This window comes from Crinia signifera, chromosome 5, assembly GCF_055691185.1.
Source record: "Crinia signifera chromosome 5, ASM5569118v1, whole genome shotgun sequence".
Lineage (NCBI taxonomy): Eukaryota > Metazoa > Chordata > Amphibia > Anura > Myobatrachidae > Crinia > Crinia signifera.
In genome coordinates this window covers 280355089-280411309 of record NC_139221.1, presented here as the reverse complement: position 1 = coordinate 280411309, position 56221 = coordinate 280355089, and the positions used below count along the sequence as shown (strand labels likewise).

The window sequence follows — 56221 nt, the reverse complement described above, 5'->3', positions numbered from 1 at the left end:
CGGTGTTACAGCCAATGGAGGCTGTGTGGGGCCACATACCAAGGAGACAGTGATCTGAGACCCCAGTGCTGAGAGACATGCAGTGACAGTGAGGCAGTCTACAACCTCAGCATCCACCAGAGAGGGCCAGTGCAAAGGAGCGGCCTAAGTGACTGACAGTGGGCTGAATCTTCAGCATTGCAGCTGCGCTGGCACAGGTACCTTAGCGACAGGCCTTGAAATCAAATCCAGAGCTTCTATATACAATATAGGGATGCAGACCAAACTGTATAAATACCCCAGCCGTGGTATGTGACAAGGAGGCGAGACACAGTAAAAATCCCGGAAGGATTTTAGTGACCAAGCTACTACCTTTTAAGTAATCTGTGTGAGGGGCTCCAATAGACTGGTGTTTAGCTACACTACTCACACAATCAGACATAATCTGCGGAGCACTGCAAAGAGTGGAGAAAGAACAGAGCGAGAGATTACACAGGATCTAATAGGAAACATGAAATGGAATACAGTTGTTACTAAAAGTACCCTGCAGCAGGTATTAACAATTTACTTAAGTCAGCTGACTAGGAGCCAAAATATATAAATAGCTATTTATATCTTCGGACAATTGGTTTTAGCGAAAAACATCAAAGGTTACAGTGACTATATTTATCAATTAAAGAAGTGTTACCTTGTTAACGTTCCGTGAAACAAAGTTACGGTTCAGTGGAGTGATCATACTCTCATTCTGCAGAAATAAATCTAAGAGCCTTTCCAAAGAGACTTTCAACAGCAATTTAGAGAAGGAACTTGAACTTTGCGTATTGTTGTGTTAAGGTATATGATACTGTAAGGTATTTGTATAATTTCTTATGTCATGCGATGTCTTATTAAAATGTATACAATATTTGTGGTAAATTAACCATTATATATAGCTTGGAAAGTGAAATTGGAAGAAGTTGGGAGATGCGTGTTGATATTTATTAATTGTAAATTATATTGTGTATAAATAAAGTTTTGTTAAACTTTTATCCAAGCTGGTACAAGATAATTTAAGGGTCATTACACAAGTGTAGTATCTGTTCTTATCAGTGGGTATGGACTAGCCCCTGGCAGGAGAATAGAGAAAGACTGGACTGAGTAACTGCTCTAATGTTCGGAGGGGATGGGATCCCTCATGCCTGGGAGCAGGGAAAAGTCTGGCTGAGTACCTTCACCCCTGCCAGATGGTGGGACAGTTCTAGTGCTGTAATTCCACTGGTAAGGGAAGAAACACTGGGCCCAAAAGGTGGCTCTCTTGATCGGGTTTGTAGCCCCTGAAGGATGAGACAGCGAAAGGCTCAGTTTAGTATCCATTCCCAAGGAACGGGGAAATACTGGGACTGAGTAGATTGCTCCCATTCCAGAGGTTCATAGCCTCTGATGGGGAGTCAGCAAAAAGCCCAGCTTAGTACCTTAACCTTGGGAGACTGAGTAGATTGCTCTTCCGAGTGGGCCTCAACTCTTAAGGGAGTCACTCAAAAAGCCCAGTGGAGTATTTATTCCCATGCCAGGGGTTGGAGCGGAGAAATACTTGGTTGGACACTAACTGGCTGGCTGCCTGGAGCCCAAGGCTGCACTGTGCCCGTGGAGAAACTAGGGGGCTCCTGAACATGCACTGGTGATCCCCATGTCACTATGCACATGTATGGCACTTGCACTGCACACTCTTCCTTTAGGTTAGCACTTTACCTCCTTACCCTGGGCCTTTTGGCTGGGGTAGGACAATTTTTCACACCCCCACCCCGGCCTTCTGGCTGGGGTCTCTTTATTATTTATTTCTCCATTCGGTGAGGGTCCATGTGTTGCTGAGCACAATGCTGTGCTCCCAACTTAACCCACACCAAATGACAACACTAGCTGTACTGATCGCTGTCCCATAAAATGCTGGGTGTTCCCCTGCTGCCGCCCCCTCCCTCCCCGCCTGCAGCAAACGGAAAATGTGTAACTCACCAAAGCCATTCGCTGCCGGGTTTGCACATGGGTAGAAATGCGCATGCGCAAACCCTGACAATTGGGGCTGGGGCCAAATTCGGGTCACTACGAGTGATCCTGAATTGGCCCCTTAATTCATGATTGCCATCACCTCTGTTGAAATTCCTTTATTATAAATTAAATAGTTTAACACAGACGACAACAATTATATATTAAGGTCCAGATAGAGAGCATTTTGTCCCTCCTGGAATGGGTTATGTTGGGAGGTATGCACAATCTAATATATCCCCCCCCCCCCTTTACCTGGGCCCCCACTGTCTAAAGGGCCCCAGGCCCCACCAGGCCTTAATCCAGCCCTGAGCACCATACAATATAGCCAGACAAATAGTAATGCTATGTATTGATTGTTATCACTGTTGGTATTATGTTTGGTTTGTACACATAATGGCCCTTATTCTGGTTCACTCGCAAAGGCAAATTCCTTCTCAAATGGACAAAACCATGTGCACTGCAGGTGGGGCAGATGTAACTTGTGCAGAGAGAATTAGATTTGGGTGGGGTTTTAATTCCAAGTGAGATCTATATTGCAGTTTAAAAATAAAGCAGCCAGTATTTTCCTTGCACAGAAACAAAATTACTCACCCAAATCTAACTCTCTCTGCACATGTTACATCTGCCCCCCCCCCCTGCAGTGCACATGGTTTTGTCCATTTGAGAAGGAAAATGCCTTTGCAGGGGAACCAGAATAAGGGCCAAAATCTCAAACATATATCCATGGAGATCATAAATATGTGACAGAAGGAAATGTTTACATCTTAACATTGTGAATGTACTGTACATATGTTGTGCACCTATATATGTATATATGGGACTTTGACTTATTACAGGTGTCTCTTGGGATGAGGTTAACCATTAATTTCTCACTGTCAGTGAAGTGCCTTGCACTGCTTTCAACCAGAGGACAATGACGGACTTTGGGGAAATCCTCAAACACGTCGGGGAATTTGGACGCTATCAGAAAAGTTTGGTGTTTATGCTTTGTTTCCTTAGTTTTTTCAATGCCTTCCACATGTTTGGGCAAGTGTTTATGGGAATACCCGTTCCTCACCACTGCAATACCGACTGGATCCTTGAGAAAGCCCCAAACCTCACTGAAGACGTGCAGCTGAATTTAACCATCCCACTTGATTCACATGGGGCGTATGAGCAATGCCTGATGTACAGTCCAGAGGATTGGGACATAGAATCAATACAAAGATACAGACTGAACAGCACAATTGCGTGCCAGAATGGATGGGTGTATGATATGTCACATCTCAAGCCAACACTGGTCACCGAGGTCTGTAAACATTTGTCCACTAAAATGCTTAATTATGTGTCGTTTAGAACCGGCACTGGCAATATAACATGATACTACGTGGGTTCAGTACACATTTCAAATTATAATCAGCTGACGGGGATGGTGCAACAATTAGGCAGACTCTGTAGGTCACCCCTTCAGTGCCATGGTGTTTTTTTTTCCTAGCACCTCTGCACTGAGCACTGGCCACTCTATGTATTTAGGTTAAACAACACTTTCCTCATCGGTTGGCAGCGATGAAGAGGGAAGTTCTCTAAATTCCAGTTAGTGCCAGCTGCCAGCTTCCTGCCCGTGAAGTTACTAGTTTCATCATCCACCATTCGGTGAGGGTCCATGAGTTCCTGTGCACAATGTTGTGCTCCCAACTTCACTCACAGCAGGTGATTCCAACACTAATAACACTACCTTTATACATTCTGCAACTTGTAACAAGCAAGGGAGATTTCAGTAGTCTTAAGCTAGCCATACACTAGTGTGATTTGGCTTCTCTTCACCAGAATCTGAAGGATAAGGCCAAGAAATTGGGTGAAAGTGGCCAAATCGCATGTGTTTAACATCCGATTCGATATGCGGTCCCGTGCGCATCTCATGCGCGCGGGACCCACTTAAAGTTGCAAAATCAGAAGAGGTTAAAATGTAAGACATACGACATATAAATACATGAAAAGTCCAAGAGAAATTGAAAAGGTAAGTGCTAAATAGACTTAAAATGTAGGTAGATTGGGCTGATAAATGAGGTGCTGGTTCTAGACTTGAGGTATGTACTTGTACTACCAGGATATATTGCAGGATGTCTAATTTTTGGAGATCATATTCTGTCTATGGTATCTATATATCATTTACCTATATTGGTTTGATTTGATACCTGACAGAAAAAAGGTGCAGTCCTTGCAGGACCCTTATAGGCACTTATTGGTACACTAGTGGTTTAAATCTATATAATAATTTAATATATGTAGGATTCAGTTGATGTCTTATCATAGGGAGTAGCACATAATAATATCTCTAAATATATGCAGAATTAGTACTGCTGAGATATTCTGGAGGTGTCTCTGGTCAAATTTAGACCTAAATATCACACTCTGAATAACACCCGTTCCACTGTACTGTGTCGGGGGATATGTACTTGACACAATTTTATTGAGGCAGAAATTGCCAGAGTGAGTTTATTAGTTGTGTGACAATATTGAGGGGTTCACTGCATCTGCACAATCAGCAAACTATATGTGCATGAGCAGGTGCAGAGAGTCCGGTGCCTCTGAACATTGTCCTGGCATACGGATCAGTCCGGCAGCGGATCTCATCAATACCTCACCAGCCAGTCTTCTTCTAATTATAACCTTAACAAAATAGTGGTTTAAAAAAAATAAACAAATCTGTGTTCATAACTACATAAAAATATAAAAAGTGGAGATTTTAATCAATGCTAATTTAAAGCAACATGATTTGTTCTACCTTATGTATAATCATTATCACTTTGTAAGTACTCAGCTGTATAGTAAATGTATTAGATAGCTGGTAATACTCTGTATAGTCATACACTAAGTTATATTCTTGTGTTCCCTCCCTAATTGTGTACCCATCAATCATGGACAGTCTCTAATCACAGACCTAAATATGTACCCATCAATCACTGATTGTCCCTAATTACAGAATGTATGCACCTATCTATAACCGCCCATACTCCTCCAACATACTGTATATATTGTAGTATATAGCAAGCCTCCTTGCCTTAAGGGGTGATTTAAGGGAATTTTCTAACCATTCTGACTAGAAAATTACCCTACATCACTCTGGGGGAAATATACTAAGATGTGTATTCTACTTCACATTAATAACCAGCATGCTGGATAAATATAGTAATCACTTGTCAGGGCCAGCATGCTCACCGGAGAACACTGGCCCTGACAGATTTCTCAGTAGCACATCGTCCCTGTGCAGCGCTGTGTGCTGAGCGATCTTGCTGAGCGTTCTGAGTGATTTAGCATTGCTCAGAGTCAGAATGCTCTAGCACTTCTCCCTGTGTGTAGGCCCTGTTACTCTTGCCTGCATTGCTCACATCATATACTGTATTATCACACAAATTATGTCAGGGGCATAATTTAAAGATTTACATAAATCCAATGTTTATGCAAATCTTAGATTGTTTTTGATCTGCACATGCCTGGCATTTGCACTCAGGGCCGGATTAACAATGGGCCTGATGGAGCTACAACTCCAGGCCTACTCTCCATAGTAGCTGAGGATCAGGGCTTTCCAACGAGCCCGGCCCCGTGTCGTTAGCCCCCCGGGAACCAGAGATACCGCCAGGCAAAGCTGGAACGTTTTCCCAATAGGATAACATGGGACCCGCTAATTCCGACCCCCACCCAGTTCCAAGGACTGCCAGTACCCCTCTGCCATGATTCAGTCGAACCCAAATCACTGGGCCTTCAATCTGATATGGGTTCATTGGTTCCAGAGATATTGCAGGTAAACCGATTTTTTTTTTTTCATTTCTGAAATGTAATTTCATGGCTGTTCATGTTGTTTGAGGGAAGATATCTCCGGAATCAAACGGCCCAGTTTCAATCATTCGAAGCCCACTTAAACGTTTTCAATATGATACTGGTCTCATTTAAATGGGTCAGTTAGTTCCAAAAATATAGCTGGTTGGTTAAGGGGGGGGGGGGGGTTTCTCTCCCCCTCACACCAGAAAATGCAGGGATTAGGCTGGTGTTAAAGCCCGGTCTCTGCATTTTCTGGTGAAAAAGGGGTATTATTTCAAACAGCTGGGACCTGCAGTGCTCTGAATACAGCCAGGCAGCCCCCTGCTCTCTGCCCGGCTGTCAATGGCTGTCATTTCTGCCCGGCGGTGGCTGTCCCCCAGTTACTGCGAGCATTTATTCCCCCTTGGCAATGAGCATGTAATCCCACATGGCAACGAGCATGGAACCCCTGGCAATGAGCATGGAACCCCTGGCAATGAGCATGTAGGTAAGTTGCACTTATGTAGCATCATTTTTAATAGGCGTTATGGTGTCTGGCATAATACATAATGGACATTATGGTGTGTGGCTAAACTTGTAATGGGCATTATGGTGTAAATTTTTAATGCGCCAGGGAAAAGGAACTGCATGGGTTTTCAAAGATGGCGAGTGCTAGAATGAACACTAGAAAACAGGATTGTCTTTTGCATATTTGCTGCTTTTGCATATTTTAGCTCAGCCAATGCATAAAAAGAAGAAGCAGCTGAAGACAGTGCATCAACGACTGAGTCAGTCCTAAGGTGCAACCACAACTGAGTCAGTCCCAAGGTGCATCCACGACTGAGTCAGTCCCAAGGTTCATATGTAATTGTACTTATAAAGAATTAGAAGGGACCGCTTTCAAAATCCCAGCAGTTGAGATCCCAACAGTCAATGTCAGAATCCCGATGGATCTCGGTAAGCATTTTAACACTACCCCTTATCCCGAGGCCAAACCCTAACAGCCTCTCCCACAGCCTGACCCTAACCAACCCCAACCTGACCCTAACCACCCCCAACTCCACAGAATAACTCTAACCATCCCTCCGCAGCCTAACTATAACACTCCTTCCTAATGCCTAACCCTGATCTAAACCCCAATAATCAGACAGGAATCTGATCATTGGGATTGCCCTGTATATCTTCTGACTGTCAGGATACCGGCTGCCCAGATCCTGACCCCTTCCCGTTAGGAGAGGGCAGGCATCGATGTGGTCAAGTCACTACACTAGCCCTCTTCTTGCCAATGTAATAATAAGGTATCTGATTATGGGTGCTGGTTACTTCGCACTACCCATATGAAAGTCCAATTTATTTCAAACTGTTATATAGTAGCTTCTTCAATATTGCTGATGTACACATTAGTGATTTCTATTTTAAAAATAAAATATTAGATTTTTGTCATTGTGTTATATAACATGTTGTGCAGTTGTTTAAAATAATAGGAATATTGTTTGTTTACTATACACATAGCAATATAATGTCACATGATGTCAGTGCACCAATGACATTTTTGCATTTTCCTTGCTTAAGTTTGACTTGGTGTGCCACAGAAAGGATCAGATTAATCTCTCTCAGTCCATCTACATGTTGGGAATCCTCATTGGATCACTTATTTTTGGGAATTTAGGAGACAGGTAAGAATTTATTTTGTTTTACAGTGTCTTATAGTGCATACAATTCTGGTGTGCTATCATAGCAGTTAATCATGTAGAATCACGTAGTTAATCATCATGTCTTTATAATTGAGCACAGCAAATATTCTTGACAGCAAACACACATTGTATGACCTTGAACATTAGGCTGTACAGTAAGGTGTTAACCAGATGTGTGGGAACAGTCATGAACAGGTTTGTCTTTTTCCTTTAATCACTGGCATATCTATAATGAGTGCACTGTACATGGGCCCCCTTGCTCCAGGGGGCGCCACCGCACACATTGCACCCATTTACTTCAATAATTAGCCTCCAGAGTACTGTGTCAGCAACACCAGCATGAGCACAGGAAAATCAGTAAAATGGCAAACTTGTGCATACAGTACTCACTACAATCTGGTCCAATTATAATTATAAGGTCTCTTGGTGACCTTAACCCTTTCAGTGCCAACATCTCTGTGAGAGATGTGCAAAATATCCACTAAAAATGCCAGCGTCTCTCACAATTGTTATATTAAATTCAAATAAAAAAATGTTGTGTAAAAAGATTATATTACCCATATAAATGTAAACATTACAGGTCAGTATGATGAATAAAAATGCTTGCTTGGAAATTTTCACACCTATTTTGACAAATTCACTTGGCACTCAAATGGTCTATTACTCTGCTGGATAGAGTCTCTCTTGATGGACTCCTGCCCTTAATTTAGTGGTTCCCAAACTTTTGGGAATCACGGCACCCTACTGTATCAGCTTTTTTTTTTTTTTACAGCACCCCCAGGGAAAAATGTTTCCTTTTGGGAAATTCTAAAAATTGTAAATTATGTAAATTGTGCATAAAGGTCATCCTTAGGGACAGTTATATGGTGGTGGAGATGGGTACGATATTGTTTGTTCACATACAGTATTTTATGATTGGCAGCCACCATGGTCACATGGACCAGAAAAAAAGTCCCGCGTGGCTCCCTAGGATGCCACAGCACTCATTTTGGGAACCACAGCCTTACTTACGTGATACAATTAATGTCAATTTTATTATGTGTTGGTAAGAGCAAAATGACTGCTTTTGTTTGTTAGGTTAGCTTTACAACTGTTTGTTTCTTTGTTTTATTTTGAACCTTTTTTATTTTTTTATGGTGATAACAGTTTGATAAAGGAGTCTGTTCACGTGATTTATGTGTTTAAATAATATTTTCTGTCATTTGAATAATTCTATTAATTATTATTTTTCCGCAAATGTTTCAGTAACAAGTTTCAGAAACATTGCTTATAAACAGCAATATTATTATTGCATCTGTACAAAATGTACAAATTTAACATAGAGAGTCCCTAAAATGTTCTTGCTGACATTGTTTTAAAAATATAAACTAATACTTCTGTCCATAAATTTATGCAATGATTACACCTGTATATATTTTGTTAATTTTTAAAGGATTGGGAGACGTCCCGTTATATTAATTTCAATTTTATTGATGTTGGCTTTTGGTGTTGGAGCGGCATTTGTTACAGATTTTTCCATCTATATAGTGCTGAGATGTTTTGTGGGAATCGGCATGTCTGGGGTCCTATTAAATAATCTCGTACTAGGTAATGTATGTGCAGGCTTATTTTTCAGAGCTGTTTTGTCCTATGCTTTTCATTCAGACCATTATCATTTACTAAGCTATTACTTTTATGCTTTCTGTTTATCTAAGCCAGTTTTTACATATAAATAAACTATTATAATATTCTCGGTTTTAGTAATTCATTTATAATTGACTAATATTCCTATATGCCACATTATTTTTTATAAACAGTTTATTTAATTATATTCCAACATTCTAACATTTCAGTTGCCTTAAGGTTGCTATATATAAGTTACAGCCCATACACACTAGGCGAGCCTGGGCTATCCTGGCAGTGGCTGATGTAGTTAAAGATATCGGGTGGTTGTTCACTGGTGAACGATATCATATTGGCAGACAACATTATTCAGTGATGTCACTTGGACATGCAGGTCGTTGGCTGTGTAGCCAAATTGACTTGCATGTTGACCCAAGGAGGGGGAGGGGTCATATATCAGTAATGATATGGAGTGTACATACTAGAGAATATTACAGTATCATTCACATACAGTATCACTCACTAAGGGCCTTCTGAGCGATATCTTTTACAAGGTTACAGGATAGGTCAACACCGAAGAAGGGTTGACATACCTTAGGTCAACACTGCCATAAAATTGACACAATCTTATGGTTGACTGGGGTTTCAAGATGTGCTATGTAAGCTATTTTGCAGAAGCACAAAGAAATGGGCAACAATCAGGTCCATAGATGCAGTGGTCAGCCAAGGAAACTTGGTATCAGATGAACCACATGTCAGGAACTGCAGTACAGAAAAATGGCAGTATGTGCTCTGGACTGATGAGTCACAATTTGAAATATTTGGCTGTAACATAAGGCAGTGTGTCTGCCGAAGGGCTGGAGAGCGATACAATAAGGAGTGTCTGTAGGCAACAGTGAAGAATGGTGGAGGTTCCTTGCAAGCTAAGGGCTGTATTACAGCAAATAAAGTTGGAGATTTGTGCAGGATACAGGCATGCAATACCATCATGGACCCAACACATACAGAAAATGTCATTGAGACTTTCCTTCAGCATAAAGTAGAACAATGAGTCCTGGAAGTGATAATATGGACCCCACATAGCCTTGATCTTCATGTCATTAAGTATGTCTGGCATGACATGAAGATACAGAAGGACTTCACCTCCCTCCTGAGTTCAATGTGCAAGTGTTCTTAGAAGAAATTAGGCTGTTTTGAATGCAAAGGGTGGTCACACCAAATATTGATTTGATTCAGACTTCAGTTAATTCAATTTGCAAATTGTAAAGTGACAGTAATAAAACCATTCACACTTCTGTTTTGGAAAACAGACAAATTTGTCAGACAAGATTACATTTTGACCTTCAAAGAATTTAGTCTCAGTCCCTCATCCAGATGTTTCTGTAAGAAATGTAGCAATCTAGGTAACCTAAAGCTTAAATTGGCATCTTGTAGTGTTCACACAATGATATGTATCACAGAGACCTTTAGCTTTTAGAATCCTGACTGCAAGAGTCATGCTATCAAATCCAGTTGTTGTAAAATGTAGATGAAGAAAAGATCCCTGGCTGATTATTGTAGTCTTTGAGAAAGTTGCCCAGATATAACTTCTGCCAAGTCTGAGGTCCATGCTCTATAATCACTGGGATTACTGGAACACATGTGGTACCCTGGGTGTTAATGTGAACACAGATAAATTGGGTGTAGGTGGTTCCTTATGCTGGCCACACATCAGACCAACTTTCCTCCAACCATACAACTAGTTGGTTGGTTGGACCAAAAATCTGGTACTGTAATTGGGGCAAATGCCAATAAGCAATTTGCTCACAAACTCAAGAGAATGGACAAAAACATTCATTGAAATTGTTTAAATCAAATAGTCCACCTACAATAAATTGTCTGAGTGACAATTGTTGTCCATTTTCAGATTTGGGAAACAAATGACTTCATTACAAATTACATTTGCTCCTATCCAGTACCAGATTTTTATTCCATCCAACCAAGTAGTTGGATGGTTGGAGGAACTTTGGTCTGATGTGTGGCCAGCATTACAGTTGAGACATTTCATTGTCCTTTTCCTCTGGCATCAACTGCATGTTGGAAAGGCACTGCTATGGTCAGGGGCCTAGCCAGACAGACTGGGGTGACGCAGTAGGGATAGATGTGAGCATGGTCATAAGCAGTACTATTTTTCTGGAAAAATAGGTCCAGGAACTCCAGGTCTGGGGGCGGATCAATTAAATACAAAATAATATATATAATAAAGAGAGGGAGGCAGAGATAGATGTATATATTGTATTTAGAAACAAAGGCACTCACAGGTGACTTTAAAATAAAACTTATCTTATGGAAAGTACATTTTTAGTTCCTGATGATGTCATATTTAATTAGAGGTTCAGGAACTGAGTTCCTGCTGGTTCCTGCTGAAAAATAGCACTGGTCATAAGGTTAGGATGAGAATTAGTTAGATGTAATGAAGAAGTGGGTCTTGAGAGAACGTTTAAAGTTTTGTAAGGAAGTGGCAAGTCTGACCGGCAGAGGTAGAGAATTCCAGAGAGAGGGAACTCAATGGCCTAGATATATTGTAGGCCCCAATTTAAAAGTCTGCTCCTGCTACATCATTAAAATGTAACATGCCCACACACACTACTGTGAACCAACTATACACCTACTGAGTGTTTACAGTGGCCCAAAATGGAAGACATATTAGGAATTACATTTATTCAGATGTTTATACTGTAGTAAAATATGTTTTCTCAAGGGAGTTCTATTTGCAAGCAAGTCTGTTTTGTGGATGGCTATTGCTATTTTACACTCAGAGCATGTGGTGTAGCCAAGTAAGTGCCTGATCCATGTTTGTAAGCAAAGCAAATTAGACTGCCCCGCCTCATTGCTGCCAACCTGCTTCTTCTCTCTGGGCATCTCCAGGGGTGGATTTAAGTGTCTTTCCGCCCCTAGGCACAACTTTTTTTGCAACTCCCCACAGTGGGGTCAGTTGGGGGGGGGGGAGGTAGATAAGCTGCTACAGCCACCAGCATTACTGCTGGTCATTGCCCGCCCGTGAGCTATCATTCCCCCCTACCCTCTTACATTGTGTATGGGAAGCTGTGCGTTCAGCTGTCCTGCGCGTGGCAGCAGCTCTGCTGCCCAGTCAGCATGGCCAGGGAGTACCCACCGGTGTTCCACCTACTTGCAGCAGGTCACTACGCTGTGAGCCGCCACTGGCGCCACCGCTGAGCAGGAGAGGTTCCAGGATGGGGGAGTAGAAGTCTGAGCATCAGCGGTGGAGCCAGGCCTGCCCTTCTCTCTCTTCCGTGATTTGTGACCCCCTTCCGGCTATTCTCCACCAGTGAGGGGGGATGCCTAGCCACCCCCAGCAGGTGATGTCCATAGGCCCGTGCCTCACGGGCCTTATGGGAAATTCGTCCCTGTGCATCTCCTTGAGAGGAAATCGTGAATGTAGGTACTGTACGTATAGGCAGATGTAACATGCGCAGAGAAATTTTGTTCTAGGTTGGGTATATTTTTTTCTGTACATGGTGAATAATGGCTGCTTTTGCATGTAGTCCACAAATGTTAGACAGCTTTATTTTTGCACTGCAATTTAGATTTAATTTACAACCCAAATCTAAATCTCTATGCACGGGGTAACATGGTTTTGGCTAGTTCCTTGATAATTTATACCCCTTTCACATTCGCACACCCGGGTCACACCCGGGAATGTGTTCCCAGATGCTTCCTGGGACACTACCTGGGAATGTACCCTTTCACACTGGCCACCCGACCCGGAATGAAGTCGGGCGGGTGGCATCATGTGGAGGCTTGGCCGGGGCAGCGTTGGGAGGCATTTTCACTGCAGTGAACGGGATCTGAGTCACGCTGATCCGGAACACCCATTCACACTGACCGCATCGATTCCGGGTTCTACCCAGATCAGGACCTGGGTAGAGATCCTGGAATGCTGAACACGGGATATTTGTCCTAGACCCTTTCACACTGAGCTAAATCCCGAGTTGGTGCGCGTTCATGTGCAAAAACCCGGGTTATTTTTGAAAGTGTGAAAGGGGTATAGCTTACTTAAAAACATGAATCAGGCCCTATATATACAGATAGGGCAGGCCTTATGCTTGCTGGCGAATCGCCAGCAGCATGCTGCTGGCGATCCGCCAGCAACACGGCGCGCCATCTGACTGAGACGCGCGTGCGTCCCCCACGCACGTGCGTCTCAGTATCCGGGCGGCCGGCGGGCGAGGCGGACGCAATACTGTCCGCCTCCCGCTCGAGGGGGGCTGGAGGGACCCGAGGAGGCTGTGGGGGGGTGCGGGCGCCCGGTGTGGGCACCGGGCGACCGTCGGAAGGGGACGGCAGCACCGTCGGAAGGGGACGCGCGCGCACCTCGTGCGCGCGCGTCCCCTTCCGACACACAGATGGCGCGGGAGCAGGGAATGGCGAATGGCGTCGCCATCGCCATCCCCTGCAAAGATGAGCCCGGCCCCATCTGTAGTTCTGAGCAAATACGGCCAGAGGCATCTGGTTGTGGCTAATGGAAAGTAACTGGGCAATCGCACATAGGCTTGTGTTGTTTTGCCATTATACAGAATTGCACGCTATGCATAGGTGAGTATGGTTAGACCAGGGGTGGCCAAACCTGTCATACTCAATTTTCGGGAGGCTCCCAGCCATTCCGGGAGGGTAGGCAAATAAAAATGTTGTCGATATTGAGAGCTGGTTGATATTTTTTACTTTTTTCCAAAGAGAGTGTTTTTTAAGTGTGCAGAGAACACATCAGATGTAAGATAATAGAATTTTCTTTTCAGTTGCTGAGTGGGTGGGATCATCCCAACGTGTATATGCCACAGTCACCGTCCATGTTTGCTTTGGTGTTGGAATTATAGCGTTAGCTGGAGTTGGTTATGGCGTCCGAAACTGGAGGCTGTTACAGATAGCCTGCTCTGCCCCCACAGCTATATTACTGCTTTATATTTGGTAAGTAACATCATTTACCGTGACAAGAAAATAAAGAATGAAGCTCTGGTGGTGCCACGGTGTATAAGTCATTGGTAAAGCCTAATCTTGAATATTGTGTTTCTCTGTAGGCCATATCCTAAAGGATATAAATACATTATAAACTGTACAAAGAAGGGCAACTAAATGGTATATATGGCCTACATAAATTGAATCCAGAAAGATTAAAAGATTTTAATATGTATAGCTTGGAGCAGAGAAAGGAAAGGGGGTGGGCATAATAGAGACTTTTAAATATATTAAGGGTTTTAACTACAGATGTAAGCTGGAACATTGTTGTTGGTTCTCATTCCAATGCTGTGACCGGTTTTCTATTGTTTTTTTTTTTTAAATGACGAAAAAAATCTAAAATCAAATAGATTGTTTCAAACACAGGGGTAGATGTATGAAGCAGTGATAAGGGATAATGGTACTTGTGTATTATAGCGGTGCCCCCGATGTACATCGCGCATGTTTTTATCGCATCGCATGCCATGCACCCGATGGCATGCGATGCAACGCGATTTTGGCCCCCTATGTGATGAAAGATTGTATAAGCACCCTAAAGGTGCGGCGGTACGCGTCCTCCGACCTTTTCATACCCCCACTATCCACGTCGGCGTGAAGTTGAGAATAGAAAGTGTGGCGAGCGCAGCGAGCCACCGAGCCCGAAGCGTGGTATCCGCGTCCCCTCGCGGGGCTCGCTGCGCTCGCCACGCTTCGGGCTCGGTGGCTCGCGCACTTTCTATTCTCAACTCCACACCGACGTGAATAGTGGGGGTATGAAAAGGTCGTACCGCCGCCCCTCGCGGGCTCGCTGCGCTCGCCACGCTTCGGGTTCACGTTTATAGTGGGGGGGTGGCGTGGGGGTGCATTTAACATTGTAAGCACCCATTAGGGTGCTTATACAATTTTTAATCGCATCGCATCGCATTGTATGGCATTGTATGCCGTACACAATGTCATACAATTTTAAAATTGTATGACATTGTACAATATCGCGCGATATCGCGTCGCATCGCATACCATCGCATGCCTTATGGTATGCGATTGGCGCCGCTATAATACACAAGTACCGGGATAATTAATATCATTAATATAATTAAGTACCGGGATAACTTTATCACCGGCCAATCAGCTCTTGACTGTTAAGTTACAGGATGGGTTTAAAAAAGATCAGTTAGGATCTGATTGGCCAGTGATAAAGTACCAGGCACTTTATCACTTCTCCTCCCTTATCACTGCTTTATACATCTACCCCCCATCAGGGCAGCCGACAGGAATGCCGGGCCCCGGTAAAAAAATTGGGGCGTGGCCTAAGTGTGGTAGGTGTGGGCACCTCCCGCACTTAGGCTACGCCCCAAAAATGTTTAGAGGAGGGTGAAAGAAAACTAAAAACTGTAATCTCAGCAGCAGCACACACCTACAGCATGTGCTGTGCTGACGGCAGGCTCAGCATGACCTCTCACGCAAATATTACTGCTTTATATTTGGTAAGTAACATCATTTACCGTGACAAGAAAATAAAGAATGAAGCTCTGGTGGTGCCACGGTGTATAAGTCATTGGTAAAGCCTAATCTTGAATATTGTGTTTCTCTGTAGGCCATATCCTAAAGGATATAAATACATTATAAACTGTACAAAGAAGGGCAACTAAATGGTATATATGGCCTACATAAATTGAATCCAGAAAGATTAAAAGATTTTAATATGTATAGCTTGGAGCAGAGAAAGGAAAGGGGGTGGGCATAATAGAGACTTTTAAATATATTAAGGGTTTTAACTACAGATGTAAGCTGGAACATTGTTGTTGGTTCTCATTCCAATGCTGTGACCGGTTTTCTATTGTTTTTTTTTTTTAAATGACGAAAAAAATCTAAAATCAAATAGATTGTTTCAAACACAGGGGTAGATGTATGAAGCAGTGATAAGGGATAATGGTACTTGTGTATTATAGCGGTGCCCCCGATGTACATCGCGCATGTTTTTATCGCATCGCATGCCATGCACCCGATGGCATGCGATGCAACGCGATTTTGGCCCCCTATGTGATGAAAGATTGTATAAGCACCCTAAAGGTGCGGCGGTACGCGTCCTCTGACCTTTTCATACCCCCACTATCCACGTCGGCGTGAAGTTGAGAATAGAAAGTGTGGCGAGCGCAGCGAGCCACCGAGCCCGAAGCGTGGTATCCGCGTCCCCTCGCGGGGCTCGCTGCGCTCGCCACGCTTCGGGCTCGGTGGCTCGCGCACTTTCTATTCTCAACTCCACGCCGACGTGAATAGTGGGGGTATGAAAAGGTCGTACCGCTGCCCCTCGCGGGCTCGCTGCGCTCGCCACGCTTCGGGTTCACGTTTATAGTGGGGGGGTGGCGTGGGGGTGCATTTAACATTGTAAGCACCCATTAGGGTGCTTATACAATTTTTAATCGCATCGCATCGCATTGTATGGCATTGTATGCCGTACACAATGTCATACAATTTTAAAATTGTATGACATTGTACAATATCGCGCGATATCGCGTCGCATCGCATACCATCGCATGCCTTATGGTATGCGATTGGCGCCGCTATAATACACAAGTACCGGGATAATTAATATCATTAATATAATTAAGTACCGGGATAACTTTATCACCGGCCAATCAGCTCTTGACTGTTAAGTTACAGGATGGGTTTAAAAAAGATCAGTTAGGATCTGATTGGCCAGTGATAAAGTACCAGGCACTTTATCACTTCTCCTCCCTTATCACTGCTTTATACATCTACCCCCCATCAGGGCAGCCGACAGGAATGCCGGGCCCCGGTAAAAAAATTGGGGCGTGGCCTAAGTGTGGGAGGTGTGGGCACCTCCCGCACTTAGGCTACGCCCCAAAAATGTTTAGAGGAGGGTGAAAGAAAACTAAAAACTGTAATCTCAGCAGCAGCACACACCTACAGCATGTGCTGTGCTGACGGCAGGCTCAGCATGACCTCTCACGCTGTCAGTGAGACACTCTGAGCCTGTTGTCAGCACAGCACATGCTGTAGAAGTGTGTGCAGCTGTTGTTACCCGAGAGGGACGGAGGGGGAAGGGACGGGTCACACCAGGGCCCATGTGGGGCCCTTCCAGCAAGCCTGGGCCCGGATAATTAGTACCCGCTCCCCCCACCCTCTCGGCTGCCCTGCCCACAGTCTTCAAGGAACCCCAATGGTTTAAGTATAGTTATGCTTGGGCACAGGTGACTTTATTAGAAGCTCAGTCAATTTGATTTAGACATCTGTGCTAAACCAGGGATTTACTTAAAACTTGGAACGTTAAGGTGTTTGGGAACCACTGTCCTACAGTATTATTAACTTCAATATCATCACTAAATTCTAGTCATTCCCACTCAGTTTTGGCCACTTCACAGCTCACAAGATTGTTTTCATCCAGTGAAGGCCAAAGGCTGAAGTGAGCTGGTTACTTAAGTGACAGAGCAGCTGCGCAAACATATGGCAGTTTCTATGAAACCTTACCACAAAGCAGTGACAAAAAAATGGTGCACAATAGCATTGTCCTTCGACTCTTCCATTCACCGCTATGTAAACCCTTATACAAAAAAGTACATGCACAATTTAAAAAACCAAGCACTTCAGCTACAGGGACTGTCACTTTCATGCGGGAAGGCCTTGGTTTGTTTGGGCACCCACAAAAAAACGTTTTGGAAGGACTAAGGCCCTTATTCTGTCGGTGCGGACTTTCCCGAATTCTTTCGGATCGCGTTTTTTAGCCGTCTGCGCATGCGTGGGGAACGCAATGCGCATGTGCCACGTATGGTCTCCGTACTTGTTCTCACTAATACCGTACAGAAATGTGCACCGCAATCATTCGGCCAATATGGGTGTGTTATGGGCGTCATGCGGAATGACACAGGGGCGTAGTTTCAAAGTGGGCTAAACTGGGCGGAAACATGGGCGGACACGGGGGAGTACACATATTTGGGTAGGCGTGCATTCGGACAGCACGCCGAATGCACGCGAACAAAAAGGGTAGAAATGTGCGGTGTCCAAAAGGCTAGTATTGCTTTGCGGACACCACTTGGTCATGCGCTAGGCAATCGGAACGCCTAATCAGGACGGACGCAACACAACCAATGTCAGCTGAACCCAAAACAATCACCTACTTTACTCATTACTTGTTAATGACACGCTTCTCACTGCTACAATTGGAAGCATTGCAGCTTAAAGGGAACATTACATGCTGCACTTGTCACACACTTTTACACAGCAAATAATCAACACAACTTAATATTAATAATACTAATACACATGTCACTTCTGCGTGTATCAATTAATACAGACATTTGTGGGGCCAAAATAACATTTATTAAAGAAACTTTGCCAAAAATGACAAAAACATCACAAAACAAATGGTACCATAACAGGACTAAAAGTAAATAATATATAATAAATAGCCACAGCAGAATCATTAGGAACACATCAGTTGGCTTCACAACAAAAGTACAGCACCAACACTTCAAGTACAGCACACAGTAATGGTAGCCGAAACAGGGCAACAGGGGAACCAAACATGACATTTGAACCGCGGGCAAATGTGGTGACCCTCGGCACGGATTTTGACACAGGATGCTGACACACACAGCTCAATGGAAGATTTGGGAAGACATAACGGTGGAGATTAATGGGGACACAAGTTCATTTGCGGGCACGTTTGCCCCTGGCAGGCTCCTTGCCACGTGCAGCAGCTCTTCGGCCTCGCCCACGGCCACAGTCAGATGGTGGGTCACGTGGAGCACATGCTGGGGAGGGGGTGGATGTTCTTCCCCCTCTGGCAGCAGGGAGTGATGCTGTTGGTAAAGCACCAGAAGCGGGTGACATTAGGACCCTATTGGTGGTAACTAGCTCCACCATAAGTTCATTATGGCGGAGGAGGAGTTCATTTTGCCGCAGGGCTTGATCAGCCAGCACCTGCAGGCTAGCAGCAATAGCTTGCTGGCTGTCACTCATAGCTTGCTGGCTGGCACTCATAGCCTGCAGGCTCGCAGCAATACTCTGCTGGCTGGTGGTCAAACCCTGCAGCACCTCCTCGGCCCTACGCACCCGCTCGAATGCCGAGTCTCCCTGCTGCACAATACTGTCTAGCACACGGCCCCACGTGGACAATTCAGCCGCGGACATTTTTGGCTGCTGCTGCACGGGCCTGCTACTGGGGCCAGCTGGCACAGACTCCACAACCTCCTCAAGAGAATCTGGACCAAGCGGTGGGGATGCTGTTGAACGAGAAATTACCAATTACCACACATTCCATGCCAAATTCAAAACATCTACTTATGGCCTGGCAAATAATTACCTTCAAGTGTAGAAGCCATCACTTCCGCTGGGGACTCGCTGTCTATGGTGCTCACCCCCCAGACCTCCTCCACTGCAATGCAGCACTGGGCCGTCTCTTCCAGGGGGGTGAGCTTCAGCTTGCCAGGCATGGGGCCAGCCCCAGAGGTGTGGCTGTGTTGCCACCGCTCGGTCAATTTCTTCTTGAGGTTGTCTTTGAAGTCGTGCCACCTGCAATCAAAGTGTACATATTAATACATGTAACTCCTCATGTTTGCTGTAGCACCCATTGCAATCTGAAACATAATACAACATGTGCCTACTGACACCAAACTTACATTATATTCATTTTTTAAACCAACCCTTAGAAGATACAACACCAGTCACCCTCCAATAACTATCAATTCAATGTCATGGCCAACATGTCTGTGCCTCCAAGCAATGTGACCACCCATTGACCAACTCCATCTAATATTGAATGTAAACATTACTGGACTTGTACTGCTCAAATGTAACACACATGTACTTGCCTCTTCTTAACGTGCTCCACCTCACGAACTTGTGGAGCCACTGCATTAATCTCCGCCGTTATCTCCTCCCAGATCTTCCATCTCCTTGTGTGTGTCAACTTTACTGCTGGGCACTCTATTAAATCACGTGCCCGGGTCACCAGGATGTCAAGCTCCTGCGGTTCATATGCCATGTTTCTTGTGGTTGGTTCCTCTGTTGCCCGACTGCGGCCACGGGCACGGCCACTGGCACGGCCACGGCCACGGGCACGGCCACCGGTTGGTGTACTTGAAGTGCTGGGCTGGCTACTCTGTTGGGAAGCCACCTGCTGTGTTCCCAATGATTCTGCTGATGCTGAGGATGGGCCAGCTGCTGATTGGCCTGATGTTGATGGCCCATCTGGCTGCTCTGGGTTGAGGGGGACATAGGTGGTGTTGGCTTCCATGCGGGACAAGAGATTCTGCACCACCTGTTCTTCCTCTGACTCTGAGGCAGCCATCTTTGCAACAACTGTTTGCCTTTCTAGGACAACTTTAAATACTATTTCTGTAATTGGCGTTAATCAGCTACAACCTGCGTTCCGTACGGCCGCGTTCCGTACGCCAGCGTCAACCGTGCGGCGCATACGGGACGCCCCTTGGTGTGGAAAAATATTTCACAAAAACCAGGCAAACTGAGTAAGTCAGATTTAGTAGCTAAATGCAGATTCCAACACCAATTACAAAATAAAACTGAGGTCACACATGAACTGTATATTTGAATGTGCATCTGTACTGTGCACTTGTTTGGTATGTAGTACAACTGACACTACCCATTCCATATGTCAATCCAGTCCACCACTTAGCCACAAGTAATCAGTGCTAGCATCCAAATCACATGTGAAAGCACTCCAAATTCAGGCTGGATGCTAGCTACTTTTCATTCCACCTCTGTAGTAGGGGCCAGTAGAAGGTAAGTGTACACATGGCAGCATGGCCTAATTTTTGTAAAAGGTCTGCCACTATTTGCTATGTTTCTGCTGCATAGCTTTCATTATAAAATAGCTGTTTAGAACCTTGTGGAGTTAGGTGTAAGTGTCTTGTGATGCAGACTATTTCACCTGGTGCTTCTACCCATGTTTGGTGGATAGTATAGATTATATATAATGTGTTTCCATCTTATTTTACACTGTCTGTTTAGGATGGGTGTGCGATGCAATGGGTTAGCCGTCTGTTCTGGCGCATACACGCTGTTAGTGTAAAAATGAACAATAAAGTTAATACCAAATATCACTCTGATCAACCAATGACAGCACATGATTGTTTGATTTGTGCCATTGCTAAGATGGCGGCCTATGGGAGAGCAGCCCCATTCTCACCCGCGGAGCTGAGAACTCTGGTCTCCGTTATGGAGACCAGGCTGGGGCGGGCGGGCCCCTTTATAACCAACAGGCAGAAACGCGATGCCTATGCGGTGGCCCGCCGCCGTATATACGCACGCACCCAGGTGCGGCGGACCATCGCTCAGCTGGAGCGGCGGTGGTCCGACCTCAGGCGCAGGGAGCCAGAGAGGCTGCAAGAAATAAGGGCCAGCATTGCTAGATGTGAGTATTTCAACAGTAAATGGGGATTTGGACATGATTGCTTACCTGACATTATTTAATCCACTAAGGTCACCAGCCTGATCATGAGTTAAACATGGCATACAATATATGAGTGCTACTTCCTGTTTGACACCCTGTAATGGTCATAAAATATGTTATTGGGGAGGATTAATGCTTGTGATGCTTACAATGGCCCAAATGTCACAGCATACCTGCCATGTTACAGGCTGTGTTTTGTAAAGGCCACTAAGGAGCTGTTTGCCTGTACAATTATCTGTACTTCTAACCTTTGCATTTATAGCTTGATAAGGCTTAATAGTAATTACCACTAATTGCCACTTTTTTGATTTTTCACATACACAGCACGTGCTCGCGCAAGACAGGCCCGGGAGGAGGCAGAGGTGGCCCTCGAGGACCTGCCGCAGGAAGGGAGCCTGGAGGAGGGGGCACAGGAAATGGAGGAGGAGGAGGCAGCGGTGGCCCTGGAGGACCAGCCGCAGGAAGGGAGGCCGGAGGAGGGGGCCCAAGAAATTAAGGATGAGGAGGGGTGGGCTGTGGAGGCACTGCCACCCGAGGAGGACGTCATCGAGGCCGAGGATGGAGCATTGGAGGCCCCTGAGGAGGAGGTGGAGGCCGGTGAGGTCGTCCAGGCGGCCGGAATTGGTATGTATACATAAGGATTAATTTATCCGTTTGGCATGTACTATTTGCTATGTAGCACTGGTGATTCAATTGATTTTTACTATACTATAAAATGACAAAACAAACGGGATAGCAACAGACACACTTTGGGGTTAGATAGGGTGGCCAAACCATCCCTTGCAGCCAGGACACATATTAATGACACAGGTTGTGAGGATGTCTTTCATATCGATTTTAAGTGCCACTGAACCTGTGTAGTTAATCTGTATCCTGGAAGAAAGGGATGACTTACTAATGTAAGTGTTTCATGTCCCTGCTGCTTGCATACAATCTGTAGCCTCATATAGGTGAGTAGAGTTTACTGGTGAATGATCTTTGTAAACTAGATTCAGTATGGCATAAATGGAGTATGGACAGGCGTGGCTTAGATTGGAGTAACAAGTGGTCAGTGCCCCTGGGCCCTCCTCTAGCTAACCACCCCCTGCGGTCTGCATGTATGTTTTGCACCATAATTGTGTGTGTATTTGGTCTTAGTAATGCTTTTGAGCATGTGAGTGGGTTAGTGCTGCAGCTTCCCCTAACTGGCATTCTGACAATGATTTCTGGAGCAGACCATCAGCAGGCAAGCCATGCTTGATTGCACAAATGTACTGAGCATTCCTGAGAGTTGTGTAACTCCCCTGCCAGGCTCCATCATATAAGAGACACTGAACTTTGTTTGCCGAATTGTGATTGGTGCAGCGCGTGACATGCTTCTCAGAGCTTAGTCATGGGTGGGTTTGGATTGAGAAGGAGCAGTATGACTGTGAGGTGTTCGACAGAGTAAAGGGTAGAGGGCCAAAATCAGGCTTTCCATGTAGTATGTATGCATGTATGTATAGGTGTATGTCTCATATATATAGTTATATATGTGTGTGTATATATATATATATATATATATATATATATATATATAAATATATATATATATATATATACACACACACACCTGTCACAATGCATGTTTAAAAAGTAGGTTTGACTATGTTAAATGTATGCATGAATATCATTAGTCATTTTTGAATTTGAATTTCCTCCACAGATGAGCCTGCCCAAGCAGAGGAGGGTCGCCGTGGGGCCCTCCTTAGACTGAGAGGCCTGATGAGGCAAATGATGGAGGAAATGGACCGCATCATTGATGGGGAAATTTAATTTTTTGGTTGTGGACTGTTATTTTGTAATAAATCGTTATTTAAAGTTCAAAGTTGTCAGTATTTTTTTCTAACATGCTAAAGTATATGTTTAACTTGTTTAAAATCTTTAAAATAAGCAAAATGTACATAGTGTATCTAGATGTATGTTAGGGTCACATGCTGTAAGGGTTAATGTGTGTCATGAATGTAGTAGGAATGTGGGTCAGTATAGATGAGCATTTAATTGATTGAAATTGATAACAATCCCTTTTTCAGGAGGTTGGCTAATTGCCTAAGTGGGTCATGTGATCGCTGTGTGTACTCAGTAAAAAAGTGTGGGATTGAGCGTAAATACTCCGCATCGGGGCGTACGGACAGCTTCCCGTACGTTCTGACGCGGTAAGACCGTGCTTGTGCGGGAAGACCGTGCAAGAATCTGTACGTTTCCACCGCACACGCACGGTTTGTATGTCGTCCGTACACACGCCCTGTTCTTAAAGAGTGAGTCCGTCCGAATGCGGAGGACACGTGGGCGTTTCTACGGACGAAGCCCGCACGCCGCCGCACAGCGTGGCGTGCGGACCGCACCGTAAGAATTCGGGAAAGTCCGCACCGATCAGAATAAGGGCCTAAATCAAATCACTAATGAGGAGGTTGATGATGAGGGTGCTAATTACATTATAATCGTATAAAATAAATTTCATGCGCTCCACACGTGCACATGGTGGAAGGAGGGGAAAGATGCTTCTCTATAAGGACAGTGTGAGAAATGTCAGACTCACACATAGCTAATGTAGACACCCCTATGCTCTCCTCAGGTATGTGTGATGGTTCTGAACACACAGTTTGTTCTACTGGCTTTGCAGTTTCTAGACTCTGAGCGAAAAGTTCTCTTGTATCAGAATGAGAGACAGAAGAGGATGCCTCACTGACAGTTGCAGAACCACTCTCATAAATATATGCCAAGTTTTTCCTTGCCACTGTGTGTAAAGAATGGCATATGGACAATTTTATGTGTTTCTGCACCAAACCTTTCCTATATTAGATGTGTGTTTTCTTTACCACTGTACAGTATATTGTTGTTGTTGTGTTGTTGTTGTTTTTTTTAGATGTCATGACTTAAACCCTTTATGTCCTGTGCTGTAGATGATATTGAAGGACTTGTAATGTCATTATTACTGTTCTCAGAAGCTGCAGTGATAATAGTTGGTTGCTGCTCTTGCTTATCTCTCTTGCTAACCTCTGAACTGATCGTTATCAATTTTATTTCATATATGTTTATTGAATTTTTATTTATTTTTAAACACAAAATTAGCATGAAACAAACAAAAATGTATTATTTGGCAGCTTGGTTTACATGGCTTATGTGAAATGAACAAAGTTTGCTAGGGTATAAAGTGTACTGGGGGAGGTACAGTGCACAGAACAGGCATTTAAAAAAAAATGAATAATTTTCCTTTGAGAAATGTCAGAGTTTCCCGTGGGTAAAAAATAAATAAAATAGTGTCCCATTCACGCATGCAGTTAAAAAAAAGGCTGCCTGATTTAGAGGTGCATGCAGTGTAAGTAAATATGGTAATGGCTCATACATACACTGTCTTGTGCACAGAGAGCACACTGGATCTCTGAGCATGTCTATGCGGTACTTGTGTATTATCTGGGCGCACGATTTTTTCATTGCATGCCACTACTTAAGGCATGCAATGCAATGTGATGCAATGCAATGCGATGCAATGTGATTTTTCATTGTAAAGACCAGATTTTTAATTGTATAGTCAGCCATGGGTGATTTCATACCCCCACTATCCAACTACGCATGGAGTTGATTTTATATAGTGTGTCGAGCGCAGCGAGCCACCGAGCCTGAAGCATGGCGAGCGCACGCAGATTACTTTACATGTATTCTGCGTCCCCTCGCGGGGCTCGCTGCGCTCGCCACACTTTATAAAAAATACACTCCATGCGTAGTTGGATAGTGGGGGTATGAAATCACCCATGGGTGACTATACAATTAAAAATCGGGTCTTTACAATGAAAAATCACATTGCATTGCATGCCTTAAGTAGTGCGATGCGATGCAATGTAATACAATGAAAAATTGGGCGCCCAGATATTACACAAGTACCGTCTATGCTGTCTGAGAATGAGACACCTAAGACATCTGGACCGCTCCTGCTGCGAAAGAGTTTGTAGTGCACTTAAATATGAAAAAAAAAAAGTGGCACTTAAAATGCCTTAAATTTTCTGGCCTCTCCCCAATAACTCCCCCAAATGCTGGCTACCCATCAGTGTGACTATAATGCAGTGGCAAAAATGCCTCCACTGTGCAGGGCCGCCACTAAGAACCTTGGGGCCAGGGACTGACCTTCAGTCCGGCACCATCCCCCCCTCCCCCCCGAGTACCATTACCCCCCCCCCAGTACCATTACTTACCTTCCTGCATGCCTCCACTCTTTGTGTGCATCTCCTCGAGAGTGCACACTGCACAATGCAGCCTGCAGAGCGCCAAGCCCCTCTGTGTCCTAGGCTTGGTGCTCTGCAGGGTGCACTGTGTATTGTGCGTGCCTGGCTGGGGAGCCGCCAGGTGGGGGAGGCGGTGTGCAGCTGCGGGGGTGGGAGGTTGCATTGTGACGCTGTTCCTGTGGGTAGCTGCCCAGGCCCCTCCAGAGGCCGGGGCCCGGGACAGCTGTACCCACAGCACCCCCCCCTATTGGTGGCCCTGCTACTGTGTCCTACATCTACTTTAGGTGCACCTTTGAATCAGGACCACTGCTTTTTAGTATCCAGACACCCAATCAGGTTCTTTAAATCAGCTATCCAGTTCTGTTTTCAATAATTCTACATCTTTTTTCTAACGGTGTCTTGCTCAACTCATGGCTTTCCTCAAAGTCGTTTTGCCAGGTGAAAATGGACAAAAATTCACGCTACTCCACAAACCTAGTGTGCAGTATATCTATTATGTACCTATCTCAGTTCCTTTAGGCCAGTACAGACTTGCACCCCACTAGCAATGCCAGTCTTGGAAAACCTATACAGTGCCAATGAAATGGAAGCTGATCTGCATCTCAGCCATTGTAAATTACTTATTTTCTCTTGATCAATATTAATTACTGTTGAAAAAACGTACACTCCTGGTATCTCATCTTCCAGTCCACCACTTCCCCTCACCGATTCAGCCATCAGTCACAGTTGGTCAGAATTATCTCACAAAACAAGGGCTTTTAGCTACAAATTAGGTATAACAAAACATTTCAATAGACCATTCATAAAACTAAAATGTTTATTTTGTGTTTGCAAAAACTACTCATGTATTAGGCATATGTACCGCTACTATGGAACATAGGGGTAGATTTATTAATCTCGATGAAGTGGCTGGTACTTTATCACCGCCAACCAGCCCCTAACTGTCAAGGGTACTCTTTACCTAGAACGGCGCCAGCGATTGAAATCGCGGTCGTCGGGGGTAAAAATCGCGGTCATCGCGGGCATCGCGGGTAAATCGGGATGCCCGCGATGACCGCGATCACCGCGATTTTCCCATAGGGAACAATGTTAAAACGGCAGATTGACCGCGATTTTACTGTTAAATGCCTCAATGGACCCGATTTGGGGCCAAATAGGCCAAATTAACCCTTAAATGTCCCCCCAAATTTTTAACGCCACCCCACGATCCACGCCAACCCGAAGCGTGGCGAGCGCAGCGAGCCCGCGAGGGGCGGCGGTACGCGTCCTCCGACCTTTTCATGCCCTACTATCCACTAGGGCGTGGTGTGAGAATATAATAGTGTGGCGAGCGCAGCGAGCCACCGAGCCCGAAGCGTGGCGAGGGGACGCGGATACCTTCACAGGTAGACGCGTCCCCTCGCGGGCTTCACAGGTGTCCGCCTCGCCACGGACACCTGTGAAGCCCGCGAGGGGACGCGCATAACTGTGAAGGTATCCGCGTCCCCTCGCGGGGCTCGCTGCGCTCGCCACGCTTCGGGCTCGGTGGCTCGCTGCGCTCGCCACACTATTATATTCTCACACCACGCCCTAGTGGATAGTAGGGCATGAAAAGGTCAGAGGACGCGTACCGCCGCCCCTCGCGGGCTCGCTGCGCTCGCCAGGCTTCGGGTTGGCGTGGATCGTGGGGTGGCGTTAAAAATTTGGGGGGACATTTAAGGGTTAATGGGCTCTGTGGCCCATTTAACATTGATTCCTATGGCCAAATCGGGTGGATTGAGCCATTTAACAGTAAAATCGGGTCCATCGCGCCTTTTAACATTGATTCCTATGGGAAATCGGGAGCATCGCGTCGCGGGCATCGCGGGTACATTTATGGCCGGCCGCGACGCGACCGACACGATTTCCATGTTTAACATTGGTTTCAATGGGAAATCGCGGGCATCGCGTCGGTCGCGTCGCGGCCATACATAAATGTACCCGCGATGCCCGCGACGGGCGCCCTTCTAGGTAAAGAGTACCCTGTCAAGTTACAAACTGGATTTACAAAATGGCAGTTATGAGCCAATTGGATGGTGAAAACAATACTGCCCAAATTATCACTTCACCGGGCTTAATAAATCTGTCCCATAAGGAGACATCTTTTTTTCTCTTCTGTACTGAAGCATGTGGATCTCCTCTGAAACTCCTAATATAAGTTTACTTTGCAATAGAGTGTTCATCGTTAATTTAATATGACCTACTACAGCTTCCTTCCAGAATCCGCTCGGTGGCTTCTTACTAAAGGCAAAATTGAAAAGGCTAAAAAGCTGCTTCAGAAAGCTGCACGGATAAATAAGCAGGAATTCCCCGAGGCGTTACTATTACAGGTAACATAAGGCTGATGTTACTTTATAATGTATCAGTGGTTCATGTATGATAAATAAGATGAAGTAATTCTGAGTCAAATGGATGTCCAGGTGTCTCTAATCGGGGACCATGCTACAGTTTTGTGAAATATTGTAGCACATTACCATTGTCATCAACTCTTTGCATACCTCCGTACTGTTCCGATATCAGTGGAACTGTCCAACCAGTGGGTCGCAATGTTCCGTAGGCAGTGGGAGATTGGGGGAGCATTTGATCACTCCTGTTCTTCTGAACAAACTGCATATATAGTGCCAGGAGCAAAGTCTAGGGACAGGCCAGCTGCTCGTACAGCATTGGTCATACCCCCAGAGTGTCAAAGTATTGGTCAGGCCTGTTCACAAAGCCATACATCCTTTCAGAAGAGCTGCGTCTCGAATATCAGAATTCAATTGTTGGGAGATATGTCTAATGCTGGGTACCCAAAAGGATGACAAATCCGTCTACCTTCCTGATGGTTCGCAAGTGCATACACACTTACCAATTGTCGGCCTGATGTGTTTTGCTTGATGTCCCAACTGGGCGGGAATTTACTTGTGCCTAAACAGTTGTGTCACCAGCAGCCTCTACAGCCAGTGTATGGGTGGGCAGCACAGTGGCTGTACACACAGAACAATGCAGATGCCATATGTCTAGATGTAAGATGCACCCACACATGTACTGGGATGAGTGATGATATTTTACTACGTAGTAGATTCCCAAACAGTTGAATTTCACTCTTTATTTTCTAAGTTACAAGAAGAAAAACTGACGGCATCCGGAAACATGATAGATCTATTTAGGATCCCAAATCTGAGGAAAAAAACACTAATTATGTGCTTTATATGGTAAGTTACATAACTACAGCATAGACGTTTTCAGTATACAGTATATTTTATATAAAACACCAAAATGAATGGTCATTTTTTCTGTATAATGTATGTTATATAGAGTGAGGCTTGTACATGACAATTGGACAACCATTCTGATATAAATGCATCTATACTGTAAAAAATGTGGACCCCAAGCTTCTTTATGTACTCAAGTGTATCCAATACATGCATTCAAGGTGAACACCCACTACATGTTCTGTGGCTTGGTGGAGAAGTCATGGGGTGGGCAGAGTGAAAGAGTAACCCACCACCACTTCATGACCACCCAATTCATTATTTTCTATTCTTTCAATTACATTTCTCCATAAATACTGCTTGGCTTAACCTCATTCATGACCACAGGCGGCTGCAGCGCCAACTACCTTGTACATGTGGGGGAGGAAGTTTGGAGAGTGAAGCCTAATGCAAAGTCGCGGGGTCTGCAGGCATCTGTGATCCCGGGTCGACACATATACAGTATTACATTCATCTTCATATGTGTTTTTATATGTGCTTAGCCCAAATCTACATGATAATTTAGAGATCTTGGTTACATTTATTTGCAAATATATTGGAAGCCCCAAGCCAATCGTCAAGGTCTCTCTGAGTATTGGGCATCCCTATTGCTGTGTATAGGTGCAGGGTGCGGCACCCAAATATCAGCATACTCCAGAAAGCCCAAAACAGCACACCAGTGAGAAAACTAAAGTGCCGATTTTGCCTGATTCCGATGAATCGGGCCGTGAAATTGTCACAAATCAACTCAGTTTGATGTCCCATCAGGTTCGATGCGTAGTCCCATGAGCATCAGACCTGAGCCGGTGGTCGGACCTGCTGGCCGTCTGACCATCGGTGGCGGGAGGGGGGGGGGGGGGGGGTGTGCTAATCAGTGTCCTGCCATTCATTTCAGAATACTTAGCATCAGCATCCTGCCCCGCCACCTGGCAAAATGCGGCTAAAAGCTCACAGGCGCCACCGCTGCTCGGACGGACCTTGCTGCCCGCAACTACGAGCTGCACCCCCCACCCCACCACCTCCAGCTGACCGGACCATGCTGCCCACCCCCCGCCAATGCCGCAGCAGCTCCCCAGGAGTATTACATGAAATAAATCACATAGGATGTAAAAATGGAACATCATGTGCCAGATCACATGTGAGCCTCCTGGGGACCTTTAGTGTTAAGAAGCCAGATCTATGTACAGAAAGTGATACAAAGTAGGTTGTACTTTGAAGTAATAATGACATTACTACAAGTGCATTTTCATGTCTAAATACCATTTACATAAACAGGAAGTTCTCAAGAATATGTCTGGGATAATATACACCAGAGCTCTGCTGGACCTCTGGAGTCTTTATGGGAGCTTACAGATGGCAATATGGGACTGTCATGGCCCTAAAAATAATAAATCATTGGGAAATGTCATATTTATTTGTATTTCCACATCTGCTTCCAGGTTTGTGAATGGTTTGGTTTACTACGGTCTAAGTTATAATGTTGGGAGCTTTGGCCTGGACATATATCTTACACAGCTCGTATTTGGAGCTGTGGAAATTCCCGCTCGTCTTGGAACAATATTCATGGTGCATTATTTTGGAAGGAGGCTGAGTCAAGCATTGTCTCTCTTATTGGGAGGTATTGTCTGCCTTATTATTACTACAATACCAACAGGTAAGCAATGTTAAGCATGGATATCTACACTTGTTTCCACAGAAGTCTGGGGTCTGTGGGCGAAATGTACTAAGCCTTAAAAAGTGATACAATTGAGAGTGATAAACCACCAGGCAATCAGCCCCTAACAGACATTTTTTTCAAACACATCCTATAACATAGCAGTTAGGAACTGATTGGCTGGTGGTTTATCACTCACTATTTCATAACTTTTCAAATGTAGTACATCTGGCCATATGTACTAAGCCTAGGAGGGAGATAACGCGGACAGAGAAAGAGATCCAATCATCTCCCAACTGCCATGTTAATGGCTGTGTTTGAAAAAGGACAGTTAAGAGCTAGATTGTTGATACTCTATGTCTATCGAAGTACATAGATCCCATACAAACAGAAATTCTGACAGCAGATAAGAACCATTTGGCTCATCAAGTCTGCCCATGTACAAGCATGCAGTAGAATTTATTTTTGTTGAGAGCCAGTTAACCTACCACTTTATTTTTGGAGCTTGAGAGGAAACTGGAGTACCTGGAAGAACTTACACATACAAGAACAGGGATAATATACAAAATATTTACAGTTAGAGCTGTGGTTGTACTCAGAAGCCATGACCTTGGTGTCCATACTCGCCAACTCTTCCGGAACAGCCAGGATGCTCCCAGAAAATAGTTTGGCGCTCCCAGAAAATAGTTTGGCGCTCCCTGCACCCTGTGAAAGTGGGATATTTCCCTGCTTCCCACTAACCTTTACTCCATCCGTTCACACAGGAAACGTGGGCAGGGGACTGCCACGATTTGGGCTAAACTGCGACATCATAGCGCCACCCTCCATTTTAGAATGACATAATGTGGGTATTGTAAAGCAGGGAGTGAGACCGCAATGATGTGATAATGTTTCCACACCACCGGATCACCTCTTCCATGACGCCATCTTGTGCAATCAATCAGCAAAAAAGTAGGAAAGTATGTTACAGCCATTCAATAACATTAGCATTGGAATGGGGCTTTTAGGATCTGTGTTTTTTTAGATTAATGACAGCAGCCAAGGTATTTATACAGCTTAGCAGCTAGAGAATGTCTGGAAATACTAGGGGGTCTGAAGAAGTTTTAAAAAAGAAGAAAATAATTGCTATTCAAAATAGGATTTGATGATGAACACAGCAACTGCCTCTGTTTACTGTTTGGCTATGCTGAAACAGATGCAGGGCATGCTGGGATGTTTAGTTCAACAATAGCTGGAGTGTCATGGTTAGCTATCACTGGTATATATACTAATATCTATTTTACTTTACGGCTCAGACATATTTTTATTGCCATGAATAATAACTCTATTAATAATAATTACAAATGTTATATATTAAATTTGGTTTGAAATCTTTTTCTAGAGTTATCTGTTGTAATCACAGTACTTGCAGTAATTGGAAAATTTGCAACAGCGTCTTCTTACTCAGTGTGTTATATATATGCTGCGGAGCTATTTCCTACAGTCATCAGGTGAGCGCTCTGCAATACGGACCCTAGGAACTTTTGTATGGTTTGTAAACTTGATCCAGTTTTGCTATGAGTTGGTGAGAACACAAAATACAGACTGGGGCTGATTCAGTTACTCATACAAATCACTGTATTGTGGCTGCAATGCCCTTATCCATCTGCCTGTGACCGTTGCTGTCCACACCATCAGCATGTAACTGCACTGGTTCTATCAAATATATGTCTGAAATCAGAATGACCGGTGGGCATCCATACTTGCCAAGAGAGCACTTAACCTTAATGTGTATGCACGTTTACACCCAGGGCCAAAAGGAGGGGTATGGAAAGTTTGACAGTTTCTTACGGCTCCTACAACTCTCTAGCAGCTGCCAATAGTACTGACATCAGTACTCTGAATGCTTAGATCCCAACCACCAGTCATCCATATCTATCTCAATGTAAACCCTTTACCCAAAGGCATGTGCAGTCAAACTTGATATAGAGAGACGCTGACAAGAGCCTTAGTCAACTTGATTGTTGGGACCATTACTAGTAACATATGACTCAATACAAATGATTTACACTATCCTTCTGAACTGTTAAATAACTGAAACTGTATTTTGGTTATCATGAAAATAATGGTAGTGTTTTACTCCCACTTACAGGCAGAATGGAGTGGGGCTCTGCTCTATGACCGCCCGTATAGCTGGGATAATTGCTCCACTCATTATTCTCTTGGACAAGTATCACCCTGCTATACCATTAGCTATTTATGGCAGTTGCCCCATCATCGGTGGAATCCTTTGCTTTTTATTACCAGAGACTCGAAACATAGAGCTTCCGGACCTTGTGCATGAAGCCAATGGAATTCCAAGGTAACTTTACTAACCCAAAGACCATAATTACAGTTAATAATGTCTTATTTGGGTCTACTAGCCTGTACTGTAAGTTGTAAAGGATATGTTTTGCCACCTCATTATTTTACAACTAACCATTTAAATGACAGATCTTAATAAGAATATCATAAAATAATATAAAAAACCCTTCAGAGTGAAACGATTTATTCTGATATTCCCAGGATTCTTCTGATTCTTTGATCCCCAGTCATGCAGAGTGTTTGCACAAGCCATTCTGATGGCACCAAAACTACTGGTGATGTTATATATTGAAGTTTATTTTATTTTATAACAGAGTCTATCTTGATATGGAAAGGGAAACAGGAAATGCAGTACCGTACTATGGCATGTCTGTTAAATATTGTACATACTGTAATCTGCAGTCACCAATGAAGCTGAATCTTCTCTTCCAGATCTGATAACTTGCCCAAGGAACACTTGATAAACGAACAGCACAAATTATATACAGAAAAGGAGGATAAGAGTACTCGGTTATAACCTGGATGCAAAACCCAACATCAGATCACAAGTGTTCTAGCAAGGCAGCTGATACTGGATATGATGGATGAGAACATTTAGGATGTGGCCGATTATAGAAAGCAGCAGCATGGAGGAAACACTGGTTTTGCAGCAGATATCTACTCATGATGCCTGGGAGCTTAGTGGTCACCCACACGTGCATGTAACAGGGATATTTATCCCAGATCTATGAGACTGCTCAATGTACATATGTAAAGCAATCTCCTCAAGATGGACAAAACTGCTACTACTGACCTAAAAGAACAAGTTCCATCATATAAATAGGGATTCTTATAAAATTTATAAATAATATGCATACCTTTCAGGACCTATTAAAACTGATGCCATTAAAGAGAACTACAGTTTGTGATCTTGCGCAATGAGTATTTAATATGCAGTGGTGTCAGTGATCCTACAGAAAGTTATGCTACTAGCCCTTGTTGACAAAAAACTGCTAATATTGTATGTTAGTTGGGATGGTTGTGGTGATTACTGAAGTAATAATTTAATTAAAACTGTACTGTCATGCAATAAACATATAACACATATGAAAAATAATACAAAGTGTTTTGTGTAAAACTAAAGTATACTTTAACACTACAAATGTGGGTTAAAGTTATGTGCTGGTTGGTTGGTAGTTTAAAGAGCTCCACTTTATCACTTTCCAAGACTTAGTACATATGCCTGGGTTGTTTTTTTAATGAGTGACTTTGCAACCTGGATCTCTTCAAAGAATCTTGTAGGTTGTTCCCAACTTGTAATCTAAGTCCTAAATTGGTGGTGGCATTGTTGTTGTTGTTGTGGATTTGTCTGGACAGGAGGCATTGAGTAGGAGTGGGACATCCATCTCACTGAGTATTTCTCAAGCTAAAGAAAGCCATAAACACATCAGAACCAACTATATAACATTTAACTAGCAAGTACTTCTCACTACATACTGCCCTTTTTGCTAGTCCGTTGGACATTGCTAGCAAGGACTGTTGGTGACATGTGAGATGCTTCATTCACTGGAGAAATGGGACTCACCACTCATGATCTGCATGGCATTGTCAGTATGTAACTTGCATGGTTTACTATGTGCAATAAAGTATCTTTTCATTTTGTTGATGACTGTGGCATATATCAATTTGGGAAACTAATCTATCTCAGACCAAACGGAGTATGAATCCACTAACACAAAGTGCTCTGTCCCCTTTATTCAAAGAGACATGCAGCATCGATGGAAAAAAGCACATCGGGAATCTCATAGAAAGTGAGTGGTTCTTTAGCATGATGTGCTTGTGGAGCATTGTAGAGGGTACAGACAGAGACATCCCCAATGTCAGCAGCCATAGAGTGACAAAACTGAGCATCCGTAGCCCGTCCTATGGTGCCCTCATGACCGGGGTGGGGCATCCATGAAGGCCGGTAGATACTACTTGCCAGGAGCGTAACTAGAACGTATTGGGCCCCATAGCAAAATTATGAAAGCCCCCCCTTTATCCGTTGTTTCTACAATACACCTTGAGGAAGAAGGGGGCAGAAGAAGAGTAAGGGGACTGACAGACAAAGATAGTGCCGGGGAAAGAGAGGTGAGAGGGGATGGCCATGGAAAGAGGGCTTCAAGGAAAAAGAGGGAATGTGAGAAAGAGAGAGATGGCAGAAAGATGGTGTCAGAGAGGGGGAGGAGCAAAAGAGAAAGGTAGGGGGTATGAGCAGGAGTGAGAGAGAATGTCAGGGAGGGAGTCTGGGGGAGACAGGGCGAGAGACAATGCTAGTTAGGGAGACAAAAAGGGAGGGGAAAGATGAGGAGAAAGACTAGGGGCAGAGCAATGGAGGGGGAGTAATAGTGAGGGAAGAGAGAAAGAAGGAGAGAGATGAGACAGGGGAGGGTGGGTGGAGAAAGAGATTATTGGAGCTGGTGGGGGGGGGGGGGGGGCAGAGGAAGTGAAAGAGAGTGAGATTAAGAACAAGAGGTGTGTTGGAGAGAAGGGGAGAGTAAGAGACAGTGCAACAATAAAGGAGAGAGGTGAGACAGAGGGAAAAGGGGAGGTGAGAGAGGAGGGGGGGAGAGGGCAGAAGAAAGAAGAGAGTCAAAAAAGAGAGGGAGGGGACATACATGAAAGAGAGGGAGGGATGGGGAGGAAGAAGACAGAAAAAAATAGCAGGAGTTTTAAAGAATTGAGACAGTAATTACTTAATGTATGTCCTCCTAATCCACCCCATTCCCCAGTAAGGTTTCAACTATGCCTCCCCCTCCTTTAGTATAAGCTGGACTGTGTACCTCCAGCAGTGGTGTCGGGGCTCCTCTGCAGCGCCGGGTCTCCACAGCAGTGCCAGGGCTCTACAACAGCGCCGGCCCCGGGTCTCCTCTGCAGGGCTGGGAAACCACAGCAACGCTGGGACTCCTCTCCAGTACTGGGTCTCCAATTCATCAGTGCTGCAAGCCCCGGGTTTCCCTGCAGAGCGGTGGCAGCAATACATCTCTTTAATTTTCGCGCTGGAACTGGTCACCAGATTGTGACGTTGAGCAGTGTCAGAGAGGTACTGTAGGATAAGGGGAGAGCAGAAGCTGGATTAGCAGGACCGGCTCCTCCCCCTTCTTTGATCAAATCATAGCGCTGGTGGAGAGACTTGGGAATGGGCGAGGAGGTACGGCGCCGCTACCAACTCGAGCCACTGCTTTAAAAAAGGGTGCAGGGGATGCCTGCTGAGCCCTCGGACCCCCCAAAGGCCCAAGCCCCATAGCAGTTGCACCCTCTGCACCCTCCATAGATACGCCACTGCTCCTTCCGACAATAGTACAGCTGGGGAAAAGGATTATGCCTCATACAGCTATGCCTTTTAGCTCCAGGTGTGCATTGTGAGATGTCTGATGCCATAGCCTAGATTGGTCCTTTTATAGTGGCCAAAACAACGCTCAATGGATTGAAAAATTGCCACCATGTGGCCTCCACGAGGGACAATGGTGTTTACTTAGCAAATAAAAAATAAAGTTAAAAAGCTTTTGTGGTATTGAACCAATAATGGGTCAAAGGTAGATTCCATGTAAGCAAGGTGTGCTCTTCATATTACAATATTGGCCTGCTCATATCTTTGTCATGGCACTCCATTTGAATGAGAGAGACTAAAGGTGGCCATACACACGCAGATTTATCTTCAGATCTGCCTGGTTGGAACAAAAACCTGGTTATGGATGAGAGCAAATGACAGCTGACCATTTGCTTGGAAATGCTGGGAAACTGACAAACTGTCACTCATCCATAACCATATTTTTGTTCCAACCTGCCAGATCTGCAGATAAATCTTACTAGTGTATGGGCACCTTAATACAAAAGCTGACAGATACCTACCGAAATTTGAGATACACAGATAGTAGTTTTCACTGTGTCTCATATTTTTTTCTCATTACATTGCAATACTTTGAAAAGAAATGTATTACACACACATAAAAACACACATCTAAAATAAAATGTACAGCTTAGCTGACATCAGGAATCCTCAATGCTTTTCATCCAATAAAAACATTCAAGACTTCATTGGATACTGAACTTTCTAAGCACACATTCTCCCACCTCACTGTAAGGCTTCTGTCTCTTCTTCTTGGTAGCTACTCTCTGGTTGAGGACTCAGTAGATCCACACATCCAGCAAACTTGCTAAAAGCTACTACCACTGGGCATGTGCAGCAGTGATCGTATTATGTAACATTGCTATTGTAGTCTTAATTTGAACTACTTGCCAAGAGGAGGTGGGTTTCCAGGCAACCGGAAACCCCCCTCGGTTTTTTCACTATGGTACTGTGTCGCGTAATATGAAAATGATCGCACTACTGTGTTTTATATTGTGTTTAAGGGGTAATACTGTGTGATGTAACATGAAATGATTGGACTACTATGTAATTCAAGTGGGGGGGTAGGGGTTATATTGTGTGAACATGCCCTCTTTGCTACATAACCACACCCCTTTTTCTAGTTATGACTCGGCCTACTGTGAAATATGGAAAACATACTGTACAGTGTTATAAAGTGCACACACGGTTCAATGTAGATTATATAAGCAAAATCGAATTGAAATTGAATGGAAATCGAACGCATTCAATTTAGATTTGATCACGAATTGCAGCCCCACGGCATCTAAATTGAATAGAAAAATAAACTGTGCAGGCAAGGCTATATCATAGATGCATTACATAGATGGAGGTTAGAGGGGATGTGTCAGTGATATAAATTAATCAAAGGGACTTACAGTGTTTTACATGGATGCATTAATGTACTAATGTACTTTAATAGCTTTAGAAAAAAAACGTTTTTGCTGCCACCATGTGGTTGAATATAATAATACGAACCTGAACCGACCAGGAAATAGAGATGGGCAAAACAGGTCACTAACGAGAGCTGGGATCCAGTAGATCAGTCCGTGAAAAGATCCGGATCTTTTATACGGAACATCTGTTCGCTTTGAAAGAAGGGCTAATTTGATAGTAAAGAAGCATAATTTTTTTACAACCATTTTTTGCCATTTTGTTTTACTTTTTTTTTTTTAAACAGTGAGCTGAACAAATAAGAACATACATGACCGAGTAAAACTGATCGATGGCTGGGTGCAACATCACCATTGATGGCAACCATCGATGGTGTCTGCACCGATGGCCATCCCTAGCAGCAGCAGCCTTGTTATTCTTTCTTTCACTTGCAGTCGCAGCACTGTACTCAGTCTCCTGAGTTAGTACATCTCGGCTGCCACAGGTGGCAGTGCTGAGATCATTGTAATGGAAAACAAAACTGAAAGTAAAAGAACTATGGGTCACCTTTTTGGGATCGGCGGCTCCCTCAGTCCTTTATGGGATCCGTCCAAAAGAGCCGCTTCGTTCGCGAACGACCCATCTCTAACCAGGAATAAGAAGCACATAGACATATACAGTATTGCTAGCACCTAAATGAGTATGTAAAATAAAAAATAAACTGATTCTGGTTGGCTCAGTAAGCTATGAAGATCGCAGCTTACCGAGCACCAGATAGGCTGCCCTGTTAATTACCCTCCACCCACTGTTGCATGCAAGGGGATGTGTAACCCCGACCATCGAATGACTTCTCCTGCCGTCGCAAATAAAAGTCAGTCTAAGACTTTTATTTGTGGCTGCCGGAACGAAGACTGGGCGAGGGCTTATGTCAGGCCCACCCACCCCAGGGGAACACACATAAAATGCTGGGCATTCCTATGGCCCAGCGACTGTCCCCGTCCCTCCATGCTGTGAACCCCTCAGTCTTGGTTTGCACATGCGCAAACCCTGACCATCAGGGCAGGGGCCAAATTTGGATCACTGCGTATGATCCAGAATTGGCCCCATAGTTTCTACACACTAATTTAGCATAACACACAAAAACATATAATGGTAAAAATGGACTCGTGCAAGATGTATAACATATAAAAGCTTATCTAGTGATCTGTATTAGCACTGCAGTAGAGAGGTGGAATAACAGTTCCCAATTCGGAAAGGGGGGGAGGAGGGTAGAGCATACATGCAAAACTTTTAAAAACTCCTCTCCGGGTGTATGGGGTAGAGATGGGAGAGGATGGGGGGTAGAAGGGGCAAGGAGACTAGGAGAAGGGAAAGGAAAGAGGGAAGAAGGGAGAAGAGAGGGGGAAGAAGGGAGAGGAGAATGGGAAGAAGGGAGACGAGGGGGGAGAGGGGGAAAAAGGGAAAGGAGAGGGGGAAGAAGGGAGAGGAGAGGGGTAGAAGGGAGAGGAGAGTGGGTGTCAGGGAGAGGAGGGGAGAGAGTAGAGGGGTAATGGGAGAGGAGAGTGGGAGGTAGAGGAGTGGTGAAGGAAAAGGGAGGGGGAGAAGGGAGAGGAGATGGGAGAAGAAAGAGTGGGGGGATGGAGAGGAAACGGGAGAGGAGGTGGGAGAAGAGAGATAGGGGGAGAGAGCAGGGGTTTGAAAAGTTGTGACAGTCAGGGACTGTTAACCATGTTCTGTTGTCCCCCCCCCCCCCACACACACACATACTGTAAAAGTGGAGTACCTGTGTCCCTCTGACAGTGATGGGTCTCACTCTCCTCAAGTCCTCTGCTCTCTGGCTCTGCAGAGGTGGGTCCCCTGCACCCCATCGCTGAGGTTCCGGTCCCTGGTGACTGGTCTCCTTATCAGCAGTGCCGGAATCCCGCTTCCTAGTGCCGGGTCTAATTTTCCACGTGACCAGGTCCTATACACATCACTGCTGCAGGACCTGAAAGAGGGCACAGAAGTGGTATGCAACCACAAGGCTCTATTTTTTTTTAAAAAGAGACTGCAGGGGATTACTTGGGGGGCCTTGGGCCTGCTGGGCCCAATAGCAGCTGCATCTCCTGCATCCTCTATGGTTACGCCACTGAGCAGTGACAGTTTTTAGCCCAGCTCCCTCTCTCCATATTCAGCAAGCTTGAAACAGATCAGTGTCCCTGCAAAACATCTTTTAGCACACAAAGGAGTAATTTGGTCCATTGACTGGCCTCTAGTGGCGGTACTTATATATATTTAGACTTTTATATATATGTACAGGTATGGATGGGAGATGGTTGACAGTCATTAGGTCGACACCACTGGGTTGACATACTGCAAGGTCGACCGGGGTCTAGGTCAACATGGAACAAGGTCGACAGGTCATTAGGTTGACACAAGCATTAGGTCAACAGTCAAATGGTTGACATGGGGTTTTTCATGTTTTTCACGTTTTTTGAGCCGACAGGCGGTATTTCATGCCCTACCATCCACTAGAGCGTGGCGGGAGAATAAAATAGTGTGCCGAGCGCAGCGAGGCACCGTGCCCGAAGTGAGCCATGCAAGGGGACGCGGTGCACTTAATCCTGTGTCCATGTCGACATTTGGGTAAAAAAAACAGTGAAAAACCACATATCGACCTTGTCCCATGACGACCTAATGTTTGTGTCGATCTAATAACCTGTCGACCTTGTCCCATGTCGACCTAGACCCCTGTCGACCTTGCAGTATGACGACCCAGTGGTGTCGACCTAATGACTGTGGACCATCTTTAGGTCGACCATATGATCCCATTCCGGTATGGACATAGGTATTTGGCCACACCTGTTAATTAATGATTTCAGGTGTTTCAATCAAACCCGTTGCCACAGGTGTAAAATCAAGCACCTAGGCATGCAGTCTTCATTTGCAAACATTTGTGATACAAAATGGAGAGATCAATGACTTTAAGCATGGTACTGTGCATGAAATCATAAACCATAAACTCACAGAGGGGGGTCAGCGAATGCTAAGGCACATGGGGGGTGATTCTGATTTCCTTGAGGCAGAGGCGGGCTGGGCCGGGGGGCAGGGTGCCACGTGCCCCCCGGGCTAGTACCTTTATGAAGCACTAGGGCTGCACTGACAGCCGAAAATGATCTTCTGCCTGCCTCCCTCCCTGGCTGTCAGTGTAAGGATGCGGCCGCTACGGCTGCTGCTCACCTTGCGTGCAACTACTTAAGAGGGCTTCATGTGGGGGCTAGTGGCTTCATGTGGGGGCTAGTGGCGCCATAAGCAGGCTGGCTTACAGCGGTAAGGAGTAGGAGCCACACTATTTTGTAATTTGGTAGCGGGTGTTTGTAAATGTGTATGGGGTCGGGAGCCATTTGTTGTATTGTTTGGGGGGGGTATTGAATATTGTATGGAGCTGCAGGAGGTGTGTCGATTTTATATATGATTGGATGTAAGAGAGGCAGTGTATGTATGTAAATATGAGAGCAGCAATGTATGTATGTATATGTGAGAGCAGCAGTGTATGTATGTATGTAGGAGAGCAGCAGTGTATTTATGAATGTATGTATGTATATGTGAGAGCAGCAGTGTATGTATGTATGTATGTATGTATGTATGTATGTATGTATGTAGGAGAGCAGCAGTGTATTTATGAATGTTTGTATGTATATGTGAGAGCAGCAGTGTATGTATGTATATATGTATGAGAGCAGCAGTGTTTGTTTGTATATGTGAGAGCAGCAGTGTATGTATGTATGTATGTATGTATGTATGTATGTATGTATGAGAGCAGCAGTGTATGTTTGTATGTATGTATGTATGTATGAGAGCAGCAGTGTATGTATGTATGAGAGCAGCAGTGTATGTATGTATGAGAGCAGCAGTGTATGTATGTATGTATGTATGTATGTATGAGAGCAGCAGTGTGTGTATGTATGTAGGAGAGCAGCAGTATATGTACTGTATGTATGAGAGCAGCAGTGTATTTATGAATGTATGTATATGTGAGAGCAGCAGTGTGTGTATGTATGTATGTATGTATGTATGTATGTATGTATGTATGAGAGCAGCAGTGTATGTATGTATGAGAGCAGCAGTGTATGTATGTATATGTGAGAGCAGCAGTGTATGTATGTATATGTGAGAGCAGCAGTGTATGTATGTATATGTGAGAGCAGCAGTGTATGTATGTATGTATGTATGTATGTATGTATGTATGTATGTATATGTGAGAGCAGCAGTGTATGTATGTATAAAAGTGGTAGTGTGAGCGGCAGGGTGTATATATGTTTGAAAGTGACGGTGTATGTATGTATTAGAATGCTGGAGTATGAATGTATGTATGTATGTATGTATGAGAGTGCCAGAGTATGTATGTATGTATGTATGTATGTATGTATGTATGTATGAGAGTGATGGTGTATGTATGGCAGGGTTGCCGACCCTCCCGGAATTCCCGGGAGTCTCCCGAAAATCGGGTCCTCCTCCCGGCCCCCCGGAAGGGTGGGCAATCCTCCCGGAATCTAGGGGACCCCCCTGAGCCCCCCGAATCGCGGCATTTAAATGCCGCAATCCGCGGGTCTCAGAGGAGGGGGCGGGGCTAAAATGGCACAATCGCGTCATTTTAGCCCCGCCCCCTCCATAGAGATCAGTCATTTTTCCTGTTTCCCGTAATGGGGGTGGGGCTTAATGACATCACAGTCAAGCCCCGCCCCCCGATCGGGTAAGGAAAGTCTCCTCTCCGGGCTTCTCCCGGAGAGGAGCATTTATAAGTCGGCAACCCTGATGTATGTATGTATGTATGTATGAATGAGAGTGCCAGTGTATGTATGTATGTATGAGAGTGCCGGTGTATGTATGTATGTATGTATGTATGTATGTATGAGAGTGCCGGTGCATTTACTGGATTCAGTACTGAATCCCGGCGGTCGGGATCCCGGCGTTCAGAATCCCGACGCCGGAATCCCGACAGCCGAAATGCCGACAAGGGGGGGACGTGGATCGCCCCCCCTTGCGGGCTCGGTGCGCTCGCCACGCAGTGGGCCCGGTGCCTCGCTACGCTCGGCACACTAATTTATTCTGACTCCAGGGGTGTCGTGGACACCCACGGAGGAAGAATGTGTTGGGATTTCGGCGGTCGGGATTCCGGCGTCGGGATTCTGAACGCCGGGATCCCGACCGCCGGGATTTTAACTGCATCCCCATTTACTATGTATGTATGTATGTATGATAGTGGTGCTGTATTTATGTTTAAGCAGTACATGTATATATGTAGGTGAGAGGCAGTGTATATATAAGAGAGCAGTATATGGATGTATGTCAGACATTAACTACACCTATTGTGAGGCTTAAAGGAGAGATAAAATGTATACACACACACACACACACACACACACACACACACACATCAGTGTGTGGGAGAGGTGTCTGGGACACACCAGTGGGAATTATGTGGAAGGTGATGTAGAGCAGGAACATATAGGGTGCCACAACCAAAGCATCCACGGGGCAGCCATTGTTCAGGAAGCAAATTATGGGTCCCATTCCTGCACAGGATGCTTTACAGGGATCTGCTGGGGTATCTCTTACTTCCTGGGTCGGTGCTTCGGGGAGTCTCTCACCTTCCTCCTGCATGGAGCATTCTCTCTCACTGCTCCTGAGTCTTGGCGCCAGACTCTGGTTGTGTGGGTGACAGCATTGCTAATCCAGGTGGAGACAGGAGAGGTGGCACTTACCCTTGGGATCCCTGTACTATCCTGTTCATGTCTGGGTGGTTCTCTCTCTCCTACTGTATATGTGACTGCAGAATGGGAATAAAATGGCGGTATGGCTCACTGGTTTAGATAGATAGATGCAGATTGTAGATAGGGGACAGGACAGAGTACCATGTCGTTTGGCCCATCCCACTTGGGGCAAAAATTTCTTTTGCGGATGGACTGCCACTCATGGGCCTGTCCTTTGTGCTTGCCCCCCAGGCTAAACTTTGCCAGCCAGCCCCTGCCTTGAGGTGAATTAGGCAACGTTCTGTTGTTTGGAGCTCTGGGCATAGTATATCCTGCGTATGAGCAGCTTCCCTTTGCAAACGGCTTCATAGACTTGCATAGTTGTTGAGCCGTTTGAAAGGAATATGTTGAGCCGGGAGCTGACAGCGGCAGGGTCAGGGGTCGCTGATGGGAACACTCAGTGTTTTATGGGCGATTCCATGAAAATACTGGGCATCAGTGGTGTAGCTAGGTTCCACGGTGCCCGGAGCAAGGGCATGTTTCACGCCCATAATTCAATAAGTGGCAAACTGTATGTTTGACACTTATTGAATTATATATATATATATATTTTTTTTTAAAATAAATGTATATATGCATATATCATTGTAATATTAGAGGAATCACCTTGGGATGCCCCTGATGGGAGTGATGGAGAGGGAATAAAGCCTGCTAGGGAATGCAGCAATGACAGGGTTGCGGGAGATCTGCTCTGAGTTACTTTAAAAAAAAAGTTCTCAGTCACAGACAGGGAACACATGTGCCAGTGGGTACAATGCTGCCCTATGCCCCACTCCAGTGTGCAGTGTCCCCTCCCGTCTGCTTCTCACCTGCCACTCTCCCCCCGTACCCGAGGCTCTTCCACTCCTGCTCCTCGTCCTGCTCCGATGACAGCCGCTTCCACCGGGACCCCCACTCGCGGCCGCACAGCTTCACCCCGTCATCAGGCTCCTCTGTCTCCGCAGCTATACAGGCAGCTCCGGCACCAGCAGTATAGCGCGGAACAGCAGCGAGCGCTTCAAACGAAGGGAGGTAGGCACAGAGGCTCTCTGCACTGTAGCAGAGGATCTGGGCTCCCAGTGTGAGGATGCTCTCTGTCACTTCCGGCAGACCCTGATGCGCTTCCCAGTGCCCCGCAGACCGGAGCGGGCGATGCAGGGCAGGGGAGCCGGCGGCAGAGCTCCGGCGCCAGGTGACATGTCTGCGCCTGGAGCTTGTACTCCGCCGGCTCCACCCTAGCTACGCCTCTGCTGGGCATTCCCATGGGTATGTGGGCATGAGGCTGACGACACAGCTGCCCACCCTGTCTTCGTCCCGGTGCTCAAAAGTCAGGTTCCACTGAGAAGCTAGGTGAAATCATTTGATGGTCAGCGACCATCGAATGATTTCTCCTGCAGCGGAGATTTGTTGAGGGGATGTATCTTCGTTCCTCGCATGTTAACACAGGGATTCGGAGGCAAGGGGGCAGGTATTCGGTGGGGCGGCGGTGTGGGCTCTCTGGTGCTCAGTAAGTTGGGAGCTTCGCAACTTGCCGAGCAAACCAGAGTCACCCCCATGGTGTGTAACAGTTGCCACTGTTCTGCTGATTCTAGAACTAAAGAGTTCTGAAATTCCACTGCCAATAATGTAAGCACAAAAACTATGCGAAGGGCGCATCATGGAGTGGGTTTCCATGGCCGAGTGGAGGAGAGGAATCACTTCCACTCGGCCATGGAGTCATGGAGTGAGGAATCATGGTCATGGAGTGAGGAATCATGGTCATGGAGTGAGGAATCATGCTAGTCTTTGTGGCATTCAGATGGATGAGTATGGGTTTTGTACATGCTGGGAGAATGTTACTTGTCTGACTGCATTATTCCAAGTAGGAATAATGGTATGGGGCTATATTTTAAAGATTTGGGATTGACCCCTTATATCCAATAAAGGGCAATCTTAATGCTCCAGCAACACATCTTGAACAATGTTTGGTTTCCAACTTTGTGGCAACAATTTGGGGAAGTCCCTTTTCTTTTCCAACATAAAGGTGCCGATACACGCACCGATCCCGGTGGTGCGATCTGTGCTTTGAAGTGCGTGCTCCTGCGGCATCTCATCGCACAGTACAAAAAGTATGTGCTGCACATACTTTTTGTACTTGCTTTTCATCGCATCGCATCGCATGCACAAGGCATGCAATGCGATGCAATGCTTTTTTAGCCCAGAACGCACACCGGGATCGGTGCGTGTATGGGCACCTTAACTGTGCCCCAGTGCACAAAGCAAGGACTGTAAATAAAAGGGGCCAGATGCACTAAGCTTCAAAAGTGATAACATGGAGAGTGATAAACAACCATCCAATTAGCTCCTGTCTTACATTTTTCAAACACAGTCTGTGACATGGCAGGTAGGAGCTGATTGGCTGGCTGTTTAACACTCTCCATTTTATCACTTTTGAAGCTTAGTGCATCTGACCCAAGGTTTGTTGAGTTCAGTGTGACAAAACGTGACTGGCCCAGACCACAACCCCATCAAGCACCTTTCAGATGTTCTGGAATTTAGATTGTGAGCCAGACCTCCTCATCTAATATCAGTGTCTGACCTCATAAATGCCCTGCAGAATGAATGGGCACAAATTCCCACAAAAACACTCCAACATCTTGTGGGCAGCCTTCCGGGAAGATTGGACGCTGTAACAGCTGCAAAAGGGGAACAACTCTATAGGAAAGTATATGTATTTGAATAGAATGTCATTAACCCTTTCAGTGCCAAGTGGATTTGTCAAAATACTGTAGGTGTAAAAATTGGCATTTGAAGTGATATAACAAATGTGAGAGACACTGGCATTTTTAGTGGATAATTTGAACATCTCTCAGAGATGTTGGCACTCAAAGGGTTAAAGCTCCTGATGGTGTAATGGTCAGGCATCTGAATACTTATTGTATATATAATATATTGTACATAAATGATGTGTTCAGCCTCTTTCTTGGGTTCAGTTGGTACGTTCAAGAGTTAAAAACAGAGATACTGGCAAAATGTTTAATGCAAATATGTATGTTTATTATGCAACAATAAAAATGAAGACATTGTCACAGACAGTGATGCATAAGGAATAAGTTATATAAAATAATTAAGTGAGAAAAGTAATGCTATGCAAAGGTAAAAGTAAATAAACTATAAATGTATATACTGTATATAAAATTAAGAAAAAAAAATCAGAATGACAATTGATCTCATAAATAATATATTATGGTCTAAAATATTTAAACATTGTAACATTCTCTTGAAGAGGATTTATTTTCATATGTCAGAAGAACCAAATATATATATTTTTTTAAATAAAGCATTATGTGTGTATATTCAGACTCTTACGTTATGTGCACCACCCCATGGAGTAAAACAGGATTCTATAAATAGCATCTTGTGATTTGTGGATGACATTATAATAATAATAATAATAATAATAATAATAATAATAATAATAATAATAATAATAATAATAATAATAATATATAGCTGGAGAACAGGACTACTACACTTATGTTAGGTGTCATTCCAAGGAATGTACTTTGACAATAGAAGTTTTTATTTTCATAAGGACTTGCACTTTGAGCTTGTGATCACTTTTTTATAAAGAAACCTTTACAAAGACAATGAAATAAATTAGCTACTGTCGGGTCGACATCTACTAAGACATGTTCAGAATTCTCTCAAGGTCATCTTTTCACATTAATAACATTTTCTGATAGGCAACATTAAATTGGTATCCAGCTTACTCTCTACTTAACAGTCTTTTCCAATAGAATATATGTACAGTATATCTTATGTTACACTAATGGTTGTGTTTTGTCATGTCAATGATCAAATGCCATGTAAAACAAGTTGCTTTCCCCTAATCTTCCTAATGACTCGAAATGGACCAGTATCTCCCCAGTGGAAAAGTTCAGATCAATTTACATATCTTACTCTTGTACTTTGTGTTCTTGGGTCCTTCACCCAAACATTATTTTTTGGTTGGTTTTGAATTTCCAAAAGTAACGAACACAACCCCAGTCTCATTTGCTTTGCCACTGGAGTTCTCCACCGATGACATCAAATGTCTCCTAAGAAGAGGAGAGGCAGACACTTCATAACGTGGTGGTGCAGATACAAACTCATAGGTTGAGGAGCTCTGAGTGTCTGATTGCTTTGTCACAGTGGTAGATGTTTTGGATCTTATGGTTTTGTTGCCGTACTGATCGGATTCTTCATATTTTTCAGTCACTATGGTTGTTCCAATTACTTTGGGACTATCAGCTCCAGTTTTCAACTCAAGAATACTTTTTTGCCGCTGAGAATTGGGACTTGATGGTGAGTTGGGGTTGACCTGATCATGAAGTGCAGGAATGCTAAGTAACTCAGCTGAAGCACATCGCCCATTGTCACATGAAATACTCCACTGGTTGAAAGGATCTGTTACCTCTTGTGTATTTAGTCCTTTCTGTCCACTACCACTTACGTCTTGTTTGGGATTACTTAGTAAATTCGGAGACATGTGTTCATTTTGGTTTGGAATTGCAACTGAAGGTGAGCAGTTACCATTTTGTTGTGTTGGTTTTCTGGCAGCAGATTCTATTGTAATGAAAGATGGAGATGTAGGAGAAAGGCGACTGGACGTGCTGCCCACCTCCAGCCCTGTCTTCTTATTCTCTGTTATTTCTTGATTTTTCACAGCATCGCTATACTTCTCAAAATGTTGTGTTGGTTTCTCGGGCTTTGCTTTACTGGAAACAATGCTAATTTTTCTGATGTTATTGGTTGTAGGAGATGTTCCAAGAGATTCACGGAAAAGACAGGAAAGACTTGCAATGTCAGAATCTGATTTTAAATTTGAAACGGAGAACAGTGCTTTCTTAATCGTTTCTTCAATATCTAACAGTCGTGCCAATGTCTGCTCTTTCAAGTGTTTGATTTCAGCACTTGCCTTTTCAAGGTCCACAAAGGCTAGATCTACAGATGATACACTTTCTGCATCCTCTTTTAGAAACTCCAAACTGTCTTTACGACTTTCCTTTTCTTTCTGCAGAGGGGTTGTTTTCTCTTTGGTGTTGACTATCCAATCTGGAACAGTCTCAAATAAACCCCTCATGGACTTGACATCCACATTTTTAGTCTCTTCTTCTAATTCTTTAACTTTTTTTAAAATCATGTGAAGCTCCTCTTGTTTTCGCAGATTCTCGAAAATATCGGTTGCTGCCTTAATATTGTCTTTCATTATTTCATCCCTATGCACTGATAATCTATTGCGTCTTTCATCTTCTGTTTCCCTTTTATGCTTGACTCTCATGACTACGCCCTTATTAACGTTGTGATTAAAACAGTCTCTGGATTCTTCCATGGTGACAACTGACTTCTTTGGTGCTTCTTCTTGGCTATTTGAATCTTGGCACAATGTCTGTTTATACATATATTCTTCTGCCATTTGTCTGTCTTGTGCAAATGGTACAGTGCAAGTCTTTGAGTCATTGCTCGAAAAGGCACAACATTTACTTAATGAGTTTTCTTTATTTGTAGTGGCTTGGATTGTCCATTCCTCCTGGGAAGTTTGTTTTTCAGATGTAACCATATGCCTTTCACTGCATATCACGTGTGAATTGTGAATACGTTTTTCCTTTTCAGATTCTCCACTTGTGTCGGGAGAAGGGTAAATGCAAGTAGGTTTGGATATGGCATCACATGCAGATGGAACCTGTGTGGAAATGTTGTCTGGATCTTTTAATGTTTTAAAACTCCTTTCATCAGTTGGAGTAAAAATATTAGATGATGGTGAGGTCAAGGGAGTCTTGGCTTTGTGTCGCAGCGGGGGACGTGTACATGGTAGCAGATGCTTTGGTTTTGGAGGAAGGACTGGCTTTTGTCTTTGTGGGAGTTGGGATGTAGTAAGAGCAGGTGCATTCTCTAAAGTCTTTTCACTTGCCTCTGCTATGGAATCAAGAGTCTTTGCTGTGGGATCATACATCTTTGTAGAGTCATCTTTTGTTGCTTCTAAATGACTTGTGTTTGAAGGTTGACATCTTTCTTGCCCAGTCACAGCAGCTGGAGAAGGAGGAGAGTCATTATCAATAGATTGTACTGACTTTACCATAGCCTGATCTTTTAACTGCTGATCATCAGTTTTCCTTTTACACGCAGTATAAGACTGCCCTGCGTTCCTGTATATCATAGCGGCTTTAAAGTCACCCTTTGATACATTTATGTTAGACTGTTGTAGAGATTGAAGGGCAGATGTTAAATTACCTCTTACAACTTCTTCCTTTTCTACTTCTTTCTGCTCTGTTGAAGCATACTGAAGTGCTCTGATCGCTGCCTTTACATCTCCCCTGACAATATCTTGATATCTTTCTTCTTGCTCTAATTGTGTTTGATATTCACAGTCAACAAAGGGATTTAAAAAGTTTTTTGCTTGTTTGGGGAACTCAGCATCATCTTTTATACCACTAATTTCTGCCCTAGATATCTGGTTAGTCCCTTTCTGCTCCTCAGAAACACTGACCTTTTTGGTGGAAGTCGTGGATTTCTGAAGACTTGCATAAGATGACTGTGTGTCTTGAACTTTGGTCCTGACACTAGTTGTATGCTTGGTGTTGGCATGTTCTTGGTATAATTTTGCTTGAACTGGTTGCACAGTATTTCCTTGTACATCCTTGCTGAAAAGTAGAATTTCCTGGGTACTTTTCTGAATCTTGCATTGTGCCTGTTGTTGGACGCTCTTCGCTTCAGCTGTGGCTTGTTTTAGATCTAACAGTGCAGCTTGTAGATCAGTGTCACTGGCAGAATTGCTCGGTTCCATACTAGAGATGGCTTGATGCTCTTTAAGCAATGTAGAATTCTTTGGTTCTCCAGTTGTCTGCTTGTTGGCTGTAGATTTCTGCAATGCAGTGTTACATTGCACGGTGTTACTCACAGTGACTTCCTTTCTTTCTATGTTGCATCCAAGTGAAGCTTTCTGGGTGTTTGTGTCCTTTGTGGTATCAACCACAATGCAACCTTTCACATTTACTTGAGGCTGTACAGGACTGAACACCGGGTTGGATGTAACATACACACATTCTGAAGCTGGCTTGCTTTGGTTAGTTGGGTGTGTATGCTGTTCCTTATTTAACTCTCCGCCTACAGATTCACTCTGAAAAATTGTAAGAGCTTCTATTTCTGATTCTGCTTGGAGACTCTTCAAGTATCCTATATCTCCTTTTTCAATACAGTTTGCGTACAACTGGACATTTCCTTTCTCATTTTGCTCACGTGTTACTGATATCTTTCGTTTGCTTTCTTGGCTGCAAGCCAGGAGACTTCCAATTGTTGATTTGACATCCCCTTTGACAATATCATCCTCAACCAGTCTAAATGCACAGTGTAATGATATAGAATAGATAATAATTTTCACAGAACCACTGGCAGATTCCTCCATTATAATACCAGTCTTCATGCCATTGTCTTCATTTGACAATGCTTTAAAGGCTTTTGCTATGTCATCGCTGGCGTGTTCTTCTTCCTGTCCTGCTGGCCCAACTTGATCTAGTAGATTCAATTTGGTTACATGAAGTTGTCCACTACTGTTTTCTTCCACAAGTAGACCATGGGGTTCAACATCCGCTCGGTGGAGTAACTGTAATAATATTCTTTGGAGGTTACCACCCACAGTTTCTTCCTTCTGAATGTCAGTTGTTGTCTGGGTTGATAACTGATACTTTATCATGTTTACAGTCTTACCATCCATATTTTCTATGACAATTCCCGAATGCTGAATTATTTGGCATGAAAAGAAGGCATTAAGTGTATCCTTTACATTTATTTCTTTTTGCTCAATGCTAGTTGAGTGCTTAAATTCAAATTCATCTAGAGGTGTGCTTTCAAACAACCAAGTGGTGCTTTTTACATTAGCCTTGGGAATATCTTCCATGGTTTGAGGAGCAGCTGGTCTTTCAGTATCTTTTAGGCTATCTAGTGGTTGAGATTCAAATAACCAGGTGCATCTCTTAACATCTCCTTTTTGATTATCTTCTCTTTGAACTTTTATAATACCACAATGTTCTTGATCCTCTCCTTTTAAACAATCAATAGGTTGATTTTCAAAGAGCCATGTAGAAGTCCTAACATCCCCCTTTTGTTCATCACTGACACTAACCAGCCTGACATACTTCTTCTGGTTCGCTTGTTGTGATTCGAAGAGCTGCTTATTTAGCTGAATATCACCTTTTTGAATATCATCAACTGTTCTTCCAACGCTCTTTTCAATATTGGTTAAAGAATCCAGTGGTTCTGTCTCAAATCTCCAACGTGCAGCCTTGACACAGCCTTTCTCAATATCTTCTTGTGTCACAGCTCTGATAACAAAAACTTCCTCCTCCTTATTGATCCTATCAAGAGGTTTTGTTTCAAACAACCATTTTGCTCCGCTTACATCCCCTTTCTGAATTTCTTCCTTTTTTACTGATGTGACCTCGTGATATTCCCCTCCTTGGTCTTGGATAGCATATAGAGGCATGGTTTCGAAACGCATAGTACAAGATTTCACATCTCCCTTGGTGGGAGCTTCTTGAACTTTGCCAGTGTCCTTATTTTGTGACTCCTGGTTGATTTGATCCAAAGAATAAGTTTCAAAAATAAATTTTTTCCCTCCAACATCCCCGACTTGAATAGTGTTTTCAAGAGGTAACTCTTGAAAACTGTCTTTGTTTGTTATCATAGAGTCCATTGCACAGTTTTCAAAAAGCCATGTGAATTTATTTACAGAACCAGCTTGTATGTTTTCTTCTGTTAAAACATCTGCTTTCAGTACACATTCTTTTGGCTTAGATTCAAAAACCTCCTTCACCCTGGAGACTTCGCCTGATTTGATTTCAACTCTGCTTGAATACCTGATCATCTTTTTAAATTCACCAGTAGAGGATATACTGTCCAAAGGTTCAGTCTCAAAAAGGTGTTTGGTGGTTTTTACATTAACATCTTCCAAATTATCTTGTAAAGCAATGTCCATTTTTATACAATTTTCTCCCAAGTCTCTGATGGAATCTAATGGTTGGCTTTCAAACATCCAAGTGTAAGACTTAACATTACCTTGAACAAGAGTTTCCTTTTCTTGGGTTTTCTCTGATTTATCATATAACATGTCAATAGGTTGGGTTTCAAAGAGCCACTGACACTTCTTAACATCACCCCTTTGTAAAACTTCTTTCTGAATTGTGCACTGTTCATTCTTTTGCTGATGAATGACATCAACAGGTTGAGTTTCAAAGAGCCACTTAGCTGTTGCGACATCACCAGAAATAACCTCTTGCTTTGTGATTCCTTTAATGATATCCACTTTTTGAACACTGTCATTACACTGATCTAATGGTTTTGTTTCAAACATCCATTGGTATTTTTTCACATCTCCACTTATTACTTGCTCCCGACTGACAGATGTGACTTCATGGTAATTGCCCAAACTGTCTTCAATAGCATAAAGTGGTGTGGTTTCAAATAAAGTTTGATTTGCCTTCACATTCCCCAATGTTATGTCATCTTGATTAGAGACATGAACACTCTTGCTGTTTTCAATGTTATCCAAGGAAATTGTTTCAAACAGGTTTTTATATGACTTTACATCTCCCTTTATAATTTCCTTTGTGTCTAATACATATTGTTCTCTTGATTCATCTTCTTTGTTGGCCAATCTCTCTAATGAACATGTCTCAAAAATGTGTTTCCTTTGCTTAACATCCCCCTTTTCTTCATTTAATAGCTCAACTTTTTTCAACTGACCAACTTCAAAATTGCCTTTGAGTGTTTCCATTGGTTGGGTTTCAAATAGCCACAAAGTGGACTTCACATCACCGGCAAGCACATCTTCTGTAGTGGTGATTTTACTACTACTGTAACTGTTAATAGAGTCAAGAGATTGCTTCTTAAATATACTGCTTTGCTTGCTTACATCTACTCCTTGTGCAGTGTCCACAGATGCCTGGAATACTCCTTCTTCTACATATTCTTTTATTGTGTCCAAGGGTTGAGTTTCAAATATCCACTTGGCTGCATTCACACCTCCCTTTGCTATCTCTTCTAAAGAAATACCTCTAATAAGCTGTGCATTTGAGGTATCCTTGTGAATAGTATCCAATGGCTGAGTTTCAAATAACCATCTTGATGTGTTTACACTATTGCTCTGTGTATCCTCTCTACAAATAGATTTAATTTCATGAATATTGCCAGTTGTATCTCTAATTGCACACAGAGGCTCAGTTTGGAAAAGTTTTATGGTTTTGTTAACATCTCCCTTTAGTTCTTGAATTTCAGATTTAAGTTGGAGAATGCTATTTTCTTCTACAGAGTTACAACGACCAACTTCATCTAAAGATTGTGTCTCAAAGAGGACTTTGGTGCCCTTCACATCACCTTTTTCAATAGGATCTTTCAAGATTGCTTCCTGTATGTCTGTGTCATCAGGATAAGTTTTATTTAATGAATGAAGGGGCTGTGTTTCAAACAACCACAAAGCTGTCTTCACATCCCCTTTTGTCTGATCATTTCCAAGCACTGCAGATGAGGACCTGTTTCCATCAGTGCATGTCAGGCCTTGAAACATACGAGATGTGTTTTTGACATTGCCACCAAGTACAGCCTCTTCTTCAGTCAGTTTTCTACTACTTTGGTGTTCACCAATGGTATCCAAATTCCAGTTCTCAAAGATCCAACGCATGGATTGTACCTCACAAGGAAGCACTGCATCCAGATTGGCTGAGCCTTGCTGATTATGTTCATCAGTATTTAACAATTCAGAAATGTCCTTAGTAACAACATGCTCCAAGTTCTTCCTCAATTCTGGATGCATGTGACGATAAAGTCTTTTGAACTCATTCACTTGCCGCTGCTCGTAGAACTTGGAAAATGACTCTATTGGGGGTGGTGGAGGCATAAAACTTTGTTCTTGTGTTCCTGTTGCTGTCGCTGATGGATGTGTTGATTGAGGAGGAGGTGGTGGTAATGGTAGCTCAGCCACAATCCTTTTTTCATTATTAGCATCCTTCGATAACTTCATGACGTTGTCTTCCATCTTAAGGAATAAATAACAAAGTTTTAATACCTTTTCCACTTCTTCCCTTTACCCCAAAAAGTGTTAGTAGAAGCAACAATTTAGTACTTATACAAGTAGATTTATTTATGCATTTTTTTGGTTAGCATAACAATTACAAAAACAAAAGTTTTAGTCATTTTTTAAATATTTTTTTATATTTCAATGGCCTGATTAAAAAAGTTGGTAATGAAAGTTTCCATGACAAAATTTAACATAGCCTTAGTACTCTGACGAAAACCTCAGTTAAAAATAATATTGGTTTAAATATAAAGCAAATAAATAACATTGTGGGTCACACACAGGGACGGTGTAAGGCTTCTTAGCAGTCTATACACAACTTCAATCTACTGCCCCCAATGTTTCCCTGTCACCAATACCCACGTTCCAGCTCCCAAAGTGGAAGTGTGATCAACATCTGTATTGCATTTTGTGACAGGTAGACTTGGATCCTGGCGCCCTAAGCAGCTGCCTAATGGTAGAGCCGGCACTAGTTACACAGTTGTATTGTGGGCATCGGCAAGTCCGAAGTTTAGGTTTTATCTGAAAACTGAATCCTATGCGAGAATGCTGAATACTGACCAGAATCAAAGTCTAACTCACATAGTGAAAAGGAGAAGGTGCCTGAATTATATATTGTATACAGTATGTCATCTAGATGAAGCAAAGTCACTGTAGTGGGGGGATATAATCGAGGTTTCAACGTTAAAGTGAAACAAATCTATGAGAGTCAGGATTGAGAAAAATGGATAACAAAGTTGAACTGTAATGACTAAATGGATCATTTGATTTAATTGTTTGTATTGCTTTATTAATTTAATACTATGTTTTATTTATACTATATTAAAACAAGTTCCCACCGTGCCATGGAAGTGTTAGCATGAGCATCAACAATGGACTCCATTATTATGTAATAGCCTTCAAGAAGCAGGGCGAGAGGGAATTTAACTTGATTTGCCTGGTAAATGATTGTCACTTTAAAGATATGATCAAGCCTATTGGAATTCCTGCACCTCACAGGCTATTGCAAAAGCCCCCTTAATAAATTGTAATGGGGACAATAATAATTAATTATGGGTCAAAATCATTGCTTCGTGATGCAGGCACCATGTATAGTGAACATGGTACAATAATGCCCACATTTCCCACAAGGTCTTGCTGCAAGACAAAATGGGTAAATTGAAGCCATGAGTAGCAATACGGGATGGGCAGCTACCTCAACCCTAAATATTGGAATAGCATAAAGCTGCCCAGAGCAATGCAAAATGTGCAACTTTCAACAACTTTCTCATAGTCCATAGTATTTCAAGTGCAGAACCAGCCCTAGGTATAGGCAAACTAGGCACATGCATAGGGCATTTGGACTGCCTCAGTGCATGCCTTTCAAGCCAAGGGCTGGCTCAGCTTGACAGCATGTAGCGGCGAGCCCAGAACAACCAGTGTCATTTTGCAGTGCACCTAACTTGACCTATGTGGGCAGCAGTTCAGGTGAGTGGCTGTGTGTCCAGGAGGGGAGGTACTACTATAAGATGTAACATGTAGGGGTATAGTATTTGTGTGGCAAAACATGAAAAAGGGACGCTACTGTGGTGTAATGTTAATAGGGTTGCACTACTGTGTGGCATAATCTGAATTTGGGGCC

General features: G+C 43.8%; 2 protein-coding genes across 2 annotated transcripts; one reads left to right on the top strand and one right to left on the bottom strand.

Annotated features, from left to right (window-relative positions):
• The first annotated feature begins 2914 nt into the window (after positions 1-2914).
• On the top strand, positions 2915-34057 carry LOC146079715 (solute carrier family 22 member 13-like). Its single transcript, XM_083186375.1, has 10 exons — positions 2915-3289; positions 7351-7454; positions 8905-9059; positions 13871-14039; positions 27964-28084; positions 28854-28948; positions 30427-30641; positions 32023-32131; positions 32773-32982; positions 33417-34057. Exons 1-10 carry the CDS (start codon positions 2915-2917, stop codon positions 33499-33501), a joined length of 1638 nt encoding a protein of 545 aa, XP_083042501.1. The 3' UTR covers positions 33502-34057.
• Positions 34058-47493: 13436 nt separating this feature from the next.
• LOC146079714 (xin actin-binding repeat-containing protein 1-like) lies at positions 47494-54561 on the bottom strand. The gene has a single exon (XM_083186374.1). It carries the CDS (start codon positions 54559-54561, stop codon positions 47494-47496), a length of 7068 nt encoding a protein of 2355 aa, XP_083042500.1.
• Positions 54562-56221: the final 1660 nt, after the last annotated feature.

Bases quoted from the DNA above. Each gene is read 5' to 3' on its own strand.
- LOC146079715 (XM_083186375.1), top strand. From the start codon at position 2,915: ATGACGGACTTTGGGGAAATCCTCAAACACGTCGGGGAATTTGGACGC. The intron at 9,060-13,870 runs GTAATGTATGTG...TTTTCTTTTCAG, and splicing joins ATTAAATAATCTCGTACTAG to TTGCTGAGTGGGTGGGATCA. The intron at 28,085-28,853 runs GTAACATAAGGC...TTATTTTCTAAG, and splicing joins CCGAGGCGTTACTATTACAG to TTACAAGAAGAAAAACTGAC.
- LOC146079714 (XM_083186374.1), bottom strand. From the start codon at position 54,561: ATGGAAGACAACGTCATGAAGTTATCGAAGGATGCTAATAATGAAAAA.